Source organism: Ambystoma mexicanum, chromosome 13 (assembly GCF_040938575.1).
Source record: "Ambystoma mexicanum isolate Mex_15411 chromosome 13, UKY_AmexF1_1, whole genome shotgun sequence".
Classification (NCBI taxonomy): domain Eukaryota; kingdom Metazoa; phylum Chordata; class Amphibia; order Caudata; family Ambystomatidae; genus Ambystoma; species Ambystoma mexicanum.
In genome coordinates this window covers 220,463,845-220,535,933 of record NC_090938.1, presented here as the reverse complement: position 1 = coordinate 220,535,933, position 72,089 = coordinate 220,463,845, and the positions used below count along the sequence as shown (strand labels likewise).

At 45.1% G+C, this 72,089-nt stretch overlaps 1 protein-coding gene across 1 annotated transcript; it reads right to left on the bottom strand.

Annotated features, from left to right (window-relative positions):
• Window positions 1–28,614: 28,614 nt before the first annotated feature.
• MYOG (myogenin) lies at window positions 28,615–48,544 on the bottom strand. Its single transcript, XM_069633677.1, has 3 exons — window positions 47,960–48,544; window positions 30,504–30,585; window positions 28,615–29,438 (listed from the first exon to the last, which is right to left on the bottom strand). Exons 1-3 carry the CDS (start codon window positions 48,461–48,463, stop codon window positions 29,323–29,325), a joined length of 702 nt encoding a protein of 233 aa, XP_069489778.1. The 5' UTR covers window positions 48,464–48,544; the 3' UTR covers window positions 28,615–29,322.
• Between the last annotated feature and the right edge of the window lie 23,545 nt (window positions 48,545–72,089).

Below are 72,089 nucleotides of genomic sequence, written 5' to 3'. Positions count from 1 at the left end.
AATGTGATTAAATAATTTGCTCAGGATCACGCAGTTGGTTAAATGGTGGAACTGGGATGTGGACAATTTAAGCGGCCGCGCACATCTTTCCGGGTTTAGTTGATATAGATATTAATTAAGGTTTTGCTTTACATTTCATGTGCTTAAATAATTATTTATAGCAATGCCTTGCAAGCAAACCACATTACATAAATAAACTACCCTTTCATAGTAAACTAACCATACACTATACACATTGTCATAGAAATATGTTGAGCAATAGGAGTATGGCTTTAGTTAGTTTAATTCTAACCATTCTGCATGCAAAGCACAATAGCATCATGCAGATTAATGTGAGCCTAACCAATCCCCCTTGGGTTTTAAAGCCATAGTAATTATTTCATAAAGCATGCAACATTATGCTCCCTTCTCACTTCTGAACACTCCCTCCCATTCACATTTCTAAAGGGACAAAAGTCCCTGCTAATAGTGTCCCCTGTTACCCCAATCAGTGCCTAATGGCTCACATTGTAATGCTCTGTTGTTACAGAGCAACGTAAAGACCGTCTGCAGCCCGTAGCTCCTGAGACATTGTCCTGGCAGCGAGACACCTCTACCATTCTGAACAGTTAAGGTGTACGGTTGCCAGGACAATGAGTGTGCTGATCAGGAATTGCTCAGCACACATGATCCTGTCAGCGGGACACCTTTGCCGTTGGGCGCCCTCTTTGATGTGCCTAAAGTGACAGGTGTCCCAATGACAAATGTCGGGTCTGGCTCTTAAAATAGCCACAGTGGGGAAGTTTGACCCGCCCCCTCCCCTCGCCTCTCCCGGTTTGGTACTCCACTGCTTGGAGCCATTTGAACACATGAAAACGTACCTTAATTTTAATCAGTCAGAATCTTGTAGAAAGAATCTATCAGCACACACACATATAAGGTGATGTGCAAAACCCAAGTTATGGCATTTAAAAATTGATACCAAGTATACTTGGTCACCCACTGCATTAACCGATGGCTTCTGTCTTTGAATGAAAGGAAAAATCAAGGGAATTGCTGACGTTCCAGTGAATCTGTTCCTTTCGGCCATGGCCTTATAGTTCAGCTAGGGCAAGTCAATTTAGCCCAAAATTTCAGGGAACAGGGGGTGATAGTCTGGTATGCTCAATGTACGTTGTGCCACTGTTTCCATGTGTTATTGTATATGTACTTATAAATGTTGCGTGCACACAGTTTATGTCAATGGAGGTATTGGGTGCATTTTTGTGTGAGTGAGAGTGTATGCAAGCATATGTGTGTGTCTGAATTAATGATAAATAATGCATTGTTTGCATGTTCTATTGGAATTAAGTTTGTGAATGTTATGTTGTATCACTGGGTGCATGGCAGGCCGGCTAAAGATGTGTGGGGGCCCAATTGAATTTTAAAGATACGCCACCAGTCTTATGAAAGTTATAACAGTTGTAACAGAGCGTCAGCATCTTGTGGTGTAGTAGTCTAGTGTTATCCCTCAGGGATTTAGGTTGTTTGACCGAGGTACAAAATCACGGCGAAATTGATCGTAGTCATTTTCGCTGCGAATACGTTCTTACCTTGGTATAAAAAACCAAACCCATGTCCCCCAAACCTGCCAGTACACCCACAAACCCCTCTACTTACCTTTTCTCCATGCGCCGCCTCTCCTGTACCATGCAGCATCAGATCCATCCACCTAATTTGGGTCGGAACCAAAGCTGCAGGGTCCCTTTTTCGTCTTTTTTATTTTTTGTTGGGTCCTCTTCCACCAATGCTGAGGCAGCGGGGGACACCCCAGCAACCACTGAGGCCAGAAATACCTAACATTGGGAGCGGGGGACACCCCTGCATCCCCAGCTTTTCACATTCTATATCTTCAGCTTCAAACTAATGGATGTGACCGAATTCAGTCAAATATACCATTTAACCACATTTCTTTCGAACAATTTGGCAGAAACGTTCCCTAAGAGCCACCATCGCCCTCACTCCACCCGACCCCTGTCCCCCCGAACATTTTCAGCAAAGTTACTCCACTGCTGAACGTTGTATCGGTCCTTCACCCAGGACCTGGATACGTATGTCTTGCTTTAGCAGAAATAGCTGCACAATGTTAATCGAGAGCTTCCTGAGTTACGGACTTTGTATGTAATAGCCAGCTCAGAAATATAGTCTATGCATAAGAATAAGTAACCCTCTAATGATGTGGTCTTTAGTTCAACAGAGTTGATGTGGAAAAAACACTGATACAAGGGCAGGTAACTTTAACATTAACTCACTGTTTTCTCTTTTTTAGATGCTGATGAAGATGACCTGCAGTGGTCACAGGGATTATAATTATTATAATTGTTCTTTTATAACATGCTTAATACCAACAAGTGATTTCTAAGCACAGGATGGGGATTCAAACCTGTGTTGCCCTGTGTCGTCTTGCTTCCAAGAAAAGTGTGTTGCCCTGAGCTATCCTTCCTTTGCAGCATCCTTTGCAGAGTTCATGAGGTAAGCAGTTAGATGAATAAAATGAATGCTAAGCAGGGATCTTACACTGGGTGTAGTCTTATATAGACCACGCTTTACAAAATCTACACCTGTCTGAAATCTTGTGGGATCTTGAAATTCTGCAAGATTTCCTTCGCGAGCGCCTTCGCTGATCTCTGTTGCCACTCGCAGGACCTGCCATGGTTGGGCCCAGTACCTTGGGCTTCCTTCCAAGTGGAGGGCTATGATGGGCTCTAGGGGCTGAGTGGAATGAGATTGTGGCAGAAGGTGTGTGAGGTTGTGACATCTAATAGGCAGTGGAGTAGCAAGGCCTGTTTCTGTTTTCTTTCTTTGTGGGTCACTTTTGTTTCATCCCTAATGACAGCCTGGCTCCTGGAGGAGCATGACCCACCCGGCAAATTAATAAATTGCCTCACCTTGGAGTCTGTGAGTGTCCTCCTTTTACCTGGAAAACATTTGCTATAAAGTCAATGCAACACTGAAGAGGCAGCAATGTCAGGTGGCAGCAGTCAATCCATACCCTAAAATGTAATGGCATATAAAAAAAAAAATGTTTTGGATATCATTGTATTGTAAGGTTTCAGAAAATGTGGACAATGAATTGGCCACGAAACTGCACACATCCTCCACTGTTGGACTACAACAGTATTCTGAACGATGCTCTGGGCCCAGGCAAAACATTTTCCTGCCAGCAGAAATAAGTCTGAACAACAACAAATCAATACATAGAAGGTGCTTGGAGGACATATAGCACAGCACTTCAATAAAAAAAACGTAAATACCTCAACAGTTCCCCTCAGAATATATGAATCAAGAGTAAAGATTGGAATAATAAATATGACAGAGACTAAATAAGTCTGTGCACCCAATTAGTATAACACCTACACAGACTATTTTTATTTACATTATCCACAGTCTATGGAATGATGCCCCAGCTTTTTGAATCCTCAGGTTTAAGACAATTCCGAAAAGCTTCACGACACAGCCCAATGTTCCTTACTACAAGAGTAAGTTTGGTCTATCTTCCAATATCAACCTACCCTAATGCTAAAGTCTTTCCCTAGGCAGGTGAAAATGGTGTAATGTAGTCTGTCTAAAAGTGAAATGTATGAATTACATTACCAGCCTCTGGTGGGTGTGGCCGTCAATCGGGTGTTTCAAAACGTGTGCTGAGTCTCATGATCCAAACCCGTGTTCTGAGCAAGCTCTGTTATGCTCTCGCTTGCCTGCCATCTTTCCCCACTCCCACTCTACCTGTGCCACACTTACCTCACTGTGTCAGTACTGCCACACTGTGGCGCACCTCACAACCCGCCCAGGAATCGATCTAAATAGAGGAGGGATTTGACACAGAGCCCCACTGACCCTTTCACTGGTGGCCATGTTAGGTGAAGAGTTCTTTCTTTAACTGAAACAATGGTTCTAGCGCACACTGCAGCCCATTTTCACAGGTACATTCATTGCTCTCAGCACCCCAGTTACAAACCTAGTGTGCTAATAACATTAATACGTCATCCCACTGGCTGGTGATGGTCCTGGGGGCATACGTTAGAGCCCATGCATCGCTCAGGCCTATTTATGGCCCAGGTTGTTACCAGCCTGTGAAGCTCATTAAAAAGGGAACAAAATGTAGTCATAGGTGCCCCTCTGTGAGAACGGTCACGGCCCATTGACCTGTTCTTTGGGAAGGTACCCACTTGAGAGTCCACAGCCAAACTTTAGCTCACTGTACCTTTCACAGGTTGGAAATATCCATTTGCATATCAGTCTTTGTCCCGCCCACATGGGCAGTCCAGCACCAAAATGCTATGGCAATTCCCTTCTGAACAAAAGTACCAACAGCAACCCCATGCACGTGTTTCAGCCTTGTTGGGCATCATCAGTGAGGTGGAGCTGTGCTTCTCTGAGCACAGTGATCAAGGGGTCCATGTATGGATGACCCTGGGAAACTTAGGGTGACTAGACCTAAGGCCATTGAAGTAATGAAAATGCAGTCAAAGGTGCCCCTCTGTGAGAACAAACACGGCCCATTGACCTGTTCTTTAAGAAGGTACCCACTCGAGAGTCCGCAGCTACACCTTAGCTCATTTGTAAATAAAATTGTTAGGGTGCCCCAGAAAACAAATAAGCATAAGCAGGCTTATGCAACGTCCACAATATCTGATACACAATTGCATAATGTGATAGCACTGCTGGGCTTGATGTCTGCTGAAGGCTGCAAGCAAGTAGGGCTGGGGTGAACAGAGTCTTTCCATTGAAGAACCTTCTTTCATGTCTGTGTTTTTTGGGGGCTCAAATGGTGGTAGGGCTTGGACTGCTTCCAGAATATGTCTTTCCTTTGTTCTTCGCTCTCCAGTGGCCTCTGAGGTTGCAGAAGCAGGAAGCCTTATGGTGACCTCCTTCTCTAGTGCACTCTTGTTTCCTGGGCTGATGCTGGGGGTAAAGCTGGACGTAGAGCGGATGTGCTCATCTTTCCATATGTAAGAATAAAGTGTGTTTTACATTTATATTGTGTCTGTGTCTCTACTTACACAAACACATTGATGGCATTTGTGATTTGCTACACCAGTGGCATGTGAGCCTGATGACTCCAGCATTTTATGTCAGGGCTACATTTAGTTTAAAGGCACTGCCTGGTTTTGCTTAAAGTGCAGCATCTGCTCTGGCTCCACAGCACCCACTGAGTTTGTCTCACGCTAACCCATTTTGGTCTTACCAAATCTAACTCCTTCTGCCAACCAGTTGCTTTATGCAAACCCGATGCCATACTGAAGCCTCCCTTTTCCGGGCACAGATCCATTATTAAGAGAATTATCAGCCACCTTCACTTATCGCCACAAAGGACTCCCCACTGGAGTGACTGCAGTCTTTTCCAGCACCCAGCACCAATGCGAACAAGCAGCTAATTTAACGTCTACAGTGTCCAGGGTAAGATCCTCCTTTGGAAACATCTCACCTTATTTTTATCCTTTTTTTGTATTTATTTGACATTTATAAGGCGCGTATACAACAAGACAGTGTTTCAAAGCACCACAAGGGAAGGGAACAAGGGAGAATAATAAACCATGCAAATAACAATGAATACATAATAAGAAACAGCAGCCCCACTAAGCTTTGTGATATTCGGAGCCTGCAAGTACAATGAAAAGAAAAGGTAAAACAAAGGGGAGTGGGGTGAGGGTACGTGTCACTAGGGTCCCCTAGGAGAGGAAGTGCCAGGGGTGCCCGTTGGGGAGGCAACATATAATTGCATTAGCAGAGACAACCCAGGTGAAGAGGGAGGTCTGCCGCCCAACTGATAAGTGCGGGCAGAGGTGAATCCACCCAACAGGCGTGTGTGGGCCCAGTGGCCAGTGCAGGGGGTGCTGTTGGAGTGATTGGGCAAAAGGCAAGGACTGAGCCTTATTCCACAATTCATTTTGAGGGCTGGGCACTTATCAATCCGCAATTATAAGACTTAGGTTGATGGATCTAGAGGGGCCTCGAATATCCCTTTGAAATCTCTCGGGAAGATTATCCCTGGATATTTACATTTTCAGGTGCCCATCTGATGCTCCAATCTTGCACGAAGTAGCGGAAACAATTTCTCTAGAGTCACAAGACCTCACATTGGGATTGGTTTATTGTATATGAGACACACTCCAATTGTCTCAGAAAGACTATGCGCCACTAAATGATAGCTTCCAGGTCTGGTGTAGATACTAGGATGTCATCAGCATATTATGCCAGTTTATATTTGCTCCACTTTTTGTTGATAACCTTTGATTACCTGCTCCGGCGAGTGCACTTAACCAAGGCTTTCAAGGCCTGGTCAGAGAGTACGGGGGGAATTGGACATCCCTATATCTTGAGGTATATAGCGCTCTAACCATCCACACACATTTCTCACCAAAGACTCAGTTCTTCATCACGGTAAGCAGAAAGTTAGAGGGAAGTCTATCAGATACTTTTTCAAAGAGAGTGCCACCACCTTGGACTTAGTTAATGCTTGAAGATCTAACAGCGCCTGAAGCTATTGCTAACCTCTCGTTCTCCAATGAACCCAAACTTGTCAACATTTCTAAGTGATAACTTTGCACAGTCTCACTAACCAACAAGCTTGGGAGATAACTTGAACAGTCTTCCTTTGGCCTTCCATACTTGTGCGTCACCAAGATCGGGATTGGTCATTGTGATGGAGACATATGCTCTTTGTCTGCATTTTTCATGCATATCTCCAGAAGGTCCTTTAGCAATGGAGCACTGGAGCACTTTAGGAATTAAACAGACAATCCTCGAGTGACGCCGTCTGGTCATTTCACTTTGTCACCATTGACAGACGATCCAGGAATGACAGACGATCCAGGTATTCGTGCCTTCCTTCAATGAGCCATCAGTGTCTTTTGTGTACAATTCAATTTAGTGTTGGAAAAAAGCCTTGCTTATCTCCATTGGGGTCAAGGCTTTAGAACTGCTTCGTAATTTTATGTTGCTATCTGGTTTCACACCTGCCTTTGCGTCAGTTGGTAGGCACAGCGTTTTGTAGACTTCTTGCCATATTCCCAGTGGTGATGGCACATGTTTTTGAAATATATAACAGCTTTCTTGTTTACTCAGTGATCTAACCTTAAAGCCTCAAGATGGTTCTAAGGTTGATGACGTTCCGAGTTGTGCTGCTTGGTGCGCATCAAACTTCTAAGCTTTTTTCTGCAGCCTATAGAGGCTGTTCCACCCCATCCTCCTCTTCATTGTGGGCTACTGGGCTCGTGAGACCTGCTAGCACTGATAATTGAGGGGTCCTACTTCTGTGAAATAGTCTGAAGACCTATGTATGGCCGTCCCAAGGCAGCGAGCTGGTGGTGGCGGGTAACCAACACATACGGAAGGAAAAGGAGACACCCTTCCAAAGCACAAGTTGGGCGAAGAAAGCCTTCAAAATAAGCCAAGAAACAAGTGGTGGGCACTATAAAGCCCAGTGAATGTGGGTGAGTGTGTGCTGCCGGTTTAGAGGAGAAAGGGCGGATTGACGGCCATTATCCCAAAGAACGTTTTGACTAAGTTGTACTCACTGCAGAATCCGACCCTTTGAATTCTGTTAAAATTAGCTCCCTGATTACTTTCGCATACATTAAAGATACTGTGACCTCACATTTTGGTTCCAAGTTGTCTGTTGAGCCCTCTGGCGTGACAGTAGCCACCATGGTACTTCTTATGAGGTGCTACGAATCCTTGCACCTCCCTTGGCATCAGAGGCGTTGCTAGGGGGGGGGGGGGCTAAAGGGGCTATAGCCCCTGGTGTTTTGGTTGTAGCCCCGGATAGAATCTCAGGAGCTACAGCCAAAAGGCTAGCTAGCCCCCAGCCCCAACAGTTCTGACATCAGCGTAGCCCCAGGTCTTTTCCAGACCTAGCAACACCCCTGCTTGGCATTATATGTACAAACAAAGAAAATGCATAAAGGGCTTCATGCCACACTCCTCATGGTTCTAAATACTCCCATAGTGGATATTATATTTCCATTTTTAAGATACATCCCTCATTACAAGTTTGCCAGACTGGAAGAAAGTGCTGGGATTTCCATATACTGGCACTTTTCCGGACCAGCAAACTACACGTTTGCCAATGGGGTAGACTGACTCACCAACAGCCAAGAGCGGGAGGTAAATACTGGCAAAAACAGCCAGTATTTCTGACACCGGTGTTACCAGTGCCGTAAATACCGGTGCTGGAAATACCAGCAATGCCCTCCATGCCGTTGGCGGCATCTATAATTCCCGGTAATACCAGGTAATAAGGCACTGGTAATGGTACGCCCGTTTACTGGGAAACGTGTAATGAGGGCCATAGTTTGTTTCCCTTTGGGATGACTGTGTAGTTGAATTTTAAACCCGTGACTCAAAATGGGTCACAAGCTTAAGATACAAACACTTAGCTCGCTGAGCCATCTTGCAGGATAAAGTCATTTAGTGAGTTCTGGTGACTGATCTATGAATGATACAGCGTTTGTATTGGTTCTTGAAGTCTTGCTTAAGGCTCAGATATCACAATAGGACAAACCAATGCATGCTGATACTACAAGCCGGAGATGAACTATGCTTCAAGCAGGCGGGGGTGGGGGACGTAGGGGGGAGCTTGTACATTTTATTACCCTTCTCCTGTGCCTGTCATATCAGGCTGGCACTCCCAGGATAACAGTGATTTAAGGCCTCCAAGAAATTACACCCTTTGACAGGTGTGCGCAAGAGAAAGAAAGATGCAGCACAAAGAAAGACATCTTTTATTTAGAGTCACCCCAGGCCTCCCCCTCCTGTGCCTGAGAGGAGAAGGATGGGTTCGGGTAGCGTTCCATCAAAGGCAGCCAGAGCTCGTAAATGATTAGGAAACAATGGAACCGAGACGAGACAAGTCGCGAACAGAAGCTGTACATTGTGTGTGTCGGAGGCCGAAATGGAGGCAAGGGCGGGTTTGAGGTGGGAAGCCATGATCTATCTTCTTTAACAGCCACATTAGAAGTGGAGAATGAGTTCAGCTCGAGCCTGCAGAGAGCCCTGCTGCTGAAGGCTGCAGGGAGTGATAGCGGAGAGGACAGAGTGAGGCTGTGTACCAGTCTGTGGCTCGCTTAAGCTGGCTCCTCAGAACTGGAATTTGCAAGCAATGCTACTAATGGAACGCAATTATGAGTCATGACTTCAAATTGCATAAGGCTTCCGAAGGAATTCAGATCAAGCTGTGTATGAAACGGCCTTCTACCGGTGCTGCTTTTTGGTAAATGTGTAGGCCAATATAATGGGGTAAATGAGACAACAAATCCCAGAATGGAAAGTTTGATGGACCTAAGACATGGAATTGGGGCAATTCTGGTGTAAATTCCCATTGAGCGTTTCAATTTATTTCTACTGTACCGGTTAATATTTTTTTCTTTTTGGTCATTGGATAATAAAATGCCGTATGACTAGTGTTCGTGTACATGTACTAAGAATGCTTCCGTTCGCTTGCTTCATATGAGTAAGTACCTGTGATGAGGCTTTATCAATCGGTGTGTAACGGCAAAGACATGGTCTCACAACTTCACCCTACCAACATGGATGTTTTGGCTACTAGCAGCAGCGGTCTAGTCTTGACCGTTGCCATGGAGCTTTCAGAGGAGGCCACGCCCCCAACAGCATATCCGGATAGACGACGGCGGATTCCTATTTACGTTTGCTTTCTACCTGCGTTGCTTCCGCCTTTACAGGAGTAGGTGCAGCATAGTTTACCATCTAAAGCACAGCCAACATGTTTCAGTCCTTATATTCCAGGGCTTGCTGCAGCGACCTTGTACTTAAATTTAGTTGGCTGACCCATAAGCAGTTTTTGGACACGGCCATGAATGTGTTTACACCGTTTGGTGTGGTTTTAGTAAGGAGGGAGACCCACAACTTTCAAAATCTGGATAAACTTGCATGGATTGACATAAAAAAAAAGATGGGGCCCGGTTCTATTGTGTCTTATTCAACGAGATCTAATTACAATATATACCCAGCACCTTACAGAGGCACTGTTTCGCCATATGTTCGCTCTTCATTCACTCATCCCCATTCTCACAACTTCACATCACAGTTAGGAGCCTACTTGAGAGTTTTGGATTTCAAATGATATTTTTATATATTTAAACACTGTTTTCTGATTTTTATCAAAATCATGCATAAAAACATATGTATCTCTTGTGCAGTTCACTGTGGTAGACAAATACACCTTGAACAGAATACAATGGGCCTCATTATGAGTCCGGTGGCAGCCGTGCCGGTAAATACCGGCACGGCTGCCGCCAGAGTCCATTTTTTCCGAGGCCCAGCAAAGGGGACTTACCGGGGCATTACAGCCCCGGCAGTCCCGATAATTCCCTATTGCCGGGTGCCGGAAAAAATGACTCCCCATTTCCATTGGGCTCCCATTGGACTCAGTGGGATTGGGGAGGACAGATGCACCGGCACCATTCATGAATGGTGCCGGTGCATCCGTCAAGATCTGCGAGCGGGTTCCGTTCCACCTGCCAGGTCAGACCTGGCAGTATGAAAGGCACTCGCTTGCAGAACTCGTAGTTTGCTGGTCCGGAATCAACGGTACTGGCAAGCTTACAGGCACCGTCGTTTTCCGGACCGGCAACCTTATAATGAGGCCCAATGTGTAAAATGTGCAATTTTCTTTACCAAGACAATGTATCAATTTTTAGGCACAGTATTTGAACTCAGGGACCACACTATACTGGTCAGGGCTGTTTTATCGTTTAGTTGACATTGCAAATCTGGTCATTTTTATCGAAAATATACTTTTAACAGATTGCACTTGAGCAGACTTTTATGGCTATTTAGTCTTCATTACTCACCAGCTGTTAATTCAGCCTCGGTAATGCACAGAAGGGACACCATTTTGCTAAAATGATGGGCTTCTTCTTTTTTCGCCATTTTTTGTGTGCTTGATGTTTCTGAAGTCTTTCCCTGCCATTCTAGGTGGGAACGACCTCAGTGGTAATTTAGTCTTTGGTGAGAATCCTGTGGATTCCCTCCCAGGCTCCAGTGTCTGAAAAGGCAGGAAGCGAGGGAGGTTGTCCAAAACTCTGCAGCCCTTTGTCTTTCACCTGAAGTGATCAAACTCCCAGTGGGGGGCACAGCCAGACCACCCTGTGCTGTAAAGTGCAGGGAGAGAATGCAGAAGTTGTGCTGTACTTCCTGATAAAATGTCAAACCTGGAAGCTGCTGACAAGTCCACCACTGGACCTGAATACGAAGAGGAAGCTGAAGAAAATGTGGCGGAGACGATTTCAAGGGACCAGAGAGCCTGCTGTTATCCTTTCTTCAAAGTGACATGGGGACTCTGAAAATGTCGACCCCTACCCAGAGCCTGGTGAGACCCACTAGACTCAAGAAGACCTGCATTTTGAGCCATCCCACGTCATGCTGCGACTTTAAACGGTTGCAATACTCCAATACCCTGGGACCTCAAGCCATTGTGAGCTGCATGGTCTTCTGAATTCCAAATCGAGTTTGAACTTTGGTGGAATCCAGAGACATGAATCAAGTGAATAATGTCCCCTCACCAAAGTGCTGGATCTTACAAGCGACGAGAATCCGTTTGGCAATATTCAGTCTTCTTCCGACTCCTGAAAAGGGTGCCAAAACTACAGAGCCACATCCAGCCATGAAGAAACTCTTGCCTGGAGCCTTCACTGTTGATCCCTGCTGCAGAGGCCCTTCCAGTGTCCTGCCTTCAGTCTTCATGAAAAGGAATTCAACAACCTGGTTTTTGGCTGCAGATCCTGAAGTCTCCCCTGCTGCAACATCTTCTGTGCTGAGTAAACCATGCGAAGAAACTCTTGCCAAGAGCCTTCCATGATCTGTGCTGCAAAAGTCCTTTCAGTGTCCTGTCTTCTGTCCTCATGATAAAGGAATACAACAACCAGGTTTTTGGCTGCAGATCCTGAAGTCTTCTTGCTGCAACTCTTCTCCAGTTCTAAGGTAGTATGTTGGCTGGGGTATTTACTTACCTTAAGCCTGTGTGATTTCTGTAAAGCTTTGGAGTGTTCTTGTGATTGGGAGTCCTCTCATCCAGTTGACCCAGACCCACTGCTGGAATCCTCCTAGGCTGTCTTCTCAGAAGTCCCTGGACCATAACTAACTCTAAAGTTAGAACGTTATTGCCTACCTTAGTCTGTGCCCCACTGACCTGAAAAAGCAACTGTAATAGTATATTACAACATTAGATTTTACCAGCCTAGAATAGCTGTGTGCCATTCTTACAAAGTGTTCTGTAGATGTAGCTGATCCTGGTCTGCTTGGTGCAATCATAAATTAGTGTAAATAGTTCTTGCTTATCTTAGACTGTGTTCCACTGAGATGAAAAACAACCATAATTGTATATTACACCAACAGTTCTTACCTGGTATAACTGTGTGGTATCATAAATGTAGTTATAGGTATATACTGTTCATTGAATCAGTGTTCCACTATTCAGAAAAGTCTCCTGGTAAACGGGTTGGTTGATTATGGGATTCCTTAACTGAGTGTCACTGTATATCTGACAGGGTCTACTACCCTTGACTTACTGTAAAGTAATACAAAATTAACATGGTTTATACTCCAGCTGAATAGGTGTGTCCTATACTAAATGTGTATGATAGGTCTGACCTCCCTAGAATTACTGTTAGGTATTCTGAAGATGGTTTATGCTTTGGTCTGTGTACCTTCAAGCATTGTGTTATGTTTTTATAATGAGTTTATCTATCTATGACAAGTACTTACCCCAAGACTTAACTTGGTTGAATTGTATTTATAATAAACCTTTATTTTTTATAATACTTCTGGATGGAAGTGTTTCTATTGAATCCTTGGTGTACTAGAGGTTCTATGTACTTTCCTACAGCCCTCTCTCCCTCCTAAAATAAGCCTGGCTGCTCGGTCTATGTTACCATATACTCAGATGGTACAGCCTTATACTAAGAGTGGAGTCTTGTACTCTCTCATTTGAATGGTTTTACTAAGCCCTTAGTTGGATTTCAGAAAAACTGTCTGAACAGGCACACAGGCTGGTCCCCCCACATGCCTGTTTTGGGCTTTCAGGTCTTGCTTGTGGCACGACCTGACAGTACCCCTCTGCAAATCCACTGACCCAATGGGTGGCAATCAGCAATGTGCATGAAACAAGCACAATTGTTGTGGTGTATCAATGTTTTCTTCCGGTTCTCTTGTGCCATCCTCTGGCCCGTAACCATTTCAGTCAACAAAGTACTGACTCTTTTCCTTTCTGGACCCACATATCCAAAAGGGCCTTGACCTCGTATTCCTCATCAACATGCACCTGGATAGGTTGGAGCCCAGAGAGCAAATGGGTTCCTGGACGACATGGCCTTAGTAGAGAATGAAAAACCGGATGGATTTTCCAACCAATTGGTAAATCGAGGACCATGGTCACTGGATTATTAAGCTGAGCAAATACGATAGAGGCCTATGAAACAGGGCAATAGTTTGCGTGGGCCTGGTATTCGTGAATGCTTTGATGATAACCACACGCTATCACCCGAAATGATGCTCGGGTGAAGTGGTTCAATATTTATCAGCCTGCTGCTTGGCCATCATTTGGGCCACCTGCAAATATATGCGGACTGCTGCATGGGTGTCTTTTATATGTTGGAGGCTGTCGCCTGTGGCTGGGACAGGGACTTTGGTTGAGGTATCAAATGGGATAGAGCGTGTGTGTTGACCATAAAGGGCATAGGAGGGCGAGGAACCAGTAGAGACAGGATATAAGTTATTATATGCAAATTCTGTATCTAGCTAGAAGTTTTACCCAAACCAGGAATCGATTCCCAACAAAGCTGTCATTGCTGACCAAAAACAGGAGGTTAACTTGGATCCCCCAGGACAGTGGTGATGACTGCCGGAAGACCAAACGAGCAGAAGATGTGTTGAAAAAACAGACAGGTCAATGTTGGGGGGTCAAAGGAATCCCTTGGCATGGGACAAAACAAGCCAACTTGGTGAAAACATCCACAACTACCCAGATAATGTCACATCCCTCCATTCATGATAGTTCCACTATGAAATCCATGGTAACAGGAGACATTGATTTGTGGGGTATAGGCATATTCTGAAGTAACCCCATTGATTTGCCCAGATGAGGCTTGCACTAGCTGCAAATTGCACAATTTTGGACATATTGTGCCAGGGGACCACTCCGGTGGTGATAGCGCGTGGTACAAATGTCCTTTAACATTAACATTAACATTAACATATTCACTAGCATCCTTTTGGAAGGATGTAGGCCACCAACACCAGCGGCGTAAGAGGTTGATCGTTTTTCGTTGCCACAGATAGGCTGGCTCTGAACATAGAAACATGGCACCATTTCAAAGCTTGGTGCCTGGCTTCCTCTGTAGGCATGTAAAGACATCCCTGTACATATGACAATCCGTCATACACACCCGCATTCAATGTCTCCACTTTCTTTGACATGGGCTTGGGTCCATTCACGAATATACTCTGTGGGACGCAGAGAAGGGGTACAAGCACATATGACACGATCAGTCGGTAACACTGTATCGTCCTTGATTTCTGGACGTGTTTCCTCCTGCCTGGATAAGGCGTGGCTTTGCCATTTTAACCCCTAGATGATAAAACACAGTAAAATCGAACAAGGTAAAAAAAAAAAAATGCCAGCGTGCCTGCCGCGCACTTGTGTGAGTGCCTTGTGGTTACGATGATTCGTCTATAAAGTGACCGGTTGCTGCACACCCATGAGGTAGTATCGCCATTCTTTGAATGTGGATTTAATTGTCAGGAGTTCCCGTTCCGTGATAGAATAGTTTTGTTTTTCAGAACTGAGTTTCTTAAAAAAATACACTACAGGATGTAGATGCCTGGTAGAAGGGCATACCTGAGATAGTAATGACCTTCATAGAAATATGGTTAGAGAGGGTTTTCTTTAATTTCGTTAATACACTCAATTGTTCAACCATGTTCTCTGCTCTGCCTTGCCACACTATCAAGTGTTTTATTTTTTCAAAAGTGCCAAAATGTTGGTACAGAAAAATAGTGATAAGACTTTGGTGTCAGTGGCCAGATTGTCCAGGACAAGGCTGTGCCCCAGACAATCTGGCCACTGGCCATGGCCACCAGGGGCCGCCGATCGGGTTAAAGTGAGCACTGGGCCAAGCCTGTGGCAATGCCCAATGTCTACACATGGATGCTTAGTGGGGCCTGCAACATGGCTGAAGCACATTCCCCACGGATTTTGATCTCTAGCCATGGTCGCAATCCATGAACAGTGGCACACAGTCCCATTATGGGTGTGTAGTGGCCGTTGGGCCAGGATACAGGCAATGGCCAATGTGTACTGTGGGTTGATTGGTGTGGCAGGCAAGATGACTGAATCTTATGGCTCAGGGAGTGTGGCCAGTGGCCATGGCCACAAGTCATGGACATGCCATGCCAACATCTCTGAAGCCCATGCCTCAGGGTTTGTGCCACAGGCCAAGGCCACAAACCAGGGATCATTGATGATGCCACTTCTGATATCATCTTTTATAAACTGGGTGTTAGTCTGAGCAGTGCATGGAGGGGGCAGGAGTTGTGTTGTGGCTGCGCAGTTTATTAAAACTGGTGAATTTCTTTGCTTTTTTGATTTGAGCTGCAACCATAGCATCCCTTTAACACAGGTTTTTCACTGAATACATGTAACAGACATACTTCAGAGGCATAGTCATTTTGGCTTCTGTTTTTATTCTCATCTAATCAGGTGCCTAAAATTGAGTTTTGGTCTCTTGGATTGGACCCATGCAAGAGCAGAAACAGAAAAAGGTATGCTTACAGTTAAAAAACCAGAATGTGCCTCACCCGCTAGTCCCTGAGGATCTCCCCCTCAGGGTGCAGGGCATGGCCATCGCCTTTGGATCCAGGCCCTGGGGGTGGACCAGTGTGTGGACCAGTGTGGGAGGATCACCTGGGTCAGGGGTAACACCTTTATCCCATTCCACCCAATGGGAATTATAGAATCGCAAACCTCCATCGCCCCCTTTTACTGCACGAACAACTTTACACGTACAGCCCGCTCTTGGAGAAAACAGACTCACACCCAAGCTGTGGTCAGGTGAGGTCAGGCAATTATCGACAATCACTCACACCTGACTTCCATTACACTTCCCCACAAAGAGAAAAGGCGGAACACGAGAGCACACTCAGAGCGAGGCAAAACACACAAAGGTACAGCAGTTTCGAGTTGGCAGTTGAACGAGGGGAGAAAGACAGCCAGGCATGAGAGGTTTGTGAGAGGGGCAACACCCTTGACCTTGTTGACAGGAAGTTGGTACTTTTAAGAAACAGTCAAGGCAGAAAAAGTAAGACCAGAAAACAAGGCTAAATAATCCTGCATTGTGTGTCGGAGATATCGAAGGTCCTCCTGCATAACTGACCAAGATGGGGAGGAGCAGCAGATGCTGTGATATTTTCCTTGGCTCCAAGAACAAAGATGAGACAGAGAACAACACAGCCGGTGAGTTGGGGAGACAGATGGCAGACCAGTCTGTGTTGAAGTCAAGGTTGCAAGCAGCAACATTGTAAAGTGAGTGTTGGAAGGAACATTGTTAAACACGTGTGATGAAAGACACGAGTGAAGCAAAATTGCTGATGAATATTTCAACATTAGAAGAAAAGATACAATACCGTTGACAGAGTGGTCCGGCACTGTGAATGTGCTCAATCGAAAGTCTATGTATGGTGTCTTGAAAAAAGGAAACAAAAGCAGAAGATCGATGTGAAGTGTAAATTGTGTTAAGTAAATCGAAATGGTCCTGTGACGGTTAAAACCAAACTCATCGCACATTCGAAAGTCTTAGATTCTGGTATCTGTGAGAAATCTGATGGTGTCTCACCCGCTAGTCCCTGGGGATCTGTCATCCAGGTGGCCAGGACACGACTATCACTTTTGGATCCATTTCCTGGGAGTGGACCAGTGCCGGAGGATCACCTGGGTGTGGAGTCTTCGGGAGTGCGACAGGGACACTGGATGGCAAGATGCGGTATCCCCTTCCCTGTAACACCTTTATCCTATCCTACCAGGTAGGATACTTAGGAATTGAACCACGCCTTTCACAACACAAACACTTTCTCACGGACAGTTCACTATGAGAGGAAATGGACTAACACTCGAACTGTATATCTGATATGTCCCAATACAATGGTCAGGCAGGGTCAGGCAATTTCAGACCATCACACACACCTGCAGCTTTTTAACATGACCCAGGTGTATAAAGATAGGGGCTGTGAAGGAGGAGAAAGAAGGCATTGAACGAGCGAGGCAAAGCACATTAGGAAACAACAGTTCCCAGATGGCAGTTTAACACGAGGAGAAAGACGGCAGAACAGAAGGGGATCGCAATGAAGGAAGGATCCTTGACCTTTTCAGACAAGGAACCATTACTTCTGTGAAACCTTGAGAAGAGAAAGTGTAAGACCAAGAACCAAGGATGTAGAACCCTGCATTGTGTGTCGGAGGTACCGGGGCCTCCCGCGTCGATAATCAAAGGGGGGAGGGAGGGGGAATCACCTGCTGCCGTGGTACTGTCCTGGGCTCCTACAACAAAGCAGCAACAGTGAAATCAACACAGTCGGTGAGTTGGGGAGACAAATACCAAACCGGTATGTGTTGAAGCCAAGGTTGCTAGCGGCATCTTTGTATGGTGACCACAAGAGCGAACAGTGTATGAAATGCATTTGATAACCAAAGCAAGAAAAATTGAACAACACATGAGTGATTGAACTAAGAAGGCAAAATACAATACCTTTAATAGAGCAGGCCGGTCTCTGTAAGGTGCCCAATGGACTGTTGACAAAGGTGAAAGAGTGGCAAAGAACTGTGCATTGAAGTGGTCCTGCAGCAGGTCAAGCAAAATTCTGGGCATAATCGAAAGTCTTCCATATTGATACTGCCAAGTAAGTTGATGACAAACTAGATAAAGTTGGTTCGAGCCCGAATTAGGGAAATCAATTGAATGCTTTGGTTTAAAGCAAGTTTGTGTTAGAGTGAATTAAATTGGTACGAGCCTGGCGGAGGTAGATTGATTGAACATTGTGTTAAAACGGATCCGGGTGAACCGTGAATCACCCGAGAAATTGGATACATGAAAATCCTACGAGCATTGTGTTAAAGGGGATCTGACCCCAGCTGAGTCGCGTCTGAGGTGGATAGTAAATCACCTCAGAAATTGAGTATGTGTGAAATCCTGAGAGGAAAATAACGTATTGTTGGTTTGTCGTATCGGTCCCTCTGAAGCTAGAGACTGTGCTCAGCTCGTGTGTCCCACCTTGTCCCATGCTAAAAATGTGGGGAAGAGAGGCCAACAGCCTGAATATCCTGACATATCATTTCTTGAACACTTCTTTCTTTTACATAACATTGTTTCCCCACACTATTTGTATTTAGAGGTAGGGATTGGCAATAGTTCATTTTTAGTATAGGCCCTTTTGTTTTGACAAGACAACACTAGGACTGTTATTATTATTTGATGGTTGTAGCTTGCTCCATCTTTATATTTAGGATTAACTAGGTTTGTTTCAAACCCTTTTTGAAGTTCAATAAACACCCTTGAACTGTAGTCACTTGTGTCTGTCTTACTGTTGATACAATGTCTTCCCTATATATCAAAAGGGGATCTGAGCATGAACTTTTTTACTTTATTATATTTATATTGCGTGCCTGGGTACACAGAGGATTAAGGGTGCAACATACATTCATAGATGAAGAGACAAATACACAGAACCAGGCAACCCTCCTGAAAGGGACATCATGTCAATCCGCTAAACAGCAGTGTCTTCTGTTTTTTCCTGAACAGGCTGTAGAGCCCAGTTCTCCGAGAACAGGGGGCATTCCAATCCATGGGGGCTGCCATAAAAAATTCACATGTGGAGGTCTGAATAAGGGTGCATTTAAGGATTTTAAATTAGTTAGTCTTATTAGATCAAAGGTTCCTCATGGTGGTTTGCTGATAAGGACATCTTTCAGATATGATGGATTATGGTCATTCATACATGTATGAGCGATCACCAGGAGACGAAATTCAATCCTGGCCTCGATGGAGAGTCAATGCAGGTTGCGTCTAGGATTAAAGAAATGGTCTCTCCTACCGAGACCAGTATTGACCCTGATGGCACTATTCTGAATAATTTGTAGCCCCGAACATTCTGATTTGTTGAGTCCTATAAGGAGGCTGCTACAATAATCGATTTTGGAACAGATGATAGCTCTGCCCACAGTCTCACAGTTGGCATGAGAAATGAACGGGCAAGGTTGTACCTGTATCTTTATATAGTAAGCCGTGGAAGGGACCAAGCTACTCACTTGGGCATGCATATTAAGATTTTGGTCTAGCACAAGGGTTTTCACTTTGTTCTTAGTTTCAAATTCACAGCCTGCTAACCTAAAGGTCTTATAGTCTGGTACAAGTTTCGACACTCTCTTGTCCGTACTACCCCATCAATTCAGTTTTCTCTTTGTTGAGTGCTAAGCTATTCTCAACCATCCACACTTGGATCAGATCATATATTCTGTTTATGTTCCTAACATTTGCCTCATAGTTGCCAGACAGTGGGATGATTCACTATGTATCAGCAGCATAGTTTTTAAATCTGATACCTTGCTTCCCCAGCAGGTCAAAGAGAGGAACTGAAAATATGTTATAGAGAGCGGGTGACAAGCATGCCCCCTGGGTAACCCCCTAAAACAATGGTGCCTGAAGAGCCTCTGCTACCTCACTAGATACTCTGCGATGTCTGTTGTTAAAAAAGATGTAATCCCACCCACAGCCCTATCTGAGAAAGCAGCCACCTCTTTGAGTCTGGGGAATAGAAGCGAGTGATCAATCAGATCAGAGGCCATGGACAGATCCAGCACCATTAGCATTGCGGTCTGTCCCTTATCCATGATTAGCAGTCATCTTGATTTCAGGTCAAGTAACACAGTTTCAGTCTGTGTCCTTGTCTGAAGCCCGACTGACATTTATTTAAAATGGTGTGATTATTCAGATATTCTGATAGCTGTATCTATGCAACACAATCTAAAATCTTTAAAAGAAAGGGTGCATCAGAGATAGGCCGATAATTGGCCGGTGTTAGCGGACATAGGCCTGTTTTTTCAAAAGACAGGAGTAATCCACGCATCCTTAAGAGTGTCAGGCATATGACTTCCTTGAAGGAGGCATTAATACATTTGCATAATGTCTGAATCAAGGTTGGAGTGCAAGCCTTAATGGTTATTGCGGGGGCATACATCCCCTTTACAACATGTGGGTTTGAGATTGGCAGTGATTAGAGCCAGCTCGGCTTCAGATACAGGTTTAAAATTAAATATAAACTTTTCGCACAATCTGTGAGAGGTTATTTTGGGAGTTTATTTCAGATAGTAAAGTATCTTTATTCGAGTGAATAGTATTTTTATTCCGATCCAGGTTCCCCAGCATAGCTTCTTGTATGGAGGTACACCACTCAGCGTCTTTAGTGGGTATGGTTAAATTGCTAGGTCAAGGGTTTTCCAGTTTCTTCAAAATCTTAAATAGTTCTTTAGATTCACTTCGGGCTTTGGCAATTCTACTGTCAAACATAGCTAGCTTTTTTTGCTGATATGACTGCTACTTTATACATTTTGGAAGCTGCATTACAGTCAGCTTTGCCACAACAATCCGTTGATGTTTTCCAGGCATGAAATATGTTTTTCTTTTACTTTTTAATGCTTGTAGGTCGGGAGTGAACCAATTGGAGCCCTTCCCGCCAGGAATAGACCTGGTTCTCAAAGGTGCTAGGGTGTTTACTGCTTCTCGCATGGTGAGTTGGTTAGCACTAACAATGTCATCGGCAGACTCAAGCTCATTGACCACTGACATCAGAGTTGATGTCCATGCTCCCATGGCTGGTGGGTCAATTTCTTAGGTTCCTGGAAGTTATCGTGAATCTATAGTTTCTCATCACCAGAACATTCCTTTCACAAACCAGTGTAAAGTGGATGAAGGAGTGATCCGACAAGTGGCAGGGGGATACAGTGACATCCAAAGTACTAATATTAAGGGTTTCCACGCAGTCCGGGGTATTCCCTTTTATATGGGTTGGGATCTTAATTAAATGGACAAAACCTAAATTCCCAAGAGATGCTTCCAACATACTAGCTTGGGGTTGTTCCCATTACCAGCCAGAGGTTAAAATCACCAAGGACCACAGCCTTGGTGTGGGGTTTAAGGATGGGTAAGAGGACATTGCAAAGATGTGAGGGGAACTCTAGCATTGGGACAGGTGGTCTGTATACCACAACTACGTTCACCTTTGTTTCGGCATCCGTCCTAATTTTCAGTTGCTGTGATTCACATCCCTCAATATCTGCCGCATCTATCTTCCAAATATCCAACATGGATTTATAAATACAAGCAACCCCCCCTCCTCTATCTTCTTGTCTATCTTGACGCAGCATATTATATCCCGCGGGAAGGGCCATAGGGCCCGCAGCGCTATGCAGCCATGTTTGGGTTATGGCACAAAAAGAATCACAAAAATGAACGAGGGGATCCATGGTCTAAGCCCGAATGAGGGAGACCAAATTGTGAACATTGTAGATAAGGGCTCTGAGCACAGACGAGGGGGACCTGTGGTCCGAGCCCGAAGGAGATAGACCATTCCTGAACTTGTGAAAATGAAACCCTGATAAAGGAGAGGAACTTTTGTATTTTGTTTGCTGCATCAGGCCGTCTGAAACAAGAGACTGTCATTGCGAGAGAGACTTTGGCAGAAGGCCCTGTTGCCTATGTGTTGAACTGTTACCTCATGGCCAAGAAGCTAGAGTGTGTGTGAAGCCCGTGCGTGCCGCCTTGCCCCGTGCTGAAAACGTGGGGAAGGGAAGCTAGCTGCTCAACTATCCTGACATATCATTTCTTGAACACTTTTCTTTTTGCATACACAATTGTGTATTTAGAAGTAAGCGTTCGCAATAGGTTTATTAGTATAGGCCCTTTCATTTTGACAGACTCCATTAGGACTGCATTATTAGTATTTGATGTCCGTAGCTTGCTCCTATCTTTAGATTTAGGTTTAGATAGGGGTTTTACCAACCCATTGAAGTTCAATAAACACCCTTGAACTGTGATCACTTGTGTCTGTCTTCACTATTTGATAACATGCCTTTGTTACAGGCCCTAAGCCTTCAAGGGCCCCTATCATTGTCTCATTGTTAATATAAAGGGGATTGCCAGGTTAGGTTTATAAGCTAAAGATTTAATGGATTCCAAAGACTCTGAAATCAGAATAAAACAAGCGTGCACTTGTTATCAACTTTTGTCATGTCAGCCTGCACACAACGCAACCATTTCCTCGATAAGAGCCCCTTTGACTCAGCAGGAAACCTCCAACACATTTATTATTTTTCCCATCTCTATTAGTTTCATAGGAAAACAAACGGCACCCCTGTGCCCTTTCCATAATCTGGTGCTTGGCACAAACTGCAATTAAATAAATAAATAGTGAACCAAGGATAGCACAGGAGCAACGTGCTGGTCTTGGAAGCAAGACCACGCGGAGCAACAGAGGTTCAAATCACAGATCTGCTCGGGTACGGTATTAGGCACATTATTAAAAGTAAATTAAATACCATTTCCATTCATACTGAACATGTTGCACTATCTACTGTCCTGCAGAGTAGGCACTGCATGCCACCCCTAGATGCATACCGTGCTGTACGTAAGCGGATATACTCTGGTGCATACTCCATGAGCATCGCATTCTTTCTCAAAGTCGGGGCTCTAGTAAATGCAAATTGTGGTCTGTTTTCTCTATAGGGCTTCAAATCCTTGTCCATATGCAGTAGATGCCAGTGCTTCAACATGATTTTGTGTAGTACATGTGAGTCTTTTGAATACTGGGTACCTATATTGATCTGATCGCTTCTAGTTTGTGCTTTTGGTGCACAGACTATCATGTCTGATCTGTTAATCGTTTTGATTTTGTCATGTGCCATCTTTATCATTTTAGCAGAGTACCCTCTCTTCTGAAACCTCTCAGACAGGAAATCACACTCTTTTTCAAACTCTTTATCTTGACTACAATTTCTACACGCCCGATAGAATTCACCTGTGTGTATGTTTGTGGCTGTTGATCTTCTGTGGCAACTGTTAGTGTATAATGTTGAGTTGACTTCTGTACTTTTACGATATGTAGATGCTTGAATTTGATTGTTTCTGATACAAATGTGTAGATCCAGAAAATTGATGTTGTTCGCATCACAACGTCCTATGAGGGTCAGTCCAAAGCCATTTGTATTTAGGTATTACATGTAGTTTTCAAATCTGTCTTGAGTGCCATTCCATACAATCACAATATCATCAATATATTAATTCCAGATAACAATATTGTTGAAAAAATTCAGTGTTGTGCAGTGCATGTTTGTCCTCATGATGCGCCATAAACAGATTGGCCAAAGTGGTGCAAATGTTGCCCCTACTGCAATCCCCTTGCCTGAAGTGTGTAATTAGAATCTTCTAATTTTAGACTAAGTGCAAAGAGCTAGGATACTTCATTGCTTTTCCTTCATTTAAAGGCTGATTATACTGATAGCATTCTGGACTTTCCACAACTTTGGATTTGAGAGGTGGTGAGGCTCATGTGGATACGGATGCAAGTGTACACCTAACACTCTACCTGAAGGATTATGCAGTGAGGTCCACAGGGACACAGCTCTCTGAAAGGACCTCTGTCTACCTTGCTCATTCTCCTCTGCCTGCTGTGACGAATCCTTAAATGGCGTCACTTTCCCCAAAAGGGGAGCCCTTTCCCATGAGGCCAGCAAGGTGAGGCCGCTACCCGATAGTCCCGCTGGGGGCGCTACACAGCGGGAGGATCTCATGGTGAGGGACACCCCCTCTGAGTACAGGGACAGAAATCTAGGGAGTACAAAGTATAACCCCCTCCCAAACTTCCCTCCGACCCTTACACCTGTGGGACACCCCTTTAAAATACCCAACTATCTGACTAGGGCTAGTGACATAAAATCCACTGAGACAAAGAAGAGCACAGGAAGATTAAAGATCACTAAGTGTCGAAGTACAGGGGGACGGAAAATAGGGCCGGAAACATAGAGAAGGCTCTATGGAACCAAGAACAACGCTCTAGTGTTTTGTGAGGGAATGGACCTCACTATGAAACAAAATTCAAAGAAAGACTTTTCTGAGTCAAGCCATCTATGGAGGAGCCGCGAGTGGGTGAGCCATTCAGTGCCTAAGAGTGAAGAGGATGGTGGCCGGGACGATGGCGAGAAGGTAGAGACATCCCTATCTGGTCTGCCATGGACAGACTGACTGAAAAGTTGCTCAAGCAGAGGTCCAGGTGTGCAAGGAAGCTGGAATATGTGGTCAAGTGAAGATGCGCATCCTATGAGAAACCGCAGGCAGTGGAGCCGCTAAGCAGAAGAAGAGAATGCCCAAGACTGACCGGAGGATGCTGTAAGAACCCAAAAGGTATCTAGGTTGGCAGGACGATTGGTGCGGTGCCTAAGAGAGTCAAGGAAGAGTCAGAAGAAGAGAGCAACAAGATCCCACATAGCAGGGGCAAGAAGGGAACCCCTGGGGGAGAAGTGAACACTGACTGGGAAAGACTGGTTTGGGACCCACAGCCAAGAGTGAGAAGTGGTACAAATCATCTTGTTCATGGCAGTGCATGGCAGGAGAGTAAACCTGGTCGCCCAAATCGGTGCAGAATAGAGACACAGGTCTTTGACCCACACCCACAAAAGAAGAACCCTACAGAACATCTTCTTCATGACAGTTCTTGGCAGGTTAGTGAATCAAGTCTGTCCAATGAACTAAGAGTGAGTCAAGAGAACTTTGTAAATAATTTTCTTCATGACAGAACTTGGTAGGATTAGTTACCAGGTCTGTCCAACAAGCTGAATGGAGAAATACATGTCTGGGACCCATGATCTGAAAAGGCAAGAGAGAGTAACTCTCTTCCTCATGGCTGTACTTGGCAAGTCAGAAAACCAAGTGGGCTATACTGGGGAAACCTGTGTCAGGGATCATACATGAACCTGTACTTTTGAGAAATAAGGACAACAGCGAAACAAGGATCACCAGGGGAAGGGAGCCAATTCCCCTGTGTACCACCTAATGTGTAGTGATTGTGAAATCAAGATACCAGGAGAAGGGAGTCATTCTCCTGGTAGTGCGACATCTACAGGAAAAAAGACAATCTAACCAAGAGCCAGAGGAAGGCCATGGGAAGGGAGTCTTTCACCCTAGTTGTGTGTAATAAACTGTGGAAGCCAGAGACCAGGAGAAGGGTGTCATTCTCCTCGTAGGAATTTGCAAACAGGATCAAACAGGATTAAACCACATAATATTGTGATCAAGGGGAAGGGAGTAATTCCCCAAGGCCAAGAAGTGTTCTGATACACAGTGTTACAAGATTGACAATCCCTTGTCTGCAAAGTATCGGGCCAGGGGAAGGGAGTAATTCCCCATGGTTAAGAACTTGCAAGACAGATCTGTGCCACCCACTCCAGGAGAAGGGAGTCATTCTCCTGGACCAAAAACTTTGAAGCAACCTTCTAGTTTAGTTATAAGTGTAAGGGATAGAGTTAGAGATGTTGACACAGGACAGTGGAGTCTTTAGTTTACAAGGACATCCTGATAGTCCCATTAGTATTTTAGTTGAGGCAGCGAAACCCCTCATAGAATGAGGGAAAGTTAGGTTTTCTCTTTTTTTTCTTGGTGAATAAAAGTCTATAGCAACCACCATGTCACCTCTGTGTCAGTCTCCTCCTTCTGAACCCTTACATTGCCCTCCAGTGGAGCAGATCAAACATTTCGGACGATAACGACTGTTTAGGAAAGATTTCTCTAGAAGCAACTTTTCCTCCATTCTCCATGGATCCCCAGCCATTTTGCTTTTGTTTTTGTATCCTGACCAGACTTTCTACAGTGGAGTGCAGCCTTCTGATGCACTCCACTGGCCTTTCGCTCATTGTTATAAAGTAACAGATATGTCCATCAGGCTGTCAGTACTGAGAAACTTTGTTTCTCTTTCGACTTTGTTGCCATTTGTTGGTAACTTCTTTTTAATTGTGCAAAGTACCTTCCAGTACTGCCAATGGGTCCTTTGTGTTTTATGGCCCTAGACACCCTCTAAGGAATTTTTAGGCGATTGTACAATGTGCTTCAGGACAAACTGGTGACAGCAGTAGCGTTTTCTTTTATTTGTCAAACTTTTTACCAAGCCTTAAAGGTTTGCCGTGTGTGCTCCTGACTGTAGCTAGTGTCCAACATGGCCGTGCCACAAGGTCTTTTGTGTGTCCCTTTGGCCATTTTGTCTCTTTGCCTTCTCCCTGCCATTCCAGGACCGGGATTTCCATTTTGCGAGTCTACAGGTGACATGTGTAGGCACCATGAAGTGGGGTGGGGCTGTCTGGTCCCATTCCACACTACTGGTTATAGGGTGTCTGGTGTGCATGTGAGCATGAAGACCCCTGTGGTCCCTGATTGGCCCACTGCTGGTGTGCATGCATGGAGCGGATCTTGCCATTGGTGAGCTGAGGGTGAGCACTCACCAGACTGTGGATGAGAGGCGGGGTCTTGCTTTCATTCTAGTTATCTGAAGAAGGAGCCAAGTATGCCGAGGACCCTTGCAGAACAAAAGATGACCCTGAGACGCACTTGAAGAAGTTTGTCAACCAAATCCTGCTGCTGTCCCGGTGAAGTCCTGCTTTGCGCCTGATCTCAGAAGACCTGGGAAGGTACTTATAACCCTTGGAGTGGTGGGACCAAGCATTCTCGATGCCTCCTGGCATCCTTGCAAGTGGGCCTGTTCAGAAGTGTCCCTGGGCTATCCAGCGGGCTGTACAGCTCTAACGTAGGTTGCCACGCAAAAGTGTTGCCGTTTCCTGTGTTGACCCGAGACTTGGGTGAAACCTACTTTGTCCAACAAGGCACCCTTTTTCTGAATTTCATCATCCCAGCACCTTCGGGCTGTGAAATAGAAGGCTGCATCATACCTCAAGAGCTGGGTCCCCATGCATCACTGTGCTGCAGTGGCGGTCACTAATGGCAGTTTTTAGTGCTCATTCTAGTCCCCTGGGACTTGCTGCATCAGTGCTTTCTTCTTTTCTTGTCGGAACCGAGTGTAGCAGCGTCTGTACCATACCGGATCTGTAACCGAAACCCACAGCACCTGTGCATCTGGAAACTGAATGGAGTACGAGACAACATACCTCTGGTGACCACCTCTGGACCTGCCAAGTCTGGACTAAAACTGAACTAAGGGTGGTGAGTAGTTAAGTCACTTGACGGTGGCCCTTCATTCATTCATAGAGGGCTGATTTTGGCCTTCCAGTTTGCTTACGTAGTGCTAGCGGCCTAGAGCTCTCCCAAAGTCGGGAACAGCTTTGTTCACAGTAACAGATCCTCACCTGACTCTTGGAACCCGTTTCACCCCTTCAGAATTGTTCTCCTAACTTTTTCCTGCTCCCTAAAAAGAAAGAAGAGCTTAGAGGTGTACTTATCACGCACGCTTAGTCAGGCACCTTCAGGTTCGCATCGGGTCTGGAGCACGTAGCAGATGCAGTGCAATTTGCCCACGGATAGCAAACATTTCCTGCACACTCATTGCACTTAATGAAATGCTTTAGTGAGTCACACTATGTGCAAATTGTGCCTTCTACTCAAGTTGTATGCACACGTCCGTGTGAAAAATGTTTTCTGTGTTTTGATTATCATTGCATTAGTGAAGCTGGCACAATAACAATTTTAATAAGCAATCCAATTTCTGGAAAATAAGCATCCTATTTTGATAGGGCCTTTTAGTTGCATGTGTGTGGAAATGCCTTTTCTGTCGCTTTTGGAATAACATAACAGTTTAGACACTTGTAAAAAGCAATGCAAAGTGCATTCTTCAGCTTGCACAATACAAACTCTTTAGCCGGGCAATGTGCCGCATTTGTTTCATAGCAACCACTGGACGACCATGTTCTCGATTTTGCAGCAGGACTTAAGCAGCAACTCGTAGGTCCTTGACAGCTGTCACTCTTGCAGGGCACCTCTTGAGGATCGCAGTCATCAGAGTGCCATTGTGGGTTCCTGGGCCTTGAGAGTGGAGGGGATGAGAGATGTGGAAAATGCAGAGTTCCTTCGTTGGCTGGGACATGGTGAGCATATTCTGCAGGGGTGTAAAGGTGGAGGGCTATGCAGCATCTGTCTAGTGCAGGGGGGGGCTCATACTTAATGGTTTTTCTATGTGCACGCAAGGGAGCATGCAGTGGGTGTGCAACAGCACGGTGCATATGTTGCACTGTGAAAGGGCGCGCATCAGTGTGAGCTGTGGCATAACTGCTACTGTAGCAAATACATTGTTGGAGTGCTCTGTTGCGAATAATTCCCTGCACTACTCTGCATTATTGTTAAAGGCAAATACAGGATATCCTGTTGCCAAAATACAAATGTGAAAGTCTGAGATTCCCACAACGCGTGTATTCTACTGCACCAAAATGTGGGCCTTGCGAACCAAGGTCTGGTAGTAATTTGGATAGATTTGTAATATAGTGGACTTTGGAAGTGACACTTTTATTGAAATGTCCATAAACCACAAACAGCACCACAAAAATACTCAAACAAGAATCTCTTTATTAAAAAAACATCAAAATAAGTTAGCAAAAATAAAAAAAACTTGCAAATCCACACAACGGAGTAAAAAAGGCTTACAATATACATCTAGCTCTGAAAAATCCATTTGCAAAATTACAAAACAGCAATACAAAAATATCATTGGCCCCAAAAGAAAAAAACAAACTTGTTTTAGCAAAACACACATCTATTGTCAACAAAATACTTTAAAAAATATATGTCTCAGATTCAAAAAGATGGAATTATTCATTTAAAACGTGAGTTGCGTTTTCATGCTATGGTGCCTTAAATACCAAAAACAATTGCAATGAATAGAATGTTTTGTCCCTAAATAAATAATTATGTACTTTTTCTTATAATTAAATACAATTTTTTATTCCTTAAAGTCAATTTTACTTCTCCCTTTGAGAAATTGATTTTAATGGTCAATATTAATATATTTAAATATTAATTAATTTAAATATTTCAATAAAATAATCATGGCGTCTTTGACTAGTGTCTTTGGTTGTCTTTAAAGATGAGCAACATCCTTCTGTGTCTATTGAGCTACTATGGGTTAAGATTTCCTGTAGTGGCGTAGCTCTGTTAAGTACAATACTGCGGCATTAGAGGGCTTGGTTCATGGTGGTTCCTTTTCATTGCCAGCTGGGCGGAGGTCTGCGGCGCGCCAGTGGTTGTGCGATCAGTTCTAGATGTGCTGCTCTGGAAAAATGACAGCGACATCTTCGACTGTGATGCTTTCGACGATTGACGAGAGCGAATGAAGGTTGTGTTGATCGGGCGAGTCGTCCTGCAACATGTGATCTGTGAATGGAAGAGATGTGTGGACGTTAGCAATGTTTTGATTGGATCACTTGACCAACACAAAGAACAACGCAAGTCCTCTTTGTGTTCCACCAAAAGGCAACAAACTGAATGTTATGGGGGGGGGGTGGAATCGTCCCAATGACTAAGAATTCATGTGGGCAGCTTGCATTCCATTTTAACCCCCCATGTGCCATTCGAGAAGATGGAACAGCCTGAATTCAATTTTGGGTCCATCCTAAAAGAAGCACTTCACACAGCCTGGTGTCATCAAATCCCTTCTGTACCCATCCATATTAACCCCACATATGTTTGAGCCTTGTTGGGCATCATTAGAAGCTTGGTATCCCAAGCATAGCAAGCTTGGGACCCTGTCTGGGTATACCATTGCACTGTAAGTGAAAGGTTTTGAGTCAATCATCAGTACCATGAATATTGAAGTGACTCCTTTCATCAGGTAAGTCAGACATCAGGTAATGATGAGGCGGGAGACGTGGGGTACAAAGGGACAAAAAGGGGACTAGCTTTCTTCTTTATTACATAGTGCTTCTGTGACATCACAGAAGTAGATCCATTTAATTTGGTTTCTTATATCACACAGTCAAGCTGGACTCTAGGCTCTAAAGGTGGAACAGTACTCTGTATCAAACCCATGCTACTCAGTGAAGCCTTTTTTCCAAGATTAGCACATTGCCCCTAAGCTACCCTCCCGGATAACCAATAGGTGGTCAGATAGCACAGTGGGCTAATCGCTCGCCTCTGATATCTGTGAGAAGAGAAGAAGGAGGAGAAGAAGAAGAATGCATTTTCACACATTTCAAGGAAGAAAAGTGTGTCTCCTCCCTCTGAAAACATCACATAATTTGTGGAAACAATCAGCGTTGTCTCCCATCTACTTTACAGAATCATATATATATATATATATATATATATATATATATATAGGCCTATAGCAGCACCCCCCGCACTGTCAATCTGAACGTGTAAATGCAAGCAGGGCTTTCTAGCATTCAAGCCGTTACGAAGAGAAAGGACTACTATAAGCAGGGAGCATATCCTACTCACCTCCTGGATTGGTGCTGAACTCTGACTGGTCATTCCATTCTGGACTGCAGGAGGAGCTGGTGGATCCACAGTCACTCGACACCTGCAATTTAATACCAAGATCGTTACTGAAAAGGGTTTCTTTGAAAAGAAAATAACTACAGACCGATTAAAATGCAGGAAACGTGATACATGTTTTAATATAAGGAATGCCTATTCTTGTGCAACATCTGGGACGTATCTGGCGGTCATCAGATGATCTGACCATGCTTGAGGCCGGTGCTCTGGAACCTGTGGCTTGCCGAGTGTTATGGACTCCAAGTCCCATGTTCCCTCACCTCTGACCATGCTGGCTAGAGCTGATGGGAGCTATTATCCAAAACACGTGGAGGGACAAAGGTTGCTGATCTCTGGATGAAACCGCATCATATGTTTATCAGTGCAATTGATATGATTTTCAGTCAAGAGAACGTGTTACATTCCAAGTGCCTTGCCGTCTCAAGGCGCTTCTGGGGGCAGATTACTGAATATTTGCATCAGTGATAACAATTTTGCAATTTCACTTAGCACCAGTTTTGCTGCTTAGGTAACACAGAATGGAGCAAACAGGGTTTGTCCCGCGATATCCATTAAACACATTTGCAGTCTAGCAAAAATTAATCAGCCTTTTGTTTTTCCAATGTTTCCTACAAAACATAACATAAAAGGAGCTTATATATTTCTTTTTATTTAATGCATCAAACATAATAAAGAAATAAGCATGCTTCATTTTTCCCCCAGTTAAAAAGATTTTAGAGCAAAACCTGTTAGCTCAATTCCATATGATTCAAGCCACAAGATTGGTGCTCAATTAATTCACTCCCTTTTTTTGCTCAAGGGCACTTTTCAAGAATCTGGCACCAGGTGCTCATTAGTTTCCCATAGTGTCACGTGTCACTCTTCTGCGGGAGCCTGGCTGACTCTTGGAGAAGACTTTCCCAATTCAGTCCTCCTAAAATGCCTAATTCTGGTTCCCTATTGAGACGCATACTTACCTGCAACCTCACAGCTGACCCCTCCGCCCCTTCATGAAATGTTTTATATCTTATTTAATGCAACTTGGTCAGTATTGCACAACCTTCTCTCTCTGCACCCTGAAGAACACTCATTGGCAGGCGGTGCTTTAAAAGACACCATAATGAGAAAGTGAATAAATACATCCTTCCTGCTAGGTTACCCAGTTCCATGCGTGGCACCTCGAGCCAGTCCTGCTTTCTGCTTCCAATTGCATTCTGGGACTTGTAGTTTTGTTTTTCCCATTGCAAGGGTAGGCCTATAAACCCGGGCATGCAGTGGGGAAAGAAAACAGGCCTGGCTCAAAGATTCTACATGGAACTGGAAAACTTGGCAGCTAGGATGAATTCATACAAGCCAGTGGTCGAAGTGTACGAAAAGAAGTAGTTGAACTATGTTCCCTGCTGGTCTGCCCCTCTCCCCACAAACTCCTTTGCTGTGCCCCCTCCCACTCACAATCCAAACCCCCAAACAAACACATCTACTATTTATGGTAATGTGCCGTGCAGTGCACTGAAATGCAACTTCAACTTCTTCCTACACTTTTATTTTAAAACTAAACCATTCCAGAATGGTTTGTTTTTAAAATAAAAGTATAGGAACGGTGAAACTGCTCCCGCCCACTTCCAGCTCTGATACAAGCACATGGGTACGGGAGTTAGACAGGCAGAGGTATGAAAAGCGGACACTATTGTACAGGAAATTCTAGGTACCTTTCTCTAACCATAAAGAGATCATGTGTGGTGCCATTTTCAGCACCAACGTGACTTTACAGGGGTCTTACCTGCTTGGTCTTGCTTCTTGTTCTGATAGTAAACCCGCTTTACAATCCTACCAGCAGAAACTTTGCACTGTATTAGCACTAGGGCAAATGCGTGTTCTTTCAATGCATTTAAGCAGCAGAACAATGTCTGTGTGCGAATGTGAAATTGCATTGGCAGTAAAGCAACCATTGCCCTGGTTCCAAAATGTATTGAAAGAATACATGTTTGCACCACGGCAACTTTTTGGTCCCAGCGCTAACAGCACGTAAAATTGCATGAGCCAATTTTCTAAGCGATGGTCCCAGAAAGCCATCAAAGCAAACAGTACTATCAAAGGACATGAGCACTATTCACCGTGAGCACTCGTAGGAGTAGAGGAAGTGACACTACTTGCCGTTGACAGCACAGGAAGGGAACTCAGACAGCGTAATGACAATCCTTCAACTAATATACATCCACTACAAAACTGGAAAGCCTTACCAAAGCAGATCGAAGAAAACCTAGGGCAGCTCTCAAATAACAATGCAGCCATCGGCTAGCCTTTGCGTTCTCTATCGGCCGGGCGGATAACTCTGGGGGGTGTGTTCATCTTGCAAGTAATCCTGCACCGAACAGCACAGGTTCGATACCAGGTCCCGCGTTTAGGGGATGGAGTCTGGCTTGAAGCGAAATATAAAAAAAATATATATATTTTTTTTTTAATGTTGTTGGTACCTATGGGATGTAGATGGAGTGCTTGCAAGTGCCTTCATTTCCACTACCTAGACTCGAGAGGTGGTCCATATGAAAGGTGAGAGTCTAGAGGCCAAAGTGGTCGTCTGGGGATTCATACTGGTTTGGGATTCATAGTGGTTGTCTGGGGATTCATAGTGGTTAGGGATTCATAGTGGTTGTCTGGAGATTCATAGTGGTTAGGGATTCACAGTGGTTGTCTGGGGATTCATAGGGGTTAGGGATTCATAGTGGTTGTCTGGGGATTCATAGTGGTTAGGGATTCATAGTGGTCGTCTGGTGATTCATAGTGGTTAGGCGTGTAACCGCCTTGAAGATGTCCATGAAGTGTGGCAAGTTGCATTGTATAGTACCATTGTCTTTTTAGATTTTAGGGTACAGATACCACAGCACTCTTTTTTTCCTGTCACAGGCGTTTTCTCCCACCGTCATGACTGTTTTTTTGTTTTAATATGGACACTTGCCGAAATGTTTGTCTGCAAATGTTCACGAAACCTGGGATTTGAGTGAACTTCCTAAAGTTTTTAGCTTGAGGCAATCCAAAATATATCCAATGCAGCACCTACGCTTGGTGAAGAAGCATACGCGTTCACTGCAGTCTGAGTTAATTCTGGTGTTTTAGCCAAATTAGAAGGAGGAATAGAAAAATCTTTTATTTTTGAAGACTCTTGATCTCCAACAGGTGTTTTCTTTTTTTCAGCTAGCGATTCTGTTTGCAAGGATAAACATATGTTTACAAGTGAATTGTGGTCAATTGGATTTTCTAATGACAAATTAGGATCAGTAATGACTTCATTCATAGTTTCTTGAGGCATGTTTGCAGTAGGCAACTCAACAGTATCAGCCCTCATTGCTGGTTTGAGGAAAGCTGTAATCTTGCCTCTGTCATTCTCTGCAAACCCATGCATGTCACAGGTGGTACTCCTGATGCCCATCGCAATCGACGCAGGCTGTTTAGTCAGTTTCTTACTGTTCCTCTGCTTCAGATTGCGACTCGCAGTTAATACGCGAGTGCAGGCAGCGCGTTCCTTGGTTCGCAATGAATAATTGCGACTAATTGCTGCCATTTCAAGAAATTGATTTAAAGTTACAACAAAATGCCCAGCATTCTATATAAGACATTTTGACACAATCACAGCAATTGCATTGCCACAGACGACAACTTAGAGCAGCAGACTACCAGCTCGGTTTATACAATATTATGGTAGCATTAGAGAGCCCACAGGGCCCCAATGATGTACGAGGAGTCACTTTGCTCATTATTTTTTAGCTAAAAGGGAAGGAGTTCTTGGAGGCTCACAGTCTGCTCTTGCAGACTTCACAAGCTACCCAAATTATACTTTATGCCTGCAATTGTGTCAAAAGCAGCTCTACGGCTGCACCCAGACACTGTTAAGTGCACCAACAAGCTAACCAAGCAGGGTCTCACCACCATAAAAGGTGCACACACTGCTCGAATTACTCTATGGTCGAGGGTTAGCCAGGCCACTCTGAAGCCACTGTCGCTGAGAGCAGGGACGAGCCATTGACTTGTTGAAAAACGTGCAGCAGACTCACCAATTGCCCCACAGCACAGCACAGGTCTCTGATTTAATAAGAATCCCAAAAAGGCTAGCCCCGGCTGTCCCGGGGGCCATGCGGGGTGTTGTCTGCACTCACTGCTGCGCGACCCGCTCCAACCCGGGTCCAGGTCTTAACTTGTGCTGGCGATAGAGTAGATGTAGCACTTACTCTGCACTGTACTCAAAGGTCTCTTCAGGAGTATAGGGCAATGTCTGCCCGATTCCCGCACCTCCACTTGATGCAGCCCAGCTCAGCACCACAGCCCACGGCAGCCCGCAGCTTCACCAGCTTCACATGTCACCAGTCACTATTCCACTTATGGTTAGAGGAAGGGACCCAGAAAGGCGTCAAACAGCACTGCATGTGCACTCTGTCTCTATCTCAATCCTGCAATCTAATCTAGATCTAATCTGAGCCCAGATTAAAGGAATGGCACACAGTGATTCAAACAAATCCAAAATAATGACTGAATTAATAACGAATCCAAAACAATGAAAAAGAACACATTTTTGGGTAAAAATATATATGGGGGTTAAGAGGGAGAAAATGGGTGGGGTGGGGGTGGCTTTCAAACATAGGGAAAAGGGGAGGTTTGGGACCCCCGATTCTTTCTTTCAAAAAATCTATATTTTTCGCTCTTATAGGTTCGTTATTAATTCATTCTAGGCTATTTGATTCGTTTAAATCACATGGAACCAAAGGAATGCACCATGTCATGGAACCTGCTGCATATGTTCTAAAGTATGTACATTGCAGAGCTTTTCTAAGGAAGGCCTTGGCATTTAATCGTGTAATTAAATCGGAAGCGATTTATGCGGAAACTCCTTCCTGGGGCTCTGCAAGTTTCCGTGGCAGTAGAAAATGTGTTGTTAGCACAGAAACGATGGACAGAAGCACAAATCGCCTTCAGTCCTCACCCAAATCAAAGATCAAGGCCAAGGCTGCAAAAAGGATACACACACCCTCTGGTATTTCTTCTAATCAGCTTCAGGGCATACTCTGAATAATTAGCACCAAGTAGGCCTGGAGCAAAGCTCAAGAGCTACATCCTTGGCATGGAAGCAATACAACGCAGAGCAACACAGGTTCGAATCCCGGTCCTTCACTTAGAGACTTAGAGGTCCTTCAACATTATTGCAATCCATTTTATCCAAATCAACCCTTGCAAGTCCCTAACGGGATGGGAAATTATGTGCAGCAGTAGGGATTGGCTGAAGGTGCGTGTACCAGCAAAGAATTGGGCATGTTTCCAACACCCGGAAATTGAATGCGCAACTGAACATATCTGGGCGACTAGCTGGTGATAGCCATTCACCCACTGGTGTTAGTGATTGCATGTACACTGATGGGGCTTTCAATGGCCCGTTCCAGTTCTGGTTGAGAGGAGGAAACGTGGAAAGGAAATGGAAATGCTCATGCCAAGCATAGGGTTTCCATTTGAGGTGTAGATGTGTTTGCAGCCTCCTACCGGCGCCTTGCTTTTATCACCATCATTCTATCTTGTGTCACGCCCGCGGCCTAGATTTTGCAGATGTACTGCTTCACTGGCTTGCATCGTTGCCATACGTGAGAAGCCCATCTAGTCCTGCGGTTTTATATTTCCCTTTGGATTATGGGATTTGCATTGTTTTCGTTTTTGAGCGACAGGAAACTACAAGTCCCATCATTCCAAGGCAGAAGTCGACTTGGGGTCGGTCTCACGCATGGCCACAGGAAATTCGAGTGCTCTGCTGTGCATGTAGACCGATTTGCTCACGTATAGAAATCTAGAGGGTTTTCTCCACTTGAGTGTCCATGCACACATGCACGAGGAGAAAATTACATTTCAGAAACTGTCTTATTTCTTCAGAATGTTTTTTAAACTAAATGCTGTGCCTTTTTGAGGGTTGACCTGCAGATGATGTATGCTTTTTTCGCTGTTGCTCACATCTGAATGTCTAGAGAATGGATATAGCCATACCACCCACCGCTAAGGCCTCATTTCTGAAGGTAAGTACATGCCTTCTGATAGAGGAAGCTATTCATTAAAGCCAATGAACAACTGAAGAATATTGCACAATCTAAGCCTCATTTATTGAATTCCTAAATTCAATCTGCTCTCCACTATAAGTGTCCCTGATGTCGCAATCGAATTGGAGCACATACTGCTTGCCTGCTTTCTCTATTACCAAACTCTCTTCACCGTTCCCTAGTTGTTCGTGCTTCGATTTGAAGTTATTGAAAAATCCACCGGATAAATTGGATATTGTGTTATATTTTCACATCACGGTTTTGTTATTTTCATCATCCACCTTGGGGCGGCGTCTAACAGCTGTTTTGGTAACAAGAAAAAAACTAAATCCTGTCCAATTTGGCCGGGCACTGAATTGCCTGAAAGATGTCGATGTGATGAGAAACTGGGTCTCATTCTAGTCTTGCGAGGTGCACACGGGGTTGTGAGTTTGTTTGGCTCTGCACTAGCGTGAAGGCAAATTCCGCTACCCCACACATCCCTCATTCTTGGTCAGGCGGCATTTGACATTTTCAATGACAAATGCCCCAGCATGAGAACATTAAAACAATGCTTTCGAAAGTCTCGCATAGTTCGAACTGAGGAATTGGTGAAATTGACCAAGTATACAATTGCACGATTCCCAGTTAATGGGGGAGCGCAGGGAAGGCACCACACGTATTCTGGGCCTACCAAGCTACAGTTCATCTCCCATGACCTTCGATTTCCCACTGTTTCACCCCTCTTCCCCCTGAGTCATCTACGTGTTCCCCCTCCACCGCTTCTGCTGAGGAGCTGTACTCTAATCCTTCCTCCCGCTGATATATTTAATTGAGATTTTATTCGAATGCGCCATTTAAGGTTCTATTCTTTATGGTTTCATCCTTTCAGAAAACTTGCTATTCATTTTTGATTAGGGTTTTTGCCATAGGATTTTTTTATATACATAGAAATACAATTCTTTATATTTTGTGTTCCTTGCATGGTCTTTGGATGCAATTTAAATGGCTTTATTGGGCAAATTGTATATGTTGCCTTGAAGTGTATTGCCCAGTGGGAAGCGACAGAGCTCTTTACAATCATAGGGAGAAGTACAGAGCCTGGGGAGTGGGTGGAAGGCGATCAATACAAGGGGGTGGGGAGCTAACAGAGGAGGGGTATAGGGAGGCAATTTGACAGCAAAGAATCCAGAAGCAATCGGGGGAGGTACCAGGGTGGGTTAGATCGCCAAGCCTCAGGTTAGGCGGGGAAGTGAAGGGTGTGTGGCCATAGTGTTACAGAGATGCCCTTCCTCGAAGGGAAGGATCTTCTTAACCAGATGCACTGAAGTCATACATATCTCCAGACTCAACAAAGCAATTTTATGGGCACAAGTGATAACTGCCTTGATAAAGGTTTACTGAAATCCAAGGTATCTTAAAACGTTATTAGGAAACTACGAATACAATGGGGTGCCTTTATTTACTCTTATGTACTAGATACCGCAAACTGCTTAATTTCTTGGGGCAAGTGCGAGCAGCATCCATTTCAATAATGCACATTTTCTCCACTGCAGAATGAGGAACTGGAACTCATCCATGCCATGGTTTGAACCTGTAACATGCATGTCCATCACAGACCTCTGCGGTGGTTACTCAACCCACTAAGCAATTTTACTATCCAGGGCCTGGAAATTGCAATCTCTGCTTTCCTAATATTCCACACTCTCCTCATCCAAAACCATTCATATATTGTTTACCTTAATGCTTTTGTGTGCTACTCTTTCGTCACTATCTCTGTTTTCCATTTTCTGTCAGCATTTTAAGGAAATCTGCGCTTTCATCAGAGAAGTAAAAGCTTAGCGATAAAGGGAAGACCAGCTAATATGTAACCAAATGAAAGGAAATTCCGCTCCAGTTTCAGTATATCCTTCCTCTATGTCTACACTTTTCGGAACATGTATGCATTTTCCTTTCGGTGTCTTTCGGGAATTTGAAATAAAGCTTATACATGCCCGATGTTTCCTGTTCTGCCGCTTGGATTCCTGCTCCTCCCTACTCTTTGGGCTTTCTACTTCTCAGCCTGCCCCTCTTAAATCCATCTACCACTCTGCGGTTCGAACCCTCTGTCTACTTACCACCCGTGACTCCATCTCTACCTCTCTCTCTTCCCTTGGCTGGCTTCCTTTCCATTCCCAACTTAAATTTCAATTTCTCTGCCTTGTCTTTAAATCTCTCCATGGTCTCGCTTCCCCTTATCTCTCCTCCCTTCTCTCCTTCTACTCTCCCTCCTGTTCCCTTCGTTCAGCTGACCACTTCCTTCTCACGGTACCTCCCTCCCCCTGTGCCTCCTCTCGCTTCCGCTCCTTCCAACTCCTAGCACCTCTACACTGGAACTCCCTTCCTCTTGCCATCCGCTCTACCCCCACCTTCACCTCCTTTCGCTCTTCCCTTAAATCTCTCCTCCTCCATTCTCCTCCCTGAATCACCTCCCCACCTCCTGCTTCCCCCCTCTCCTCCCTATTCTTCCCCTAACTATCCCCCCTCTCACCCTCCCCATCCCTCCTCCTACCATTTTTCACCACTCCCCTCCCATCCACTCCCTCTCCCAACCTAACTCCCTCAGTTAATTGCTCTTTTCATTATCGACTGATTCATAATGTATTTGCTTCTACTGTTATTGTTTGTTTATGTAATTTGTTGTTCAATTGTACAGCGCTTTGGCGTAAAGCGCTTAATAAATCAATAAATACAAATACAAATATTAGGAGGTCACTGCAAACGGCCAGAGTGCAATCATTATGTGACTGAATATTACACCTTATCTTGCTGGGCTCTGGTGGTGGATAAAATGGAGACAGGTGCGTAGGGATTTTATCTGCACTGTTAACAGTACAGCCCGGAGATGATATTTTTGTGGTTGCTTGGAAACGAGGGACTGGGTCATGCAAACCCCCTTCCCGTGACCCCACACCGCCCTGTTAAAAGGCTCTGATAATGAGGCGGTTCTCTCGTCCGCTTTATTCCCGATCACAGGTAAGTCCATATTGTATTGCAATTCAGCAATGTCACTGTTGTCAGCACAAACGATGTCAGCTGCCAGCAGTGAACATTCATTATGGGCAAAATTTTCAGTGAGTGATTGCAGCTCTTGCACCCTGGGCCGCATGATTTTCCCACAACCTGGGAGTTTGATCTTGCCAAAACATTGTGAAGCAAAAGTAAATGTCAGCATTTGCAGGCTGGGAAGATTTCTTTACTTATCTTATGTGTTTGTTTTTTTTAGTTCCCTATATACCACTTGTCATGATCTCACTGAACTTCCTGGTATTGACTGCACTTATACAACTTCTAACGGGACATGTTTTGAAGGCATTGAGGACAAGAGGTTAAGACCAGTGTCCTAAACAAAGTGGGCACATAGGAGGGAACGGGTACAGGCCATGTTGGTGAGCTACTCCTAAGCTAACCCAGGTTTCGTGTTGGCTGAGGAAGGGCATTTGTCTTACTGTAAGGAGGGACTGAGGGGTCATGAGAAAAGTTTTGTGCAAACAGTTTTGAAAGAACTGTCCCTCATAAAATCCTACGACTATACTATGTAAAACCAGTTGCATACACCTACCAGAAAGGTGAGCAACCTGGGGATGGCAAGCACAGAGCACGGACCTACCAAATGAAAGACTACACACAGGTCCAGAATGCTTTATGCTTTATGTATGCTATTGTGCTAGGGGAGACATTCTGTAACCCACTGAACTAGGGCACACCCAACACTATGCAATTTCTGAATCTAGGTGCTTCTCAAAAATGCTTTCTAGGAACACGGATCTATACTCTATACAGGGAATAGACCTAATCAAGGTCTATATATTATAGTGCCTGGCCGCATCTTGCATTTCAGCCTAACCGGATATTAGTGGAGGCGGGCCTTACTTGGCCTGTGGTGGAGATGTGTGGACTGTCCATACAGGAGAGTATGGGCGGTGGAGGGGTGAAAACAGATACACACCTAAATGGGGAGCACAGTATTGGGGGGGCTCCCGACACAATGTATGCTCTGAATCTGTGGGCACTCTAGCACCTAAATGGATTGTTGGGGGTTGGAAATGTGCTGCTTATAACTAACCGCACAAAAAACTCACCATTCTGAACACTGACCGCATACTCTGAACTGAACACAAGCATACCTCTACTGCACGCACTTCCCATCCCAACACAAAACCAAACCATGCACAATCCTACCTCAACACCATGACGGCCACCAACTCAAAAAACACCAATGCTCAGTGACCAATTTCTCCGAACTGAAGCTGCCAACAGCACATCAAAGCTCTCTAGCTTTTTTCCCTCTCAAACCCATTCACAACCCCCCATCACCCCTCCTTCCATTGCAGATCCGCTGCAGTGCCAAGAGACCATGCCAGTGGCAGCGGTGCGCGGTACAAGACCCAGTAGCATAACATGCGCTGCTCCCTAAAGCTAGGTTACTGATGAAATAAGAAAGGCACGGCTAATACCGGCAAATCTTACGAATCCCAAACACCCAAGGAAACATAAACTCCGTAGATCCTTAGGAGCGAGGACATTAACTGTGCAGTAATGGATCTCTGAGATAAGTAATAGAATCTGCTAGGTCACGGAGGCAGAGTAAAACCAGACAATATTCTCATTTTACTGCAGTCGCCAGCACACATTTTCCGTGCGTCGTCGTTTTTTTCTGGAAACCAGATAAGAGTGGGAGTTGGACATACGCCGCCAGAAAATCCATGGAATGACACTCCAGCTAATGGCCTGCACCCTTTTCCCTGCTCGCCGATCCCGGTCGAAAGCTACTGTAAATGATAGCGTTAGAGAAGGCGCAACGGGCTGCTGATTAGTTGACATAGTCCATCCTTCAAATTGCCCGGATCATTAGGTGCACGGGTCATGTCATCGTCAAATCTTCTTACCTTCCTTTTAAGATTATCAAATGGCTCCATATCATCGGGGAACTACCAATTCCAATCTAGGGCTTTGCTTTTACTATAGTTTTATGTTACCCCATTTTAGTATATTGACGTGGCCAATGACTACAACTCCTAGAATTCAATTGATGGAGAAATAAGATACCCACTCAAGGCCGTTTCTCCACATTTGGTACAGGGCCACTTTACCACATATGTTTCTGCATTTTTGAGGGGGTGTGGAAAGTGGACAGATTTATTAAGTTTTGAGGGTTCTGGGGTGGTGGTGGGGCGAGCAAGGGAGTTACACGGGCTTGACCCCATAAAAATGCCACAAGGAATGCAATGATTCCACAAGGACGGCCCAGATTCAAACAGAAGTTCAGGGCTGGGCCATGAAATCCCTGGTGACATGATCTGGTCCAATCACCGTGGCATATTAAACAACAACACCCTTAGTTTAGATACCCCAAATACCAGCTCCATCCCATCTGCCACTCCCAGCTAAGCCATTCGGCCATGGTGTGACTGCTTCATGTCCCAGCCTGTGGCATGCAGGCTCCTCCCTACACATTCCACGATTCCCACTCATCTCCTTTGGGTCAGGGCCTAAGAATGCCACTCATGCTCTCGGCAGAACATTCCGGTGGAAGCTTAGCATACCCGGCGACTTCACATTGGCATTCTTAAGACATTTTACTCTATGTTAAATAAGATGGCGCAGTACTAAGATCCCGCCAGTATAGCCTTGCGAACATCCGGCAGAAGTAGCGTGTTCACACTTTGCCGCAGTGAGGGCCCAATGCCAGGGTCCAGCAGCTCTGGGACAATTTGCCCCTTCACACGCCAACAGACAACTGCCCTAGATTGTGTAATCCACTGCACGGCATCGCTCATGGTAATCAAGATGGCGCTACCATGGAATGGATGACTCGACAATATAGTGAGTGTTCGCTCAAAGTGGAAACTCATTTTGATCTTGACAGAGGGCGATGCTGATCCATCCAATTGCTCCAGTCCTTGACGTGTGACTTGCCCACAAAATATATACGTCAAGTGGCATTCTAGTTATGCATAAGATTTTATTGTTAAGCATCAGTAGATGGACAGATTAACAAAAACTCTTTTTTTAAAAAAAAATGTGTGTTATGGTTTAACAAAGAAAGCCTTACACACATTTACTTCAAAAATACACAGAAAACGCAGTCAATTCATAAATAACCAAAACCTAAATTATATGTTTACACTTCACAAATATAACACAGTAACTTCTATTTGCTTGTCTTAAATGCTCTACCTCACCAACCCGTCCCCAGTCTTCACACTAAGTTGACTATTTTCTCAACGTGTAGATGGGCAAAGACTTGACATCCCTTTTGGCTGGGAACAATTTTCACCAGTTTCTTCTTTAAAGTAGCATATGTTCTGCCATGACTTTTAGAGGTGTATTTAAAACGAGTACTGAACATTCCTAAACAGACATAAACGTGAGCCTCTCAGAGTTTGGAGCTGTGGCGTGGCAGTCTGTTATATCTCATGTCTGGAGCTGCTGGGGGTCCCCAGATGTTACATATACGGTTTACTCGCAGTACCCCAGCAGTGCCATCCTTGATTGTTGCATGTGATGGGTGGGGTTGTTGATCCCCCCTCCAAGCTGTCACATTGTGCGTGTCCCTCTAAATAACAGTGATTGCTGGTTATTCATTTCGAAATAAGCGGTCTTCAAACTGTGGATAATAAAACCAGATATGGAATCTGGGGGAGCCTAGCAACAATATTTGTACTCAAGGGGGGGGCTCTGTAACAACATGTTCACTCATGTGGTTGGGGGGGAGCGGTCAGCATAAAAAAGCTTCAATGGTACTGTCCTAAAGGGTTCACCCTCTACCATGCAGTCCCATGCGATGGGCACTGCTGCCAACATCCAAAGGGCACCCTGCCATCTCCATGTGCAGATAGCCGAAATAGCTGCCACTACTGATTTAACATTCAGAGACACTGACCTACCAGGGATGAGTGGCAACATGAAGACAGCATGCCGAGCAGAGAGCTGGCGTCAAGGCGCGCCCCGGGGAGCTGGCGTCAAGGCGTGCCCGGGGGAGCTGGCATCAACGCCTCTGTAAGCTGGCAAAGACACGTCTTGCTGGCCTTTCCACTGAGTCTGCCCCGCTGTAGAGGCGGCCGCCTTCAGCAAGATGTCTCCATTTCCTCATGGGGAAGGGGATCCCCCACAACCCCATGGCAGGCGATTTGCTCATAGAGTGCCTTTTAGGAGGGTGAGATCTGTGCCAAGCTAACAGCATACCACAGCGAGTGCTAACCAAACAGGGTCAGATTGAGGCATAACATTGTCTCGGGCTCCAATGAAAAAGTTGCCCGCAGTTGCAAGTGGCAATTCATTCCTTTTGTGGCAAACTGTTTGAGTAGTACCCCAGGGGGCATGGTGGGGTTGATAAAATGTGATGCACATTGTGCATTTTAAAGAATATTTATACGGTAACACTGGTCAAAACTATTAGCCGCATGGTGACGTAACTTATCAAACTGACCCAGACTAGCATTTTGTGTTCTTTGTTTCGGGCATTGCCCTATAGGCCGAGGCTGTAACCAAATGGCCACGGGGCTGGTCCCTGCCTACCATATAGCATTTCATTTTCCGAACCTGTAGAACTTGCAGGGTTTACAGTGCCTACCATCATGCCAGCTGACAGTACTCACAGTGCAAGTACTGCTGCCACTACCTGGGCAGTCTGTAGTGCTGTAATTGCCCGCACGGCATAGAGGGGCTGCCAGCACCACCCCGGCATGCACTATTAACCAGCCAGAAACAACATGCAGTCACACCCTCCACCCCTGAGGGAGGCCAGAATCAAGCCAGCGTGCAATGTTTTTAGCACCCACGCCATTTGAAGCAGTGGCAGTTACCAGCAATTAGCATGTAGTGAAACCCCCAACCCCACCCCCACAGATAATGCAGCTGCTTGTGAATGGTATTGATTGCAGCCCCCACGTGCAGCAGCGAATAGCCAGCAGCAGACAGACCCCGGAGGAGAGCTGCCAATATAGACTCCATAGGAATGCTATGCCGGGCCGCCAGAGGATGCACTGCTGCCAGGGCACGCGGCACCCCATGCACAGCTGCACATTACTGAATGCAATTAATTCATCTGGCACGAATGCACAGGATAGCATCCGAACCACCTTTCAGCAATGCCATCAGTGATATGGCCAGTAACACATATCAGCAAACAAATACGTACGCTACATACTACCAGAGGCGTTGCTAAGGGGCCGGGGGGGGCAAAGGGGGCTATAGCCCCTGGTCTTTTGGTTGTAGCCCCGGGTAGAATCTCAGGAGCTACAACCAAAAGGTTAGCTAGCCCCCAGTTCCGACAGTTCTGACATTAGTGTAGCCCCGGGTCTTTTCCAGACCTGGCAACACCCCTGCATACTACCCTGGGCCCGGCATGCGGTGCAGTCAAGGTACATAGCACGCACAAAGCGGCCGCCCCTGTACACAGAAAGACCCGAGTTCCAACAGGGTTCCACCCAGGGATACAAACCAAAAGTCTTAGGCATATTTGTGTGGCTCATATTACGGTACCCCAGTTTCCAAAGCTGCCAAAAGTCCAAGAATGTGGGTACGGGTGTTGCGATACCAACCTGAAGGGCTAGACTAATAACTAGACACGTTGTACCAGGCCACAGAGGGAATCATTGTCTGGTGTGCCACTCTGGATGGGGGCGTTTTCATGTGTTTTTACAATAGAGGCAGAGACGCACTGAAAACTGCGGTTTTCTGAGTGAGGGGTCACGCATTGCCAAATTAAGTGCCACTTATACCCGTGGGAATCGGGTGGGGGTCTGATTTTGGCAGGATTTGTCTCATCTGCTTTAAAGGGAGATCAGTGGATGACGAAACATATACATGGAGAAACATGAACGCTTTAAAAATCTATCAACAAGTTAGGAAGCACTGCAGTATTATATTGAGAAAAAAATGAGTATGTATAATGGAGGGGGGGTGATAGAGGATTCGAGAGCGCTTACCCCCCCTGCATTTGTCCGCCACCCGTGTCTGCCATCTCACTGCCCGGCCGACAACTTCCGGGTGGTGCCCTTCTGAAGCGGTCACGTGGCCACCTCTGCTTCACGGTCAATGTTGGCGGCTTTGACGGCACCAGGGGTCATTTCCAAAGGCACCCGGACGGCCGCTTAACCTGGAGTCGAAGCCAATGAAACATGCCTCCACTCTCCGCTCCTCCATCAAGGGCCCCTCACTAGGAGGGGATTCGCCTATTAGCACCCGACCCTCTCAACTCTCACTAAACTTCCTTTGCAGAACCCACAGCGGACTCATGCGTTCACCACACAGATCTGTGTGCGTCCTCATGGCCGTAGGTTCAAATGCAGGTGTGCTCGCTCAGACTTTCATCCTTCCGAGACGGATAACATGAGTACCGTTGAGTTTCGAAACGATAAACAAATGTTTATACTGCCAGGAAAACAAACCTTCAGTATGTTCACAAGTGTGGCTGGCGGAGGAGAGGCAAAGTTCACCACCACCAGCTGAAAGTGGGGCTTGGTTGTCTTAGTGGCACACCCGGTGACTCGGGCAATACCTGCTGATATCCTAGGAACGTATCACAGAGACTTTGCATCAGTGCAAGTGCCCCGTTTTCCACTAGCACAAAATATTGTTTTCATGTATTTTTGCACTGGGACATGTTAGCTCCAATATTAATACTGTGCAAGAGGGCACTGCACCGTTGCAAAGTTTCTGTAAAGCAGGGCCTGGTGTCCAAATAGCTGATGGGTGAGTCCGCAGCAGCTGACTTAGTTTGGCAATCAGTGCACTACACACATGTTCAATCCGTTCATAGACATTACACGCATAGGCTGATTTGTTGGGCCAAGCTTTCATATGTGAAGATCGTCAGTAGTAAAATAACGCTGTCATGTTTAGTGAGCTCCACAGGAGGCACACACACACTTCTATGATGTCTACATGTGCCGGAGGAGACAACACGCTCACATTGGGAACATGACAGTTCTATACAACATATGTTTCAGCCCTGGCCTAGCGCTTACAAGCTCGACGACTCTGGCATGAAGCGCTATATAAATCGCCAATAATCGCAATAATGAGGAGTCCTCCCATGGGCACACACGTCGGCACCAGGGGGTATTTTCCACATAGCAGACGCTTTCCAGGAACTTTTCTGAAGAGCGGGAAGAAAATGGATGCCACGCCTAGACTCATTTGCCGGGGACATCCGGCCACTGTAGGTGGAAGCCCATTTTAAAGGGGTGACAGGAGCAAGTAAGCACATTGCAATTATATGCTACCCGGAGGAATTGCCAGCGGTAAAGAGACGATGGCTCAACAGCTTGCATCCACCACTTGTTCCCAATGCGTCCTCAGTTCAGACCACCAACTTCCGCTATTTAGTAACCTGCAAGAGTTCCCGTGAGACCCACCCCAAGGCACGTCCTTCTCTCATAAACACATTGGGCGGATAGCTCAGGAGCAACGTGCTCTCCTTGGAAGCAAGATGACAGGGAGCCCCACAGGTTCGATCCCCGGGTCCGTGCTTAGAAACCTCTGGGTATTAAGTGCGTTATAAATAACCTATGATATAATTATTTTGGAAGGAGCTCATTCCTTTTTCTAGTGCAACATTCTAGATACCAGGAAACGGCTGCTTCAGAACACAATTGGGACTTTTTCGGATCGAGGCTGGCTCACCATCACACGTAACATGTGTTCTCAAACAGTGATGCCAGCTTAAAATGAATTCGCTGGCTGTGCTCAGAGGACCGCTTAGCCGAAGGAAAAAAACGGAATCGTACCAAAATGTCACCCTGACAATTACGACGGCCGAAATGCTGACTTTTTTTTTTAACTCCCCCCTTACACCACGTATATATGTGGGGGGTATAGAATATAATATTAATATGGGGGGCAGCAGGGGGTCTCCCCCCGCATATATATGGGGTGAAAAGAGGTTTTTAAAAAAGTTGGCATTTTCGGCCGTCGCAAAAATCACATAGATCTGAAAAAAAACAGCTGTAAGAACCAAAAAAGTGTTTAAAAAGTAGTAAAAAAAAAAGAAATAATCTCTCTGTTGCATATCATCAGAGTGTGAAAATGCATGCAGGACGAAAATAAGCCTGTGCGAAAAATATATTGAGTGACTTTGTTCGTGTCTTCTTCTATTTTTGGTTTTCATTTAATTTTACGTTGCAGTTTTATACATAGAGCTAAAAATCTTGTGTGGCGGGCGTACAGTGTGGCTCTTACATTTTGCTTACATGAGACCAGTAAAAACAGAAAATTAGGACAACAGGGATCAATAGAAAGAGATATTATTTGGTAGCCGTTCTTCAATCGCCCTGGAAATGGATTCTGATGGTTAATAAAAGGTTGTGCTCTTTGCCCCTACTCTCTTACCCCTTGGGAACTGGTGGTCCGGTAGCGCAGGTCCCGCTGCCCACCGTCCTGCTGGTTCAGTGAGCCGAGTAAAGTCTGTAACCGCTCAATGTACTGGATGGCGCTGCGTAGGATCTCCACCTTGGGCAGCCTTTGGTTGGGGTTGAGCAGCGTGCTCCTCTTGAGCGCCTCGAAGGCTTCGTTCACCTTCTTCAGCCGCCTCTTCTCCCGTAGGGTGGCCGCCCGGCGCCGGTCAACTGACACTGTCTTCCGTTTGCAGATCTTGCAGGCCCAGGGCAAGCACTGGCCCGGACAGTGCTCCTGTTGGCCCAAGCCCGACATTGGCGACAGCTTCTCCTCGAGCCCGGAGCCGGCCAAAACCCGGCCATCGGCGCCGAGGCCTCCGCCGGGCCTCTCCTGGTATCCAGTCTGTTCATAGCCCGGCAGCCTGGGTGAGAAATACGTTTCTCCATCGTAAAATCTCTGATCTGGGAAAAAATAGGGATTGGTCTCAAAAAGCTCCATACTCTAGTGCTCTGGAGAGGCTGTCTGAATATGTGGACAGCAACTGCTCGTCTGTCTCCCCACGCCAACTGTTTGGTGGCATTTAAACCCTCCACTGGCATTAAATCACAGAGATAAATATAGAAAATGCACAAGAAACCTGATCTAGCTGTAAGCTGTTGCCACACATCAAAACTTTTACATCTGATTTCATGTTGTTTCCCCCTGGGGGATTCTGCTGGAACAGGGCCTGCAATTCACCGAAGGGGGAGATGTGAAAAACCTGGCGCGGCTAATAAAGCCGTAAAATACACTTTAAAACAATGTTGTAACTCGATGAGCCCCCGCATCCCCCTCGCCGGTCTTCACAATGCCATGGTGAGTGCAGTGCTCGCCCGCATTCCACGCCAAGGGCCGGCTCGAGCGCTGCTCATCTGTTGTCTTCAATTACGGCACCGACGCTCCACGCACTGGCACGCAGGGCTGTCAATCAGCAGCGTCAGGGCGCCCCGCGCGCTTCTGGGAGCGAGGGAATGACATGGCAGGTGACAAGAAGCAAGGTGCGCCCTCCCGCGCTGCTTCACTGTCCTCTTTCTGTTACTACTACATACCTGCTGGAGAGGGGGTGTGACCAGACCAGCCACCACAACTTTCTTCTTAAATATTTGCATTCTAGTTAAATGTTGGCAAGTCTTCTGCAGTAGCCCTGCAGACAATGCGAAGGACAGGAAAATAGGCACAACATAGCACACCAACTAGATGTTCCTGAAGAGGTCCAAAGTGTGTACAACCTGCTATTTATCAAAGACTGGGTTGGCCTGAAGGCCTTTTAACCTAAGTGCAGTGCTTTAAGTGGGGTAGTAAATTGAGGGGGTCCTCATTTCGGGGTGGGGCTTCCACGGTGGGCGTGGCCTGAAAAGTGCACAAATCATAGGTGCGCACACAAATATATAAATGTATGTAAGCATTCATATGTTTGTATGCATACCTTACGATGGTTTATGTACTTTTAAAGCCATCTTTTATAAACATAGAAATATGTACCATATTTCTAAAAGATGGCTTGAAACGTACACAATTCAAGCCATCTTTTATAAAGCTTTGAGAACGGACAAAACCTGAGGTGTCTTTGTCCGTGAACAAAGCTTTATAAAAGAAGGCTTGAATTGTGTACTTTTTAACCCATCTTTTATAAACATAGAAATATGTTTATAAAAGATGGTTTGAAAAGTACAAAATTCGAGCCATCATTTATAAAGCTTTGTCGTCAGACAAAGACGCCTCGGGTTCAGCGATCTGTGCTCTGCTAGAGCAGATAGCTCACCGAGCCTGAGGTATCTTTGACCCTCTGCGAACCTGGGGGGTCTGTGATCTAATCTTGAGATTAGATCACAGAGCCCCCATATTCGCAGAGGGTTAGTGACCTGGGAATGACTTTAAAATGGTGGGCGGATCTCCCTTCGCAGCTATGGCCGTGGCAGGATAATGTGTCGTGCCATGGTGTGGTGTGACCGGGGGGGCCCCGGTAGGCCCCCGCTCAGCACCACTTTCTGGAGACTGCCGGGTCCTGTCCATGGCCCACTGAAAGCACTGTGCTAAGTATAGCTGTTCCAGTCCATTAATTGAACTGGGCTAAGAATTTAGAATCCTAACAAAGTAACTTTTGACTGGCAGATTGTTGCTGCATGAGCATTAGTGGCGGGCGTAAGACATTACCTCTGGGGAAAAAACTTCTAGCAGTATGATATGATATGATAGGTTATTTATAACGCGCTTAATACCCAGAGGTTTCTAAGCGTGGAACCGGGGATTGAACCTGTCTTGCTCAGTGTCGTCTTGCTTCCAAGGCGAGCACGTTGCCCCTGAGCTATCCTCCCGAGACAGTAATAAAATAAGCCTTGACAAAGCCAACAATTCAGACTTTTGTGTAGGATTGTGAAATGCACTTGCTACGCGCCGCCATAGGGGTATTAACTGGCCATTGGTCGTAGCAGGTGCAAAATAATGCAAGTACCTGGGCATCTAATAGCAGTGCCTAGCAAAACTGTTGCAATTGCTTGTTAGTTTGGGCTACTAGGTGGCAAGCTGAAACTCTTGCATTAGAGGACAGATAGGGAGAAAAAGCATATGAGGTTGGACACAAAGCTTGACAGTGTTGTTTGCTGATTGACTGCCCATGCTAATTCCTATGACCACTCCCACCCAGTTCATACCCCTCTCAGCCGAAAACAACTTCTTATGGGAACTCTTTTAGCTCGCTTTAGTCAAGCCTTACCATCAAACTTTGCACTCACAGTGCCTGCCAGTGTTTTTTCAAAGCAGTCTCTGAGAGTTAATGACTTCATTGGAACTGTAAACACACTACTGGTGAAATACAAAGGTCTAACGCAGGTTTGCCTCCAACCACTGGATATATAAGCACTATGCATGTCCTTCACTGAAGTCCTGGCAAGCATTGGCAAAGTCAACATTTTCTGATTGTGTATAAGCATTAGGCATTTGCCAGGCACTGCTATTAGATGCCCAGGTACTCACATCATTTTGCACTTGCTACTATCAATGACCAGTTAATTCCACTATGGCACTGCCAGGTAAGTTCCTTTAGCCCAAACTGTTGGCATTGCCATTGCTTGTTTTATAGTTCCCATGAGGTGTTTTGGGCGGGCAGGGGTAGGAACTGGGTGGGAAAGGCCATAGGGATTAAGCATGGTCATGGGTAATCAATGGGTGGGCAAATAACAAACCACACCTTCAAACTGTGTGTTGCTCCTCATATACCATTTCTCCCTACCTGTACTCTAATGCAGTAGTAAAGCCACCTATAACGCAAAACGAAAAAGAGATTGTGCAACACAAATGTTCTGCTTTTCCAACCTTTACACAACTACTACCAGGGATTCATACTTCTAAGAGTAATTCAACTGGCAGCAAAAATGTCGCAGCTCATATATTTACAATTCAGTGGCTCACATGTGAACCATAACATTCAAACCATTCCTCTATCATCACACTTCTATGTACATTTCACACATGACACATTCTACCCCCCCCCCCGCCCCTGCAGAAGCTAGTAATAGGTGCTACCCTTTTTTAAGGGTGTCTTAAAGTTGCTACTATTTTGAACAGCAACCAGGGCCTTGGCTTTTCTGTAGTTTGTTTATTAAAGGGGATTTTTTGGCATTAATGCAATCAGTGACTGTATATTTATTACCGGGGTAAATAACCCACTGGAGTTTACTGCAGCAGTCATGCAGCAGAGAAGGTATTCACACCTCCCATTCTGTGATACGGTAAGTCATGTTAACAGCTGACATGTCAGCATTGCATACTTCGCAGTTCCTTGCATGCAATACGTGTACATCACTTTTCAGGAACATTGTATTTCTCAGTAAAGCAGGTGATCAAATTGGTAGTTACACACACCCCCCCACCCGCCCACTCCTTTTCAGAAACCATGCCATTCCCCCTTCCCCCGCACCCTTGGATTCTAAGGGGTCATTGGGCACTATAGGATATAAACAAATGTAGTACGGCATCAGAACTGTAAAACACAGAGACGTGTGCTGATTTACAATGCACCTTGTACAGAGGGAATGTGTTATAAGGGACTTCCACCACATTGAGCAATGCAGAGAAGACAATGTGACACTCTGACAGCTTGCTGGTGGAATCGTTACCCATTACACAGTTCCAGTGCCAAACTAAGATTGCCTTTCACTGCTCAATAGTAAGTACTCGGAACATACAAGATATGATATGGCATTCATAACGCCTATGTAAACAGGGGTCAAGTCAGCGGAAACAAAGTACATATTCACTTCAAGAACATCGTCTCACCATAACAAAGCTGGAGACAGTACTCCTGGGCACAAGTCAGATCACCATACGAAATTCAACACATAATATAAAATGACATATTTGTACAATTTTAATTTATTTCAATATGTTAAAAAGAGATTAAATCGTCTACAATACTTATGCAATGATTAAAGTTATATCGCACAATTTAAGAAATAAAGTGCATACTGTGGTAAAATGCTAGTGACAATTGTAAACCTCTACAGCATATCATCAAGGAATGACTCAATCACAATAGATCCTGGATATCAACACAAAGGTGACTGGAAGATATCCCCAGACGAGTGAAGGGAATCACTCAAATAGGGAACTAACAGTCACCCGAGAGCGGTTGGAATGTGCAAATAGCAAAAGTATATTAATAGCACAATCTAGACAATACGAATAATCAAAGAAAATAAATCAATTGTCATGATCCAAAAAACGAGAGGCCCAATTACTAGAAAAAAAAAAACACATAGAAAAACAAATTAGGGTGGGTGCGACTGGCGGGGAGGGAACCTGGGCCCGAGATCAGAGGGTGGCCAGGTAACCAGTGCAGTTTCAGCTTCAGCCAGGAGGTCTGCAAAGACCAGTAACATCAGGTTCAAGAATGGCAAGTTAAACCCATGGCTGAACTAGCGTCTATTGAATGGAAAGGATAATGATGGCATGTGGGCTCTGATTGCGTTTCATTTGGACAGTGAGTAACATATAAGGAGACTGTACTGAATGGTACCAACGCCGTTACCAGCACTAATGGCCCTCGGTCTGGCAGCCCATTTGCAGCCAGTACAGCCCATAGCTGCATGTGTAACGACTAAGTAAAAGAATAAAAAGGAATCAAATAGTCCCAATGTGGCAATCTAGAGTTTACGCTCATGCCTTTGACAAATACTATGCAATCAATATTTTGATTCCATGCCACATCTGGATGTACGTACTCATCAGTACACCCACACATAATTGAATCTGTAGCCATCCTACACAGGAATCACTCGGTACGGTTTATAGGGCCATGGATTATCTGTGTTTTTACTGTCATTTTCTACTTGCTTTTTTATCCGGACTTCTCCTAGATGGCACAGTGTTTGAGCTAAAGTCTTTTGTTAGTTTCTGCTTTTTTCCTTTCCTCACCCATTCCATTTCAATTGGCTGAGGCAGTAAGGTGTCCCATTTCCCTTTGTCTACAATCTTGTCTTACTGCTGTCCATGCTTTCCTGCTTTTAACCTTTAGCCATCCTACACAGGAATCACTTGGTAAGGTTTTTAGGGCTTGTTTGGTACCTTTTTGGAGGGGTGTATCTGTTTTTACTGTTATTTTCTGGACGTTTCTTTGATCTCGACTGCTCCTAGAGAGCACTTATTTGGGGCTAAATCCTTTGATAGTTTCTGCTTTGTTCCTGTCCCCACCCACTCTCCAAATCGTAAGCATTGATCCTAGCGCAGCTGCCACCCGGGCAACCAGGCCAAGGGCAGTTGCAATGGCTGTCTCCTGGTAGCCTTGGGCCCCACACTGTCTGTAGTGCTTACCACCGTTTGAAAGGCCTGGGCCAGTATTGGCGAAGATCAAACTGGATAAGTTGAAAGGGGGTTTCCTTGGGCTTGGGTTGCCAGACAAGAGAATTTGTGTTTTGGATGCGTCGAGAAAGGTTATTTAGAGTCAACCACTCATGTACCGATGGATGGGCCATTGGGGCAAGAGTTACCTCTGTCAATAGTAAAGGTGATTTGCACATCATCGACATTACGCTGGAATTTCCACAAGTACAGAGTCAGAAATGGGGTTTGGTTGTTGATGTAAGCATTAAACCACCGAGAGGGATCCTCTGGATTCCCGAGGAACCCATATGCTGATGACGTTCGATTTCCATATGAATTATTAGTGAAACAAAGGAGTTTCAAAACGTATGAAAATGAAGACAAATTGTCATAGTTTATGTAAAAAACTGAACACAACTCATGCCTGCGTACTGTTGCTCAAAAAAATATCTATTGTAGTTCTTAAAGAAAATGCTTTAAGACACAAGAAAACACTACGTAGTGTAAAAGTGAAAAAAGCTGCTACAAATAACAAAGGACATAAATCTGTTTTCCTTATGGTTAAAAACAAGTCTAGACAACAGTAAACAAATTAAACAAAACGTGAAAGCACATACATAATCTTACAAGTGGCAAAAATGAACACATTTACATAACCATGAATGATATAGGCTTTGGGGACATCCTCTAAGATATTATAGAAATCAAAATTCAAAGTTGGATTTGTAGACTATAAATAGTGTCTGATCTGACATGTTTTGACCCCAGAACAGAGCAGAATTACTTTACACACATAGCCTTCGTCAGTGACAAATTACAGTGGTCAGCATTGTATCTCTGAAATTGATTATATTGGTAAAGTTAATAAATTCAATTATATAAAAAATGCGGGAAGGAAAAATAACCGATCTAATGTTACCAATTCAGAAATACAGCTTTTGTCAGGAGTTATATGGATTCACCTATATCTGTATAGAGGGAAGAAACTTTCAGTAAATTAATCCAAAGATGGTAATTCCGCGTTAGAAGTAGCAGAAGTTTGACATAAAAAGTTCCATTTGAATTCGGCGTTCTTTACGTGGGTGGTTCGGTTCTTGAGAACTACTCTTGGTTCTTTACCCGCATCGTAGTCTCTTCTTACTGTAAGGTATGGCAAGTACCACCATCCTTTCAGGCATTTCCTTCAGTGGGAGAGTCCTCCCCTTCAAGTCTAATGCTGCATCCCATTAACAAAATTGGAGACACTGGACTTGGAGAAGTGTCTGATTTCTTTTTGATCAATAATGATTTGATAACCTCCCTATGACTTAAAAGCAAGGTTTTTCGATGGGGAAATCGTTTTTCCACAGAGATTGAACCATCTACTATATCCTTTCTTTTACATTCAGTGCCCCCTACTTTCGTTACAAAAAGTAACCTGCATCAGTGGTGTTGTGCCCATATGATGTCAGTTAATATGGAAGAATTGAACCCACCGTTGTCGCTTAACCAGTGTATTGAATCTCTTTGACAATGTAAGATTCCCCACCATACAAATTCGATGTTTATGTTCATCACTGCTTTTATATTCCAGTGAGTGGGAAGTATGGGACAACTCATCCAGCCTTAATCATGGGTCTCAAGCTGAACTGCTGATGGTGATGAAGTTTGGAAGAAGCAGTTCTGTATGTTATGTTATTATTACTATTATGATTATTATTATTGGGGTATGTATTGATCCAGCCATAGCTTCGGGATAGCTTACAAATCATAGGGTTCAGGTCACGGTGGGGGAAGCAGAGACACAAGGGAGCTAAGAATGGGGGAGGGATAGGGCATCATTTGTCAGATAGGAATCTATAAGCTTGCAGGGGTGGATACATTGGGGAGATGACCTAGTCTCCGGTTAGGTGGAAGTGTGGGATGTGTGGACCTAGGAATTAGGGAGGAGCCATTTCTTGAAGAGGATGGTCTTGAGCTCCTTCCTGAAATGAGGTGAGGGGGCAAGTCTGGTGTTGAGGAGGAGGAAGTTCCAGAGTCTGGGGGCATCGACAGAGAAGGCCTGTCTTCTGGTTCTTTACATCCTGCCTGGTGGAGTCCACCTACGCCCATATTCTTAATTCAGGTGGATTGTAGGCTTCCGGAGATGCTGAGTTTCTAAGTGAGGTAGCTTGGAAACCTCACGGTGACAGCCTTGTGGACGATGCAGGATTTGAAGATGATACATGCATGCAGCAGTAGCAAGTTCAGTTCAGTGAGGGTGGGTCCATGTGGCTGAATTTGCAGAGACTTTTACTTAAGTCACATTTCAGGGATGCCTGCATAGTCACAGAAAGGCCTTCCACAAGGGCCTTACCACCCTTCATGTGGTTGAGGACCAAGACTTGGACAGCAGATCTGAAGTTGTTTTCTGGGATGAAGGGCCTGCTTTTCCGCTGGAGAGAACTTTGGCACAAGGCCATTTGTGTCTTCATTGCTATGTGTTGTTTGACAGAGAGGTACTTATAGATGTTGAAACCAAGGTTCTTGGCTCAAGTGATCAGCTGGGGTGTGAAGTTCATGAGGTTCATAGCAGAGATCCAGGTCTGGATATCAGGGTGTTTGATGTTGTTCGTCAGCAGTAGGAATTTGGTCTTGGAGCATTGAAATTAAGTCAAGCACTGGACATCCAGGACTGGATCAATGTGAGGCAGGCCTTGATCCTGTGGATGTCTTCAATGCAGGATATCTTGAGATAGAACTGCATACCATCTGCATTTTTTTGTGGATGTGGATGTTGTTTGGAGCCAGAAGTGTCCTTAGCAGTTTCATGTAAATATTGTAGATCATAAGGAAGAGGATGGATCTTTTCAGGACTGGATAGGTGATGGGTAGAGTTGGTGATATGAAGGAATCAGTTTGGATGAATTAGTGGCCATTAGCAAGGCATGATTTTATTCCAATGAGAGCAATCTCGCTAATCCTCATGCAACGATGTAGAATGTTGGTGAGTGTCTTGTGGTCTACTGCATTGAATGCTGCGGAGAGGTAGGTCAAGGAGAAACAGGAGGTAATGATGCCCATCCAAGATTTTAAAAGCATAATTGATCACATTGATGGTAGCTGTTTCTGTGCTGCATTTGGGTCGGGAGCCAGATTGGTAGATTGAAGGAGGTTGTTGGCTTCGATGTGTTCTAGGAGTTGCATGGCTACTGATTTCTCATGGATCCTACCTAGGTAGGGTGATGCGCCGTTAGTTTCTGAGGTTGTCTGGGTCCAGTGTTGGTTTATTGAGATGACAGAGGATTTGTCCACTCTTGAGTGTCGAGAGGAAGGTACCTTGAGTTAGGGAGCTGTTGTTGATTCTCAGTTAAGGGAGACTGCTTCAGTTTAAAAGTTCTTGAGCATGGAGGCAGGTAGGATGTCATCTGCGTACAATATGGCTGTAAAAGATGTTAAAGTGCCAGTGAATTCTTCCATAGTGAGTGTTATGAAAGTTGTCCAGGTAGTTGTGGGATTGTTGTCTATGTGTTGGTCAGATCACACTGATCTGGTTGATAAAGAAAGACTTGATGGCAGTGGACTTTTCTGATGGAGTGCAGTTTGGGTGGGTCGGGCAGAGGGTTGAAGAAATGCTTGATTGTTTTGGGGATGGAAGGTTTATGCTTGAGAGTGGGTTGTTTCACTGGTGAATGTTGGTTGATGTCGATTGATGTTGGTTTTGAGAGTAGTGTTGAGTTCTTGGAGAGGCAAGTTGCAGTTCTGTTTCGTCTGAGCAAAATCGGCCAATGTGAGGTGGAGGTTGCAAGGTCTTCCATGAAAGCCTCCTGTCGTAGGTTCTTGAATGGTCAGAAGGCTCCTTTGCTGGATTTCTGAAGCGTTTGTTTTACTAGGATGGATTAACTATTGTTAAATGGAATTGCCAGATGGTCCGACAGGTTGGCATAATGTCCCTCATTACAAATTTGCCAGTTCGGAAACAATAGTGTCGGTAAGCTTACCTCCATCGTTGTTTCCGGACCGGCAAAGTACAAGTCTGCTGCCTGGTGCCGTTCCGCCCACCAGATCTGCCCTAGCGGGCAGAATGGCACCCGGCCACAAACGTTGCCTCAGGCCCTTTGCCTCGGGCCCTTTGCCGCAGGGGCTGCCCGGCAGAGGGCTGCACTGGGAAGGTCAGTTAAGACAAAGTGTCCCACCAATCATGTCCTTGGGGGAGGGTTGGTGATAGTGCAGGAGGCTGCTGTATGGTAATAATCTTTCTCCAATTAGGCTGGCGGGAGGGAGAGGGAAGTGGAAGGGTGCCGGGGCTGCAAGGGTTAGGAGCCGCATCAGGTTACAAACAATGCCCTAACCATGAAAAAAGCAGGCCAGGAGGGTCGCTGCACTAGATGGCTCACCTGCACTCACTCCAGATGGAAATGGGCGAGCAGGGAGGCGCTGGTGGGTTCATCAGCCATGGCTACAAACTTTCTCCAATCAGGTTGGGGGGGGCTGGGAGGCGGGATGGGGGAGGGGGGAGGGAGAGGGAAGTGGAAGGGTGCTGGGGCTGCAAGGGGCAGGGGCCGCATCAAGGTACAACCAATGCCCTAACCATGAAGAAAGCAGGCCCCGGAGGGTCGCTGCACTAGATGGCTCACCTGCACTCGCTCCAGATGGAAATGGGCAAGCAGGGAGGCGCTGGTGGGTACACCAGCCATGGCTATGAACTTTCTCCAATCAGGTTGGGGGGGCTGGGAGGCGGGAGGGGAGGGGGGAGGAGGGTGGGAGAGGGAAGTGGAAGGGTGCGGGGCTGCAAGGGGCAGGGGCCGCATCAAGGTACAACCAATGCCTTAACCATGAAGAAAGCAGGCCCATGAGGGTCACTGCACTAGATGGCTCACCTGCACTCGCTCCAGATGGAAATGGGCGAGCAGGGAGGCGCTGGTGGGTCCACCAGCCAAGGCTATGAACTTTCTCCAATCAGGTTGGGGGGGGGGGCTGGGAGGCAGAAGAAGGGAGGGGGGAGGGAAGAGGGAGGGGGGAGGGAGAGCGAAGTGGAAGGGTGCCGGGGCTGCAAGGGGCAGGGGCCGCATCAGGGCACAAACAATGCCCTAACCATGAAAAAAGCAGGCCCAGGAGGGTTGCTGCACTAGATGGCTCACCTGCACTCGCTCCAGATGGAGAATAAGATTCTAAGTGGAAGCATTCAGGCCAAAACAAGGGGATGGGCTTATGGGGTCCGGTCTTTGAAGTGTTTGGTCTGAGCTAGTTGTTTTGCATCCAAACTTTGATTTGATCGAAAGCCTTTTGGAGTCAATTATTATCATGAGTTGCAGAGCCTTTTAGTTTAAAAAGTAGTTGGGTGTATTTGGTATAGCAATTATGCCCAACCTGGGGCACTGCTTGAGTGCCATGAACACCAAGGGTCATTGTCTCCTCTTCATACACACGCTTATAGGCTGTTTATAGAGAGCGTCCCATTCTGGGTCAGAGCGTTGAGGCAGAACAGCTGAAAGAGATGGCTCGTGGCACACCCAGGGCCATTCTCTCCCCTCTTCAAGGACAGTGCCCAGATATTGTCATGAATCTGTTTGAGCACTAGGGCACACACAAATAGGTTAAATAAAAGAAATATGTAGATGGACATTTTGGGTGGCAGACTATTAAATTAAGATGGTCAGACAAGAAATAGAGTTTCAACGAAAGCTTTATTCCTCACAGCGTTGTCAAGTGGCCAGGAACGCCAATATAAGTCCAGCTCTTAGACACAGTACTCGCTTTTTCATTCATAGTCTTTCCGATCTTGGGTTTCCTGTCTGTTATCTCGGTCTCGTTTCCATCTATTAATGCTTTGCAGCCAAGGTCCAGGGTTGAGTGCTTCCCAGATCTCACTCTTCATCAAGTGTGCTAAGCCCATTACTTCCAAGTCCCAAGATGATGCCTTTCTTGGGTTAGTCGCCTCCTTAAATAGCACTGGGAACCTTTCCTCCCAGATTCATAATTCTTTGCTTCACAGTTCAATATATTAACCAGGTGTCTTGCTGGATACACTCCTCTGGAGCTCCTGGTAGGTCCTATGACTCTACCGGGTTTGGCCTCAGACACCTCATCTCTGTCCCGCAGCCTTTTCCACTGTGCACAAGCTCCACAATAGATGCCATCTGCCACCTTCTCTCAGGTCTCCGTCTTCTGCGGATTTCTCTCTGTCTCACCTTCTGGTCACTCACACCCACCCTTCAGCCAGGGAACTCTCGGGAAAGCTCCATTCATGATCAGCCGTTCGCACTTGCTATCTCTTAGCGGTGGCACATTCTCTGGGCGTCTCGTTTTTTATGCCCCTCTCATTGTTGCTGCTGCCCACTGAGTCAGTAGACATCAGTTGCTTCTTCTATACTCACTATGTGGTCTTGGTGCCTCCACAGCTTCCCAACATCTGCTGCCAATCAATCTCAATCTGAACAGTTCCCACTTCCATTCCAGCTATATGGCTTTTAGGCCTTTGTTCTGTGTCACCGAATCATGAAAAGTGAAAAAAGACTGGTAACTCCGTTTTTTTAATTCTCTTTCTTATTTTACACTTCATCACAACAGTTAAACACCATTATTACAGATGTTGTCTGGTAGGTTTTAATAGCCAGCCTTAGTTGCCTGCCACTACCAACCCGTACCCGGTTTTCTCTCCTTCTATGGTTTACGTTGAACACCATAGGGAGCGAGGAGAGGAGGCACAATCGAACTTAAGAAATTACAAGTCCTACCAGGTTTCCCTCTGATGACTTCCTACATCGATTTCTCTATATCTCTCGCTGCTACAATTCCTTCTGGGTATACCACGATTCCTCCACACCCTTGCATAGCTAGTAAGCAGGAGTGCGCCAGCCATGCTCACCACCACCAACGCCTGATGTGTCAGCCACTGCACAGTTCTGTTTTACCTGATGCCATCCATCAGCGCCTGCTAACCCACTCACCTGTATCAGGGATTCTGTAAAGACAATGATCAGGTGTCCTACACCAAAGCAACAATTCTGTGATGGCACTGGGCTTATGTTGCAAGGGACTGGGCTGACAGGGCTTATGCTTGCCATTGCACACTCTATGTACAAACCTACCGTGCAATAAATAGGTCTGGTCTTGTTTGTGGCTTGCCATAGATTTATGCTTGGGGATGGTGGTTGCAATCGGTTCTTTGAGGTATTACAGTGAACATCACATTAATTTCAATATCTTAAGTATATGAGGAGGTATGTGAAAATGAAATAATGCGAGGGATCAGACTCTGGGGCTGTATATAAACAGATTTGGAAAGCGTAATTAAACACATTTGTGGATGTCAGGAGAGGCAGAGCTTGATGACTGCTAATGTATTGAAAAGAGCACTTTTGCTATTCTTCAGAAGGTTGTACAAGAAAATGTGAACAGAGAAGGTTCAGGTCACAGGTGCCCTCTTGACATCTGCAGTGACAGCCAAGTCAATACAGGGCAGGGGCTGCATTTAAGAAAGGCACCTCTGTTCCAAAAACTGCATATCTATGAGAGGTGCTATCATGGTACTGCATACCAAAAGGGTCTTTGGTGCTATTAACGAGGGAATGGGGTGGGGTTTGTGCAGACCGAGGGAGCACCACACAATAGGGGAAATATCCCATCATCTTGTTTTTCTCTGTATCTCATCCTTCCTTTCACCTCTGCTACCTTTAGCACCTCTTTGGGTACGATGTCTGCTGGTATAAAGGAAAGGGGTTGAACCCTTTAAGTAGGCTTGCTTTAGTCCAATTACATGTAGGATTTTGCCTTTAAAAGATGGGGGTTCCTACTCCTTTTCTAAATCCTCTCTAGACTTCAACACTTGAAGAAGATTTTGTTGGACCCTGTTGTGAGAGCAGTCCTTTCCAAAGTCCTCCAGTTGTGAATTGAAGACCAGTATTCCATAGGTAGAGGCAAGCTCTGTTCCCTAAACATCCCCAATGGCACATTGGGGGTTACCTGCAGCTGGAGCAACACCTACCTCTCTGACAGCCACACTGGTATCCAGGATCTCACCCTGCTGAAGGAGCCCTGCAAAGTATGTACCAGCATTCCCCATGTTAGACGCCCAATAAAAGGACTGCTCTTGTCCCTGAAACCCTAGGATGGGACTCAAAGCTCCTGATGGCCAAGACATCCAGGATTACTGCACGGTCACCACTGAACCACTGTGAGACGTTATTCAAGTGTTTTCAACCCTGTTTGAACCAACAGGGTCAGCCAGAGCTGCCTTTGGCACTTGCAGACATATGAACCACAGTACCACACATTTGAACAAGTTTGACACTCCACTGCAATAGCTGAAGCGCATCGTTGCCTTGGCTCGAACCATCGAAACATTTGTTTGCATAACCAGCCTCTTCATCACCAATCCAGTCGACAAACCGACCTGGGTGTTGTGTCCGAACCACATCTTTCAAGCACAGCATTGAAACAAATAGCCTGCACATCCCTCAATCAGCCCTTCTGTAGCTGCCCCTCGACTGTCAAAATGAACCTGGTGATACCATGACCCACATCACTTGAGCATCGCTTCGAACCATAGCCTTCTTCAGTTCGACCCCGCCTCAACATCATCTTGCCACTGGACAAGCAGGACAGCGGCATTACGAACTGAATTGAACCACTGAACAGCGCAGAGAAGTCAGGTTCACTATTGTCGAACCGCCAAGACACTACAAATGTATTATTGCCTGATAACTGCCCCCAGTCCATTTGTGGGCCCTAGAGCCTGGCTAGGTCACTCTAATCCCTGTTGCACTCGCAGAAGATATCTTTTCAAGAACGTAGTCCTTTCCTCCTGTGTCTCATTTCCCAGAATGCTGCATCTTGCCACTTTCAATATTTTGTGTTCTTTTTACAAGGGTGGGATTTTGTAGTGTTTTATATTTTTAGCTATTATTGCATATTAAGTGTTTAGTTACAGTATATATTTTCAAGAACCTTGATTGGACATCACTTTATTTTGGTCTGTTGTACTTTGCTGTTTGGGTTGCAACTGTTTTGCATTCACAAACCTGTTGAGAGCATAACCTTCCCTCTGCCCACACGAACACAAAATGCGGAGGAGATCTATCTTTTAGCTGTGACTGTTTTACCTTTATAATTGAGTTCACTCTTGGTTTGTAGAAGTGTGGGCGCTAATTAGGGGATCCATGTACTCCTGCAGGGTAGAAGGCAATTATTCAGACGGTTAGCTTTATCTGTAAAATGAGTAGGAGCACCTGAAACTTTAATCAGCGAAAGATTGGGCGTTCACAGCATGGAGCTCATTTTACAAAGGGGACCTAAAGGGGATAAAGTACATTTGCTCTCATTAACCCAAATCAAAATACACAGCTTCACCTGCTACCACTACGCAGATGACACACAAATCATCTACAAAATCAACCCTAGTGAAGAACAAAACTCACCCCTAACCAACTGCCTCTCAGAAATAAACCATTTGATGATTACCAGCAGCCTTAAACTCAACCCGGACAAAACAGAAATCACGATCGCGCCTAATGGCCCATCGAACCATCATCACTATCCATGGCCCACCAAACTGGGAAGCCACCAGAACCATCAAAGTGGTCACAAATCTTGCAATATTACTGTACAATGAACTAACAATCAAACCGCAAGACAATATAGTAGTAAAGAAATGTGTCTTCCACCTGCACACAATCAAAAGAATACTTCCCATCTTCACCTTCCCACACAGACCACTCGCCATCATCTCTCTCATTATGTCAAGAACAGACTATGCCAACTGCATCTATCTTGGAACGTCAGAGTTCCACATGAAGAAACTACAACCAATACAGAACGCAGCAGCAAGAAAAACTATTTCTCAGACTCAATAAGAGAAAACACATCCCACGAGCACTGACAATACTACATTTGCTACCAAAATAAAGCTTGAGACGATGCTAACCTCACAGACTGCGCTCAATCATACATATACCACATCTATGTGGTATTAGTTTGGTAGAGTTTGGGATTTAGAAAATAAGTAAGTATGAGAGACACCTGGTAAGTGTTTAAAAAGTAAGGTTCCTGTATTTCAAATTCAACAAAAAGGAAAAAGTATTGTTTACATACATTTCAATTTTAACCAAAGAAAGGGGTGAAGAACCACGTTTTGGTAGTCAATAAATCATGCATAGGAGGAACTTGGTCACACTTTACATATGTGCTAGATATGCATTCAAAAAAGAAGAAACTTGTTTTCGCCAACACGTGTTTCAACCTATCTAGGTCGTTATCAGGGCGTAAAGTTAATAATGGTTGATGCAATTTAACATATTCAATCAACAATCTTTGTTGGCAGAGAGAGTCTTTGGTGCAGTTATGCCTAACGTCTTTAGATCATGTGCTTTCTGTTGACGTCAATATGTGAGTCACATTGGCAGTCCAGAATTAGTTGTTAACTAGAAATCAATTTCCTGAAAGATCAATGATTTTGTTGCAAGTAATTACATATGTCCAACATGGTTTCCCATTATATATTCATGCCGTATTCGGCTGGAGTACAATCTTCCGAGTGTTATCAACACGTGTTTCAACCTATCTAGGTCGTCATCAGGGCGTAAAGTTAATAATGGTTGATGCAATTTAACATATTCAATCAACAATCTTTGTTGGCAAAGAGAGTCTCGGGAGGGAACCAACACAAGCGGGGAGGGGCGGAGAAAACACAGGAGAAGACCATGTAATAATGAAACACAAAAAGGAGAAAAGAAAAGAAGGTAATTAAGTATTAATGACTGGACAAATGAACTCGACCATATAAGTTAACATTTTCAAAATTAACTATATTTTTTGCAATTAGTATAATTCTTACTATTCAACTGTGGAGCTTATATATAAAAAAGCACCGACATTTGGCAATTTCCCAATGTGTTAATATTTACTTTCCGCATATTAATAGAAAACAAGAGGAATATATAGTTTGTATCAGTCAAAGCACCATACATACAAGTTGCCGTGACTAGAAGAAGAAATCTAAAAGGCCATGCCTATCGTGAGCGAATCTCAGAGAAAAGAAATAGTGTTAAGTTACCTTTGGTGCAGTTATGCCTAAAGTCTTTAGATCATATGCTTTCTGTTGACGTCAATATGTGGGTCACATTGGCAGTCCAGAATTAGTTGTTAACTGGAAATCAATTTCCTAAAGGGACAAGAAGGTTTGGTGTAAGCCTGAAAGTTGCAAAGGTCCTCACTCTGTTTCCAAATGCGAGATATAGATGCTACAGCGAGTTTAGCTCTTTGGTAAAAGATTTACTTGAAAAGTTACCTGAAAGATCAATGATTTTGTTGCAAGTAATTACATATGTCCAACATGGTTTCCCATTATATATTCATGCCGAATTCTGAAAAAATAAAAAGTATAGGTGTGTGTAAGTAGTAGGCATTAAGTTTGTTTTGCCAGTTACGTGCGATTATGAGTGAAAGAGTGCCTGACATGTTTTTGGTCGGAGTTTACCGGCTGGAGTACAATCTTCCGAGTGTTATCTTGCGCCGTCGGGCCGAGACTGAAGCATCGGCAAATACTTGCCGTTGCTATAGTAGCATGACGAATTCTTCCAGTCACGTGATGCATCACGTGTCCTGGAAGTGAGTAAGAATAGCAGTCAGATTGTAAAAAGGTGTGTGCAAATTTTTTTTATGTCAGTGGGCCAGTTTGGCTACCGCCAAAAATATATTGTCTTCAAAATGCTCTGCATAGCACACAGAGCAATCCATGACCAAGGAGCAGAATTCATACAGGGAAAAATCTTCATCTACAATCCAAAACGAACATTAAGGTCCAGCAACTCGAGATGGGGGGGGGGCATAGCTCAGGGGCAACATGCTCACCTTGGAAGCAAGACGACATGGAGCAACACAGGTTTGATCCATGGGTCAGCACTAAGAAACCTCTGGGTACTAAGCGCGTTATAAATAACCAATCATATCAACAACATTTGCCTGGAACCGAAACAATACTCAAAGCGTAAATTCGTGGGATCAGCATTCTCCTGCATAGCGGTGAGACTTTGGAACATGCTCTGAAAGCAAATACGAACAACAGGCGATCACCTGAAGTTGAGATCATTGTTATAAACATGGCTCTTTAACTCACCAAGCTAAATAGGAAACATTATAGAAGGGAAACTGCTAACACAGCACAATAGAAACACCAAAAACCTGATTGCCGAAACAGCAATAAAGCATCCTACCACAAATCACCATAGTATAATACTAACTCGTTGGATCGACATAACCTGCAGAAAAAGACTCAGATGACTGCACACTGATCCTACTGCAAACTCTCTAATACTCTGCACACTCACCCAAAAACTGAACAGATCAGACACATACCTCTGATGCAGAAAAATACAACACCCCCACAAACTACAGACACTTCACAACATCCAAAGGGATACTAAACCAAATCGCCCACAAATCACCCCATACATATTCATGCACCAAGCACCACATAACGTCAACCAACTAAAAAAGAAAACCGCACACATTGACCGTTTTTTACAAGCTGAAGCTACCAACAGCACATCAAACTCTCTTGCGCTTTTCCTTCTCAATAGCACTAACTGAGCTCCCCCAGCCCCCTTCCTTTTCATATCCACCAGAGCATTCGGAGACCATATAAATGGTAGCGGTGCAGTGTATGAATCACAATAACATAACCTACGTGCACATATTTCCCTCTGGGTAATTTTCTTTCATCTTTTGCACCCTTTTGCACTCTGAAGTGCAAAATGAGTAAAAACCACCTGCCCTTTACACATGCTGGGCAGCATTTACAATGGATTCCTATGGAATCCGCCTGCTTTCTGCTGGTTTGAAAAGCAGACAGATTCCATAGGAATCCATTGGTCTTACGCCAGCATGAAATGGTCGTATTGGCGTAAAAACAAGCGGGTTTTGAATGTGGCTGGGGAAACAAAAGGGTGGCGGAAACGTAACTTCTTCTTCGCCCCCCAGAAACCACAAACAACTTTATGCCTGTCTTTGGCACCTTAATTTGCACGCTGGGGACTTGGAATATGAACCCCCATGTGCTCTGAGAATCTCACTTGAAAGGGGCAAGTGTGGCATATGTTGCAAAAGGGACCACATATGGACGCCCTCTGAAAGGGGGCCAATACAGTACCGGAACAACCCTAACTGGACATACCTAATTTAAGAAAGAGCAAAATAATGACTGCGCATCCCCCAAAAGTGCATGAACGACTTAGGTTTATAAATGGTGCATACTTTTCATGATTCGTACCTCATCAATGAATGCATTGCCAGCCAATAAGAGATCCCCTTTCCCCTAGTGGCCAATGGATGTATGTCTACACGACACCACAAGTCAATCATATGCACATACTGGTGAATTAATATGGAAAGAATTCTGGAGGGGGGGGATTCAGGCGGAGGAGTGGAATGGCACCGTTCCCTTGGGATGCCTCAAGTCTAAGTCATCGGCCCTAGAAGCAATGCCGGGGGTTCAGGAGTCACTCCGGGGGCATCCGTATTTCAGAGGGCATGAGTAACATGCCCTCGACCAAACATCCACTAAATGTTTCCATTAGGCCTGGCAGGTTCCCAGTGGTGAATGGAGCTGCATAGCACTCCAGGGAATGGCCAGTGGAAGGAATGCTACCAGAGGGCAGGGCGAGTATGCCACGATTTCCAGCATAAAGCATTCCTCCTGCCACGCTCAACTCAGTGTTCAAGATTCACTGAAATAGTGCCAGGCAGCTACTCCAGACCCCAGATTATATTACGCCCATGCGACCCACACATTTCCTACACTTCCGGCTTCCAAATGTGCACTGGTTTGTACTAACGTTTTGATTTAAATTCAGTTTCCAACACAAAGTTCATCCATGAAAGTTTAAAATGACCATATGTTCACATTTGTGGATGGAATGCATTCATGCTCTCTTGTGCACAGTGCACTGACCTTGTGTTTTTTTTAAAGCATTGACCTCAATGGAAAAAAGCAGTCATTGATGCTATTAAAGATTCAATGCTGGGACTCATTGTGGAGGCTTTCACGGTTTAACAGGCCCTTATCAACCTTTGTAGCCGCTAGATTTGGATCAAAGCCATGCGTACAAAGGCAAAGTGTTTCTACTCCTTTAGAGTTTTCAGACAGTGAATGCCATTTGCCACCTGTTGATAACATGACAGATTGACACACAGCAATAAGGCACACGGAAATTCAGAAGGGGGAAAGGAAATAACAGAAACAAACGAGTATTTTTGTGGTCAGTGTTGGAGTGGACGAATACCTTGTTTTGGGTCCTATGAAATGGAATGGCACTACATGCAACGTCACTCCATCTGCACAGTGTCCATTCAGGTTGGGCCAGCAACCATCTCTCTGATTGAGTGAAATCCTCCCAATCAAATAGACCATATAATCCGACCAATAAGAGTCTGCAGGCACTTTGCTAATTTGAATGTTTGAGCATTCAATGAAGACTGATTGGCTGGAATGCATGACGGTTCAGCTAATCTGGTGGCTACATCTCTATGGCCACCTGATTGTCTAAAAATCCCTTGCAGCCAATCAAAGGCCATGTGTGCCCCCCACACCTCCCAGGTTAGAATCTGATTGTTTAGATTCCTCTCCTGCAAATATTCACCCACACGCAGTCAGGACAGGATTACAAATTAAGGATATGCAATATTTAAAGAATTGTACTGGGAGTGGGGCTATGCGATATTGGTGATGAGCTTGGCCTGTATAATATGAGCAATGCTGTGGCAAACGAATACACAATTTGCTGCTGGAAATTGTTACCATGACTGCGAGGTGGCGGGGAGGAACAAACGTGTGGCTGTGTGTACAAGGGATCCTAGAATCGGCGAGGCATGAGCCACTTGGCGACGTGCAGCATAAGTACTGCTGTGGGGAACGGCCTGCCTCGGTGGTGTGCTAAGCATTGGCAGCTGGTGAATTCTTTGACTGGGTGGGCATACATATGTGGCAAGGCTATTGGTTCACGCAGAACCGGGAGCAGCTGGTGTCTGCGTAGTGATGTCTACACCGGAGGCGTTCTGTTTCCAGATGGGAGACCTCACGTGTCTGACTTGGGATGCTTGGGCCAGTGAGCAAGGTTTGCAAAATGATTTGAGAGATATATAGAGCTGTGACTGTTTTGATGTGATCAGAGGGTCTGGCTAAGCCGTTGGTTTTGGCTCATTTGTGGGCATGTGGTGAGGGACGGTGCTTGAACATGCGGTCGATGCTGGGTTCAAAAGTTTGGTTTGAGCTATTAGGATCTTTCTCACTAGTTTTGGTTATGGAGATATTTTGAGTGAGGGCTCTTCCTCTGTATTCCAGTTGTGGGTGGAGTTTCAGAAATCTTGGTTGATGAGTTTGATGGCTTGCACCTGTATGGCATTCCAGTCCAAAGGCGTTTTCAGTAAATGCCATTGGGGTTTTCCTGTAGCGTTGTTCTTTGTGTTCTTCCTATTAGGATTTCTGCTTGTTAGGTGGGTGCCAGGTCATGGCGGTGTTGATAGATGGGCTGCATCTGTATGCCATCCCTGCCTAAAGTGATTTGCTGTAATGCATTTGGGTTTTTTATAGATTTGTTCCTTGTCGAGTATTTATTCATTTTTAATTATTTATTTTTGTATTCATTTTTTTAACCGTCCTGTATGAACCAGAATACACGGACGAAGAAAGGGTCGAGCATTTGTTCTTATAATGTTTCTGCCCGGGCAGTTGTTTGTAGGGTGCCCGAAGATGATGATGTGCCAGGTCATCCGAAGGTAATAGTGATGCTTAATGGCTGCGTGCTGGATTTTATTTTGTTTTCTCGTTTAGTTGTGGGTTGCCCTCTACTCGGGTGCCCGCATGGCATGCCAGTCCAAAGATCTTTGAGTACTTTCCATTCGCTATTTCCAGTAGAGTTTTGGGTTTTTGTGCCAGTTCGTCCGGTGGTGGTTTTAGATGTCAGACAGGCTGCACATGCATGGTTTGCTAGCCCAACATGGCGGTAGTTAAGGCGATTCGCGTTTTCTGTAGGTTGGTTTCTTGTTGAGTGTTTGTTTGTTATAGTCATTCTGGACTCATGTTTGTTGGGTGTGTGCCAGCTTGTTTGAAGGTGCTGATTCTATAGTAGTGTGCTTCAGTGCATTCCGCTATAGCATGGTTGTGAATAGGGATGTTTTTAATATGTTTCTGAGCACCAGGTGGTCCTCTGTGGTCCTGATTGCTTTATGGATGGAGTTTCACAATGTTGCTATAAGGGTGAAGAAAGCTGCACCTTTATATTTGTATAGCATTTGGAATCGGTAGGTATGTCATTGCTTCATCTAAATGTCCTTGATGGTTGGTAGAAGGTGATCTTTAATCAAAGGAATTCAGCTTCCTGGCGATGCAGTGATTTGTGTGTGTTACAGAGTGCTTTAAAATGGATCCTTTCCTTAACAGGTAGCCAATGGAGGCGCCCCAGGGCTGGAGTGATGCGTTCCCTTCTTTCTAGTCTTAGTAGAGGTCTTGCCGCAGTGTTTTGGATACTGAGTAATGTCTTGATGAACTAGGAAGGCATACCTAACTATAGGCTGTTTGTGTTGTCAATTCTTCACTGTATCAGTTCAATTATGGTGTTAAACTGAGATATGGCAATACAACAGATGTGGTGGCTGGAAGGTTTTGAATTAATCGTAACCTCTGGCATTGCTCTGGGCAACCCTCCAGATCATCGTTCTTCGCCGGCCAAGCCATTACAGAGAGAGAGAGAGGAAAGACCATATGCAAATCAGGCATTTCCCTCTGGCAGAGGGGCAGCCTCCCCGAACTGCTAGGTCACATCCCTGCTGCACAAGACCACACGCATCCCCAGGCATGTTTAGGCCTTGTTAGGCATCATCAGTGAGGAGATATTGCATAATACATCCAATTGAATGTGTGGCGCGAGCACAATATTGTTTGATGTTATGTCATATTAGTAACACTGAGCTTGTGTTTGGTTAACTCCCACCATTTAGAGCACTGCTATCTTCAGCCCTTCAGTTTTTATTTTGGAACCTAATGCTGGTTTTGTTATACCGGCGGGTGATTATGTCAGGTTAGAAGCCTTTTTTATATTGTGTTATTTCACAGTTATGTTTTGTTGCTTGGTACAAGACTGAAAAGTGCAGCCAGAAGAGGCCATGCAGCGATCCACAAAACAGACAAAAACCAAAATAATACACATTTCGTGAAAAGGTCCATTCTGCTAAAAGCCGACTTGCACATTTAAGCGGGTACACAGACTCTACACCTCTGTTTTGAAGGGCTCCTTGCTGCCCTCTATTGAGAGGATAAAACAATGCAGCCTATCAAGACTAGAATTATGCCGATTACCCACGGTAGAGCCCATCCTCAACCCCATAGCCATCACCATCATGTTCCCAGAAGACCTTGCGAGAATCCCGGTAGCCCCGCCCAGGCCATTGCTCTCAGAGGAGCCACAGTTTAAAGGTCACCAGAGCAAGGGAGTAAAATGGCGCTTGATCTTCCTTTCTCCGGTGCATTTCTTCCACACACCCGAGGTAACAAGGACAACCATGCAGCTGAAGAAGCCTGCAAAGCACTCCCAACGCTGTGACACACTCACATCACCACCAGCACATTTCACACAGGGTGCCAGAGGTTGACTAGCACATCACCTTTTTACACGTCTTGTCTCTACCCACTATTGCCTCCACACAGTCTATTCATGACCCCACCATTAGGCAAAGCAGTCCCAGAATTACAATTTTAGAGTTTGCTATGTTGGAGAAATTAAACATATTTCTGAGCAATGTTAGGGTTGGCTTGAGCATATCTTGCAACTGTCACACAATCATGCACTCTCTCTAGTGCATCTTGACAAATGTGCACAAACCTGCTGCCACAGAAAATGCTCAGCTTTGTGAGTGGGTGTCATCAGCACTCTGTTTGATCCATCAGTAATGATTCCTACTACAACAACTCTCTCTCTCTCTCTCTCTCTCTCTCTCTCTTGGCCTGCCACCTCCACTCTCTAACAACTCTCCTCCACATGATGACATCTCTCGCTGCTAACCTTTCCAGAATCTCCGTCCAACTGCCAGCTCTCTATTCCTGCCCTCTCATCTGTACTCCTCTCTCTCTCCACTCTCCACCAAACATCTTCCTCTAGCTCCACTCGAAGAATCCACCCTGCCAGGCTGAACAGGCTGCTTTTTATAGAAGCGTTCCCCCATATTGCGTTTGAGGATATGGAGGACACCAACGTATTGAGGGCAATGCCCTCTTGTGATTGAATCCAGTGGTGGTGGTCAGTTGTCTTGGACAGGGTCT

Coding starts and splice junctions, on each gene's coding strand:
- MYOG (XM_069633677.1), bottom strand. CDS start 48,463: ATGGAGCTTTTTGAGACCAATCCCTATTTTTTCCCAGATCAGAGATTT. Junction 30,586..47,959: donor GGACCACCAGTTCCCAAGGG/GTAAGAGAGTAG, acceptor ATTAAATTGCAG/GTGTCGAGTGACTGTGGATC. Junction 29,439..30,503: donor GTTCAGCACCAATCCAGGAG/GTGAGTAGGATA, acceptor TTCCATTCACAG/ATCACATGTTGCAGGACGAC.